At 39.1% G+C, this 72,089-nt stretch overlaps 1 protein-coding gene across 1 annotated transcript; it reads right to left on the bottom strand.

The window, feature by feature from the left end:
* Positions 1–25,076: 25,076 nt before the first annotated feature.
* On the bottom strand, positions 25,077–54,301 carry SNX7 (sorting nexin 7). Its single transcript, XM_041421801.1, has 9 exons — positions 53,897–54,301; positions 47,969–48,151; positions 46,024–46,134; positions 45,460–45,624; positions 44,320–44,521; positions 42,290–42,489; positions 38,906–38,992; positions 33,299–33,451; positions 25,077–25,469 (listed from the first exon to the last, which is right to left on the bottom strand). Exons 1-9 carry the CDS (start codon positions 54,068–54,070, stop codon positions 25,389–25,391), a joined length of 1,356 nt encoding a protein of 451 aa, XP_041277735.1. The 5' UTR covers positions 54,071–54,301; the 3' UTR covers positions 25,077–25,388.
* Between the last annotated feature and the right edge of the window lie 17,788 nt (positions 54,302–72,089).

The raw sequence follows: 72,089 nt of genomic DNA, 5'->3' as shown, positions 1-72,089 counted from the left end.
GGAACTAACGAAGATATTCTGTTCAAGTATTCTAAAAATAAATCTGATGTGATGAGAATAAAGTGCTTATTTAGCAAAACAAAATAAAATGTCCATTCATTCTCTTTGAAGGCAGGGGACTGGAAGCTAGTCTTAGTAGAAAACACAAGGAAGGAGATAAAGACTGTTGGTTTTTTTTTTGCTGGCGGTGGGTTTTTTTGGGTTTTTTGTCCCCTGAGAATTTAGAGAAAGCATTGTAAGGATGTTGGCTTGGATCATATAATCTTACAAAGAAAAACATAGAATGCCATTGGTTTTGTATTATGTGTATTTTGTGGAGTCCCTCTCAAAGCCAGTGAACACCAGCCCAGTAGAGGAGGAATAGAAAGACTAAACAAACTGTTTCTTGTCAGTTGGAGGGTGAGAGATTTCCCACGCTGTGTCTTTTCAGGAAAGAAACCAAATGAGTAGGGAGACTTGATATCAGCTGATTATGTGACAGAATTCTGTCATCCTGGGTCTTCTGTGGGAATGCTGCCTGCTTATAGTGTAAATGTTTCATTCAATTAACATTTTTCTTAGAGGAGCAGATAATTGTGAGATGTTTGAACCTTAGTTCTTTGTCAGATTCAGAAGTTGATATTCTCATGGCATTGGATGCTATGCTGCTGCCTTTTATTTTCTGCCTGGTGACCTGGCTTCCCTCCATATTGAAGGTAAAAGGCTGTACAATGCATTTTAATAAAATGAATAAAATGGGCTTTTTCTTCAGGAATCTGGATAACTATATAGAGCTTAAGAAGATCTCTCTCATGGATGTAATTTCTTTTGAAATTCGGGATTGTAAACTCACTTTACCTGTATACTGCTGTAGACATGACAGTAAAAGCTTTTTATAGTTGAGGAGAAGACTCACCTCTATGGGCTCAATGGAAGAGCTACAAATTTTAAGCAGTGTGGTGGAAAATATCACAAGAGTTTGCTCACCTAGGAATCTCTTTATGGCTCTCGTGATCACACGTGTTTTGATTTTCAGATGTCCCACTCACTGCACTGTGGTTGTGGTTTCAATTGGAAGGAAGGTTGTTGAGAAGCATGCGCATTAACACAACAGAGACCAGTACTATGGCTTTCTTCTTCATCCTCATTAGCTTTTAACATACCTGCATGACTGCCTTTTGCTACATGGCTCTGTGCCCAGTGTTCACTTCCTGAATCTGCTTCTGGCATTTTTATTTCTCAGTAGATGTCACATACTGCTGTGTCACATTGTGTAATAACCAGCAAGTGTATTGGACTTAGGCCTTTGCCAGCATAAAATTACTTTTTCAGATGCAGGTATGAATATAAAAATAGAAAAATGTGGTGTGGTACCAATTATTTTAATGGGAGTAGAGCAACAGCAGAAAATGAGATTTGTTTCAGAAGAAAAACAAAGGGTAGTAATGAAAATTTGGTGTTAATGTGAGGTAACTTCACCTAAAGAGAACTTTGAATAAAACTGAGATGTCAAAGGATACAACTTTCAATGACTTTATAGACAGTGAATAAAAATTCCCTACACAGCTGCTAAGCAAATAGATCATAGTAAGTTAATTCCTGACGTTGCAGATCCCACCAGGAGTGGTCTAACAGTCCTGTTTATAGGCACAAATATGGCCTGAATTTGTGACGAGCCAAAAACTAATGGAAAGCCAAGATGTTCAGGGCTGTGTGTCATACCTTCTGCAATATAACTAGAAAGAAAATTGGTCAAGAAAGGCCTGGATAGTGCTCTTGTTGATTCTGGTTTGTTTAACTCCAGGTGGGAGTTGGGGAGGGGGGATGCTGGTTTTGTATGTTTTTGTTATTTGCAATGTGGACAGTCAATTTGTATCCTCCTGCTTTGAAAGGCAACAACCCATACCCCACCCCTGATCTGGTTTGAGCTCAGGTGCACATCCAGTTGTACCTCCTCTCCTGTGCACCTCTCTGTTCTTGCCACAACTCAAGTCTGTGCTTACAGACCATCAGCAGAGCTTTTGCATTAGCTTTGGGGAGGATACAGGAGAGCTGCCCCTTCCCCTGTCACTGCTGATCTGTAGCCAGAGTTGAGATATACAGTTATGCTTCCTCTTATGGGGTAAAAGGATAGCAAATGTCCTCAGCAGGACAGTGTGCTGTGGGAAGCCATGCTGTGGTGTCAGCTGCTGCTGAATGTTTGCACATTTGTATTGTTACACTGGTTTTGTTCTTCCTTACACACTTGGTTGTTGCAAGAGTCTGCAAGCTCACATAGTCAGTGGTTAGCCCTGGAATATGGGAAGACTCTTTCACTTGGCAGATGGAGACTAGAATTATGATGAGACTGTATCAGCTGTGGTTCCCAGAAACTTCCAGATGTCCTGGCATAGCCCTTTTCCAGGACAGTATGATATCAGAACAGGATTTCAGTTTTCCTTACTCCTGGAGATGAGATAGATGTGATTTCTATTCATTCTCTGTAACAGATGACATCTTGTTTTTCATATGCCAGTTTCTTGTTCTTGATTAGTTTTTCAGCTTATTCACTCTTCCATGTTGTTTTTTTATTGCTCTTATTTCCAGATGGCAGCATACATTAACCTGACATAAAAAAATTTCCATTTCCTTTCAGTGCCATTTTTCTGTGCTGAGCTTTACACTTCACCAGTGTTTAAGCATTTCATCTTCGTCATTGTTTGATGTTGGTTCGCAGTTTATAATTTCCTAGAATATATCATAGACAAATACATGTCTTCTTTTTGTGCTTTTCAACGCCTGAGCTCCCAGCTCCCTGCAGCAGTGGTGGAACTGAAATTCTGCCAGGTGCTGTATTGTTGGTTGTAAGTGCTGCTTTCAGTGCAGAGGTACAGGCAAGGACAAATGTGACACTTCCCAACAGCAGGAGAGAGCTTGTGGCCTGGGTAGCAGTGTCCTCATGGCTCTTGGGTCTCATTGCTGAGCACAGTATGTGCAAACCTGGAACAGTGGCTGTAGCACAAGAATGCCCCAGTAGGTGTGTCAGCTCGAAGGAGCAGCCAGGATATATGCATGTCTTATATTCTGCTGAAGGCTTGAAATTGAGATTTCTGTGAAAGGGGGAAGGCGTGAAAATTAAATTAATTAGTTAAATTAAAAAGGAGCAAGAAATTTATCTAAATATTTAAAGAGATATTTAGATATTAAGATTCTGAAGGGAAAAAGTTGCTTATTGAATCCTGGTTCCAGCTGGGAGAGTGTAAATTTTCTTCCTAGTAACTGTGTTTTGGATTTAGTATGAGAATACTGCTGCTGACACACTGATGTTTAGTTAGTTGTGTTAGGAGCACAGCTGGTACAGCTGACCCCAGCTGGCCAGAGGGACATTCACACCACGGAATGTCATGCTCAGTAAATGAACTGGGGGGAGTTGGCCAAGAGCTGCTGGTCACTGCCTGGGGATGGGATGGGCATCGGTCACACGGTGGTGACCTGAACAGTTCTGTTGTGCATCACTTGTTTTTCTTTTAGTTTAGTCCTCTCTTTTTTCATCTGCATTCTTCTTTTTGTTATTATGTATGTTTGGGGTGGGGGGTGTTTCTGGGTTTTTTTTTTTTTTTTGGCTTTTAAACTTAATTATTAAGTTATTCTCAGCTCACAGTTTTTACCTTTTTCTGATCTCCTCCCTAGCTCACTGGGAAAGACAAGAGTGGGTGAGTGGGTCAGGGGTACTCAGTTGATGGCTGGATTAAACCATGATAAGCACGTCAGATGAAAAATTACCAAAAAAAAATCTCTGCCAAAAAGGGAGTTTTCCAACTATTTTACTGAAGAAACAATGTAAGCTCAGAAAAATGCAAATAGATTTCTGCCTTTTCTGTGAGACTGAGCCTTTTGCTGCACCATCCTATGCAGGAAATTGCAGTATATGATCAGTGTACAAAAGTATAAATTGACTATATTTATAGATTGTAGTTATGTAACAAGGGTTTGTTTTCTGACCCGCTGTTCCGTGAATGGAGCTCATCATGATCACTATGAGCAATCAAGTGGAGTTTTGCTGAATGCAGCAGCAGAAGGTTTTGCAGGCAGGACCTCCTGATACCAGCTAGATAAAAACCAGCTTAGCCAGCTGGGGGTGATGGCTACTGAATCCATCATTCCCTGATTCCCTTGTCATGTACCCGTGCTCCTACAAAAAGTTATAACCAAATCACTCAATTTGTGACTTGACCAATAGGAGTTTTGACTGTTGATAATAGCATTACAGTTTCTAATTACAGCAGTGATTAGCGGCTTCTAGACAATCAAACTGACAATTTGGGTGCAGTTTGACTTTAGCTATCAGAGTTCTGATGTTTCTTGCTGCTCATTTATTTCTGGAGAGGTCTAGAAGAAACATCTGTTAGGCAGAGAGTGAGGGAACATCAGGAAAAAGTTCTACAGCCATGTGGGTGCATTTTGAGTAATAGTATAGGGCTTCATTTATTGGATAATGTACTCAACTTTAAGGGACTCTGTAGCTATGAGAAGGTGTCACAGGAGGATTCACACTCATCATCTGCTGAAGCATTTGTTCGCTGTGGAATCTAAAAGCAACATCATGGTTTTATTTTCATCCTAGTATAGTCATCTGCTCCATGCCACACCTGCCCAGCCCACAGATGTTTCTGAAGCACTTAGGAGACTCCAGAGAAGTGAAAGTTCCATTTGAAGGAACTGAGAATTTTTTCCTCTCTGTAATATTTGTCTTCTGCATCTTTTAGTTGCTGTCCTCAGAGTTAACCTAATGAACCCAAGACTGAGAAATAGAAATGGAAGATCCTGCCAATGGAAAATCTTGGCTTGAGTTGGCAGATAATTAAACCATTAAGATTTGGAGGCAGACAGTAAAATTACAGGATATACATTGAATTTTCCTGAAAATTAAAAAATAATGCATTTCTCCTTTCTGTTGATTTACTGGATACTCTTGTGACAAAGACTAAACATAGAACACATAAAGCTGTATTTCCTCAAAACAAAAATACCATTTAAGAGTTTTATTTTCCTGTGTTGTCATTTCTTTCAACTGACACAATCCTAAAACAATGAAAAAACCCTGAAATGTATGCTTGCTTATAATGCTTAAACAGATGTTTAAAATGAGCTCGGGATTTTGGTAGGTCAAATATCCATCAATATGGCCACACGGGCAAGAAGAACACATTACAGTTTGACTTGTTTTTCAGCAAAACCAGCCAGTTTGATCTTTATGCATTAGTTCTTATAGCAAAGGACCTGGTCCTTTGGCTAGTCTCCCCTGACTCTGATTAAAAACTGCTTATTGCCTTGGGGACCATACTCCTCTGTAAACTTGCTCTTAGCAGCAGCTGTTAGAAATGAGCACTGCTCTTGTTTCTGTGTCTCTCTTCTGGTCTCCATGTCCCCCCAGCTAGTAACAAAGAAGCAGGATGTTGCAGACAGCAGTAAAGAGATCTGAGCCCATCTCTCTCTTCCCCTATTTTTCAAAAATTGTCTTTTAAAGGTCACCTTAATTGCAGATATGTTTGTAGCTATCTTATTTCCTTTGCTGAATGGAGTTTAGCCTGATTTGTCATCCAAGATCTTAGTCATTTGGATGAGAAAGTCTGTGGTACATTTTGTATTCTGGCTAAGCCCCAGGTGTATTCTGCCTGGCTTAATTTACTCAGTGCCACCAACAGACTGATAGAGTTTTGGCTTCCTGTACTTCAGTTTGGTATGGTGGTGTTGTGCACCACTAAAGCCAGCAGTTCTAGGTCAGTGGGAAAATGGTAGTGGCTGGAAAGGCAGGCCCTTGGCCAGCCACACCACACCCAGCAGCACAGTGCTGGCTGGTGGTCTGGCCTCACTAGCTTAGTCTTGCCAAGGTCCCTAGAAAGCTTTCACAAGGATGACAGGTGTGTAAAATGTGTCCAGACTGGTTTTTGAACATGAAATTTGCCTTATGTTTACCTTGTTTGGAAAGAGTTTCATAAAGCAGGAAGAACTTTAAGAGAAATATTACAAGGAAAGCTCTGTCTATGAGCAGGAAAATATGAAAGTTAATTTTGAAAGGCATCAGTAGTTTACTAGGTTTCATATTTGCATATTCCATAGCCCACTCAGTGATGCCTCTCAGGATTTGGCTGAAGTCTGTGGCAGATATTGGTGGCTGAGATTTCTCACACCTTAGTATCTGTCTTACTGTAGAAAATAGAATTAATGAAGAACAGTGAGGTGAATGCATGAAATGTTATTATAAAGTGTGAAAGAACAAGGGCATAGATGGGGAATTCAGAGTTGGGAATATGGAAAATGTGTTTGAAGCAGGACATTCAGTCTGGAAAGCAGTGCATATAAGAATGAGATGCCTTTGAATGATGTGCTTTGAAAGTCATTCTTCACAGAGAAATCACATTCTGATTTGTGTATTTGTGTTTTGTATGGAGTTGTTTTTTATTATTTTGTAAACTCCAGAAGGTGCTCTAATGGTAATAAGAAGTTATGTTACTTCTAAAAGAGCTTTATTTTATTTATGCAGCTATTTTTGTACCAATAGATCTCTTTTTGATTACTGGAAGCTTGAATTTAGGCCTGAACAGATGGTAGTAGAGCTAGCTTAGGTGAGTTACAGCTGACTGTTGGTAGCAATTTAAATTTTTTCTGTCCGTGGACCAAAGTTTTCAAATGCATTTTAACTTTAAAAGTTAGTCTTTTTTCAAAGGTATTAACTGCCTGTATTTACTTGAATGTGCTTATGTCTGGATGAAGTAGTCTAATATTAGGCTAAAACCTTGGATTTGGGCTTAATGTGCTAGCAGTTATGAGCTGATGCTGAAATGATCCTACGAAGGTCAGCTTGAAAAGCTTCATTTTTTTGGCTTTATGCAGTGAAGTGTGATTGCATATGATGCTGAGCTGTGGAAATACATTACTATGGGACAGACACAGTAAAGGGCTTCCAGACATGCTGAGGAACTCAGCTTGAGGTTTTGGATTTCTCTCAAGCTCTTGATGAGCTCACTGGCCACAGCCAGCAGGAACTCAAAGCAGTGAGTGCCTCATCACTTAGCTAGTGGGGGCAGAGTCCGTGCAGAACAGATTAGCCTGGAAAGATTCCCAGGAATGAAAAGTATAAAAGAGATTATACCTGCTTCCAGCAGGGTGGTGGAGAAGGCAGGCCTTGAATGCCCCCTTCTAGCTTGTGCTCTAAGGACAGACATGGCAAGGAGTGCTCTCCTGCATGGAGTAGCCTTGCTTCTTCCATCTGAGGTGTTTGTGCTGGCCAGTGTCAAGACTGCCCAGCCAGCTCCTGCTAGGCTCTAAAATAGTCTCTGCAGGGGGCTGTTTCTTTAGGCCAGCAAAAGGTGCCTAAATATCATAGCTGGGGGATTTGCTAGAGAGGCTGTAGAAATCAAATGTCAGGTGCTTTAGTTTCTGATGGGAGTTCAGAAGGTTTTTTAATGCCTATTAAAAGCACAGTCTGTGCTATTTATTCGAGAATTTTAAGTGGCAGATTCACAGGTTCTGAAGAGCCCTTTCTTGAAATCATAGTCTGTGAATTTTTAAAAGCTCTTACTTTCCATATTGGAATATTGCTTGAAGGAAAGAAATCTTTGTTTTGACTCTAGTGTGCATTAGGAGATTTCCCATGCTTACAGGAAAGAGCTTTGCAATGTTCTATTGGGGAAACCTAGTTCTGCTGCGCTTAGCACAGGCAATTTAGTAGTATTTCTGCCCCTACTTGTCTTTGAATAAACCAGAAAGAAAACAGCACAAGGCCTAATCTTCCAATATCTCTGATATTGACTTTAGACTTCCAGTTTAGATTAGTATCTTTTGGAAAGAGAAGAGGAGAAGAAAAAGTTTGGGGAGCTGAGTTGTGTTTTGGCATGTAGGCTGAGGGTTGAAGGTTTGGAGTTTTTAACCTCTGGACAAGTCACTGGGAACAAAAGCTTGTGACTTATCCCACAGCTACTGAGCAGGCATCCAAGAGGAGTTACTGGAGGATGGCTGACCCTTCAGAGGATGGAGAACCCTTCCTGCTTTGCTTGCTCACACATCACAACATGGATGATTATTCGTGTTTTCCCAGTGCCAGTTGTTTCTCTTGGTAGTAAAACAAAGCAATGGCTCCTATAGGCAGGGATGGGGATTTTCAGGGCCAGATTGGTAACCCTTGTGAAGCTGCTGAAAAGGAAATATTTAACCTACTCTATGGATGTTGACCAACCCTGTGAGTTTCCCTTGCATCCTCAGTGGTTGTCACAAGCTATTAGGATCCAGTCACTGAAAATGTTTTTCCACTATTTAAAAAAATACATACTTAAATGTAATTTGTTAAATGAGGTCCCTACCAGTGGTTCTTGAGAAACATGTTTTGGTCCAGGGCAAATTAATCAAAGTACCAACTATAGAATAAACACATTTGAAATGAAAATGCAATGAAGTATTAACTTTGAAAGCATCAATGGTTCTGCTGTAATAAGTTTATCTTGGTCCCTGCAAGCAGTCCTCTAATGGAAAAAAGTATTAAATTGTGTTTGTGACATATTATGGCATTTCCATCATTCCATTGCATAACAATATTCCCATGTTAGAGAAAAATCTCTGTCCTTGCATTTAAGCATGAGAATATTTCTCCAATGTTCAAGAGTTCATTTTAAAATAAAATTTTACAGTCCTTACGACCATTAATTTATACAGCCTAGCAGGATTTTATTAAAAATACTTTCTAATGTATTTGTGTTAATTTAGGCTTCTTTGCCCAAACAATCGAACATGCAATTTAATTTAGAGAAGCCTGTGATGATTGAAATATGAAAAAACCATGCAGAAGCTGCATTTCTTCTGTAATGAAATTAATATAATGAAATTTGTTCTGAGATTAAGGGTAGATCCTGTATCTATATCTCATTTTTGTAATTTTTTCAAGTAATGAACTAAACTTGATAAACTTTATTAAAATAATTTAACTTTATAGAGTTTTTCTGGTTATAATTTTCTGGATTCTATGCAACCTACCCACTGTGTTGTAATACAATGTTAATAATACATGATATTTTATTTGGTAATGTGTACACATTTAAAATAATGGAGGAACAGTTCTCCAGGACTGATCTGTGATTCACTGCAGTGCTGCACAGTGTACTTGCAATTCATTTCTAATATAACCTGCAGCTGTTATAATGGCGCATTGTACTTTTGCAGGCTGAGATCACTTGGAAATAAAAACAAGATTTAAAATATTTCCAAGTAGTAAATAAGCAAAGAATGATGTTTCTCATGCACTTGACTGCAGATGCTTTTATAGCTACTTCAAAACACCTCAGGACCTACCTGGTAGTTTATAGGTAATAATATCTAATTAAGCTATGTAATTTTCCTCCACACATCACCTCCCTGAAACATTTAGGTGGATGGGGAACCAAACAGAGCATGCAGAGGTTCTGTTTTTGTTGATTCAGTGTCAATAATTTCTTACTGGTAGCGGATTGCTGCCAACTGAGTAATTTTTTTTTTCTTCCTTTTACCCTTCAGGAGTTAGAAAACAATTTATTTTTTAAGGGGACTGGGAGTAGAAGTAGCTTTACATGCTAGGAATGCTATAGGAAAATTACTCTTACTCAATCATGCAGCTTGCACAATTCTTACAGGTATTTCCAACATATTAGTGAGTATTTATTTTAATGGTGATTGCTGACACTTGTAAGAACTGTGTACTGTTCATAACCACTTGCAATTCTGTCCACAGTGCACCTTCTGTGCGTGTGGGTGTTACCACAGACTTATTTTTAATTCTACAAATGTCATTGTGGGCTTCTGAGAGCTGATTTTTCTACCCTAGTGATTTCCTCTGCCTCCTCCTTGCTCCTGCTGGGTTTGGAAGCAGGCATGTGCCACGACTGAAGCTGTCCCCCATCCACTGTCCCCTGTCCTGCCGCAGTGCAAGGAGTGCCTGCTGTTCAGGGGGCACCCTCCCACTGCTCCCGGGGCTTGGGGCACTCCTGGCACTGGCACTTCCCAAGTTGTTATTTCAGCAGGAATTGTGGCCCCCACACATGTTCATTAGACATTTTATTGGGAAGATCTAAAATAATCTATTGCAGAAATCGCCTTCTGTTGTGAGTAAGAATGGTTCAGAAAAGTTTCTGATTGCAAATTTCTGAACTTGCAGCTGGGCTCTCTGTAGCTGCCAATCCCCGATGTGCACATCTTGGGGCAGAAGTCTTTGTTCTCTAAGGCTTTTCAAACTAGAGACTTACCTTGATGTTTATCAGTATTTACAGTTTAAACTGTCCTGATGCAAGTGAGAAAATCAGGAATGTGGGGCATTGTTTCTGCTTTCAGCCTGACTAAATATACGGACACTTTATTAAAGCAGACCTGTGGTGTAAGCTGTTTTGTTAAAGTGGGTTTTGTGAGTAATAAAATTCAAGGTGAAGTCGCTTCATTAGAGGGCAGTAATATTGCAAGTTTGACGAAGATGATTTGTGCAGACAGAAAATAATGTGTGGATCATAAACAGCTAAGGAGAATAACATAACTCATGGAAGGGTATAAGGTAGGGAATACTGCAATTTCTTACATGTTGTTTTCTTTGCCAGACAGAATTCCTTCTAATATTAAAAACTGTGGAAAACTTTTTTTTTGTTTGTTTTTTTCAATAGTAGTGTGAACAGCATGGAATAATTAAAAAAAATGATAATACAGAGAAAATCCTTATTTATTGCAGTGCTAAATAGTGATAAATGAATGATTGTGCAGATTACAAGAACGTGAATGACTGAAAAGCAGTGTGTGGAGACTGCGGTGCACTTAGTGGAAGTGTGGTTTCGGGGCTAGAGCTGTTTAGCTGTAGCCAGAAATCAGATATAGTGTGAAAGTTTTGGGGTGTTTTAGTTTAAGTTGTATAACATTTGTACTTGTTTCATTTACACTTGTGGAAAGATCCTGGATTGAGTTTTATATTGATTAGCAGTTTACTCAGGGGTTTTGACTGCACCAGGTTGATGCTTTTCCAATATTTCCTACATTAAAAGTAATAAACTGCAGTAAATCTGATTACCCCCAAACTTAGCTCTTTGAAAATCAGTGGTATTTTAATAAATTAGATCTATTTTTATCTCTTCCACTGGGGTTTTTCGTTTGAGAAGGCATAGCTGCCTGAACACACTGTGTGAACTGAGCAGATCTGACTGTAACATTTTAAGCTTATTGTAGATGATATAGTTTGCCCCAATATGCAATGAGATGATGTTTTGGCGCAAACTAAGGAACTACCTTCCCATGATAAATGCCACAGGCTGCAGAATCCTTAGTGTTGGATGGTGCTTTAAGAGGTGGGCCGCCAGTGAATTAGAAATCTGATCCTCTCATGCCAAGCTGGAACTTTGATTAGTCATTAGCAATAAATATGAAAGTCATACCAATACATCTTCCTCTTTCATAGATAAATATTATGTGTCATGCCTGTCTCTTTTGAAGCAATCCCTCCCTTTCTTTGCAAAAATGACCAGCAGCCAACATGTGGCAGAGTGGCAGCAAGCAGTAGAGTGGCCCATGAAATATTATGTCAATTACGTAAGGATGAAGGACATAAAATAATCCATATATCAAATGCCTTGCATAGACTGCAATAGCTGCAGTTTACCTAGGTCAATCTTTTTAATTTTCCTCACAGTGCATCCTGTTTCCTAGTGGATAATGTAGGCTGTGTCTTTCTCTAAAGCCCCATTCAGCTGTGACATCTCTCACTGAGGTGAGCAGGCCAATATCAGTGCATTTCCCTGGTGCTTTTTCAAGTGATCTCTTTGCTCCCACAGGTGGGGCCGGGCTTCCCCTAGGACTGTTTGGCCCCACATGGAGAGCTGGTCCATAGGACAAGGCTTTGAAGTGCCAAACCTCCCCTGAGGGAAGTGCAGGGCTGTGCCAGTGCAGGGAGTGTGACAGAGCCATGCAGGGTCACCCACACCTGAGCAGCACCGGGCAGGAGCTCACAGTGCCCCAGGGCGGAGCGGCTGGGCCAGGTGCCTCCTGCCCTCCTGGGAGTGGAAGTCCTGGGGCATGGAAGGCTGGAAGACAGTGGCAATGAATGGCTCTGCTGGCAAAGAGGGATAATATAGCATGAGCTTTGATCTTGTAATGACTCCTATAAGTATAAATGAGCTGTTGATCACAGTAATTGTATGAACATTGATTAATTACTTTCATTGTGGTTTTCCGCTATTTTTGTGTTCTATAACTGAATTTTAACAGTGATAACAATGTGAAAAAATCAATAGTATTCTGAACAAAATCTAAATTTGCAAGAGGCCTATTTTTACAGTTTGATTTTAATCCTTAACTGCTTGGTTTACTTTCTGTTTAATAGGAAATGCATCATGCTCTCAAAGAGCAAGTACTGTAAATTTTGAGACAGGGTAAAAAAGGAAACCACATCATCCAGAGAAATAATGAACATGAACCCCTGCTTTAAATTCGAAGCTCAATTCAGCCTAAATTATAGAGCTGCAGCTGGCACCTCATAACACTTAAGCAGTCAGTTCAATTTATCCTCAATGTCCACAAGTGCGGTTATAAACTTTCTTTAGAGCTTCATTTCTCTTCAGTGCCCATGGGTTTAGGCCTTTTGCAGAATTCCCAGTACCCTGTTTCCCTGGGTGTGCGGAAAGTTCAGTAGCAAACCTGCAAACACCCCGTGTATTCAGCTCTCTGCAGCTGTGCAAACAGCACAAGGGATTTCCAATACTCTGCTTTAAACGTGCTCATGGATAATTGAACTTCAAAGCAACAGTTCTGCTAATTCTTTTATGAAGATGCAAATTACTAGTGTGACTTCTCACCAGACTGGGGGCTTATTGGAACAATCAGTCTGATCTAAATCCTCCCCAAGGCATGAGCACAGCTGGGGCTATTTCTGCAAGCCTAATCCCTACTTTGCTCACTGGCAGGGTGCAAAACTAATAGTAACCTGGAGTAAGCAAAGTTTTCACGTTTAAATCCCAATACTCAAGTTACCTCGTCTAATAATCTGCATTATTCTGGTATTGTGTGCAGGGATCAGGCATCAAGACAAAAGTTTAAAGAAGAAAAAGAAACCAAGGTCTTTACAAAGATTTGGTATGGAAAGAGGGAGTGTTTAATCAATTCAGTTTTTTCTTTTAGCAAAACTGTGCTTAATGGTTGCTAAAATATGTGACATATTTGGCTCCAGTGTACATATTTTCTGGTATATTTTTTAAAATTATCCTTAACTTGATAAATGCTTGGCATCTTCTCCTTTGACCATTACCATTGTACTGCCAGCTTTTAAGTGAAAGGTTGAAAAATACGTTATGTTCCTCAAAGGCAGCCAAGGCAATTTACCATCTTACTTTCCAGTTCACAGACACAAAAGTGCAACTTCTAGGGATTGAGAAGTCCAAGTCAGAGCAGCCTGGTGGGAGCTGCTCACTGGAGCTAAAAAAGGCACCCCAACCTCATAACTAACCACTGCCACCATTCTTCTGCCTCACTGATGGAAACAGGAATACTTTAAACATAACCTGAAATTTTCCCAAGCCTGGATATTTGGAAGGTGAGCAAGAGAAATCTGTGATAGAAAGCGCAGTAAGAGATACGTTCTTGTAGTGTCCGACTAGCAAGCAGCAGAGAGGTGAGGAAGGGTGACCTTCAAAAGCTGTATGGAAACCATGATGCAGCTGCCCTCGTAAGGCAGTGCCATGAAAACCAGTCATGTGAGCTAGGGAGAAGGAGATCAAAGTGTGGTGATTCCCAGTGCACTCCCCAGAGCAGGCACAGGGGCAGGAACATGTAAACACACATGTTCTTGCGCCCTTCTAGGAGTTTATCATACCACAAATTATCCTCTTAATAGAAAGGAAATGCTAAAAGTGAGTGCAGCCATGTGCAAGCATCCCTGAAAGACATGGCCTGCTGGCACTTCTTTAAATCTGGCATTTAAAATTGCTCAGACAGATGGAATGAAAGTATGTAATAAAATGTGACATTTTATTTTATCATCTACATTTGTTAAATGAATCTTCTGATCTTTCCCACTTCCAGCAGCACTAGCTGTGAGTCAGATTCTGACAATTTGCAGTTTGCAAAAACCAACTCCAGGGGTCAGACAGAAAAACAATAAGTAATAATTAATTAAAGGATACACATTTATCCACAGAATCTGGTTATGGTGTGTGACAGCTCAGCCTAACAGAAAAAAAATACAGTTCCAAAAAGTCACAGCTTTTTAGGCAATGATTTGCAGACTACTTCTCAGTGCCATTTGTCTACTTTTTTGTCTTCTTTTTATATATATTTCTAAGTGTCAAGGTTTTACTAGGAATTCAGAAGAAAAAAAATATATTTGTTTTCCTCTGTCTTCTAAGTTAGTTGCACTTGTTTGCTTTGGTGTGTAACACAGTGCCTTCCCTTGGTCCTCTTCAAAGCACAGCTCCCTTAGATCCATGATTTCTGCCTCTCAGTGCTTCTCTCCCTGCTGCCCTGGACACACTCCCAGAGCCTCTGCAGAGCACAGGTACAGCTGGCAGCTCTCAGACTGCAGCAGATTGCCACACTCATTTCACTTCCAGTTTTATTGCTCAAGAGGAGCAAACCTTGAGGGTCAGCACTTCCAGCTCAGCATTGCTAATGAAAAGAGGTGGAAGAACTGACATAAGCACAGACTGAGCCCTGATGCTACGAAAGATTGCCCCCATCCCTCCTTTTGTGATTTGGTCAGGGACCTCAGCAGCCATTACATCACTTAATGCTCATTTACTGCTACATTGGGAATATTAAGCAGTAAATGATTGAAATTTAATTTGCAATTAAATTAGAAACAGCCTTCTTGCTGCAAGAGAAATGTCATTGAGAACTAACTTAGTATCTGGCAGTATTTTGTAAACAGCCTTACTGTAGCTTATAGGTAACACTTTATAGGGCCTAGCCCTGACTTTGCAATGAGTACTTGCTTCTGCTACAAATGCAAATAGCCTGCACCCTAGGACATAGCAAAAATACCTGCACAGAGGTAAATATTAATTCCACTGTGGTAGCAAGTAGGAGTTCCATCTTCAGGGCAGAAACTGCTGTGTTCATGCTTTCTCAACAAAACTGAAACATACCTGGGTCTTGAAAGGTGACAGTCTAAGGATTGCAGTGTTTACATAGGTGCTTACACAAGTGCCTGGGAAAAACCATGAACTACTCTAACTTGTCACTTTTTTATTTCTGGTACCAATTTTTCCATCAAGAAGCCAAAGTAGCCAAGAAAATACTATCATCTGCTTATGGTACTATCGTCTGCTTATGAGTTGTAGAAATGTGACCGCCTGATCCCACCAGGTTTCCAACTCCTGGAAGCTCAGCCCCTCACTGAGTATGGTATCCCTTATGCATGTAAACAGAGAGAGGTCAGAACACTCAGACTGCCACTGGTGGCTGAAAAATACATGGCTGAATATGAGTGAAGCCTCTGGTGTGCATGTCTTCAGTCCAGGATCAGTGCTGCAAGGGAAACCCCAGCACTGTTGTTGCTCTTGGTATCAGTGCTATCTCTGGCTATGCAGAATCACAGAGCCATAGGATGGTTTGGGTTGGAAGAAACCTTAGAGATCATCCAGTTCCAGCTCCCCTGCATGGGCAGGGACACCTTCCACTAGACCATGGTTCCCATCCAACTTGGCCTGGAACACTTCCAGGAATGGGGCATCCACGACTTCTTTGGACAGCCTGTTCCAGGGCTTCACCACCCTCACGGAGAAGAATGTAAATCATCTGTACTGTTAAGAAACTTGTCACTTGGTGTAACCTCTGCTGTTTGATGGTGCTGAGGAGCAAAGGCAGTAAGTGAATGAAGAGAGCATAACAGCCCACTGACTCTTATGTCCTTCCTTTCCAAGCAGTCTAAAGAATATCCACTTATTTGGAAGGTATTGTATTCTGTATCAGAACTTGTGAAATGACTGTTGAGGAGCATTTCCAAGAAGCCAGTTGAAAGTGGGGACATTTTCAGCAAGAACACCAAACACCACATAGGAAGAAGAGGGACGGTTGGATGAAAGATTAGGTTTTGCCACTTGGGTTTTTGTTTGCGCCTCTGAACAATACACAAACCAATAATTATTTGCAAAAATTATTCAGTGACACATTTCAAATAATGAATATTTCAAGTGAATTATTATGGGCCATACTTGAATAGGAAAAGAAGGAAAATAGTTGATGAATTATTTATGCAGCTTTAGCACTGATGTAATAAATATTACATGGTGTCAGAGGGAAATGAAGAATTTTGAAATGAAGAAAGAAATTAACTACGAAGGAAAAGCACCTGAAAATTGGAGAAGGTGAATACAAAGATTTGATATATGTGAATAATAATGAAGAGACTTAAGAGGGGGAAATAAAAAGGTTGACAACTCTGAGTCACTTCAAGAGGCAAAATACTCTTCCTCTTTAGTTCTTTCTCTACAGAGAATACACAAACTTCCCAAATCTCCTTCAGGTCTGTATAAAAACAAAATGAGGGAAACAAAAGAAGACCCCCTAGAGTCAGCCAGGTGGGAACATATCTAGATCTGGCTAAGGGAGTTACATGATCAAAGGTACTGATCTGCAAAAGGGCTGTAATGCAGAAAAATGCCATTTTTAATATCAAAAAAATGTCTTTTTTATTTTGCAAAGTGACTTCTCAACAGCTTAATACTGAAGTAGCACTGTAGTACACAGCACTGTGTATTTCTTAAGGACAGAATCCATAAGGCTTTTATTGTCCTTTGGGGACACATTCAGCAGCTTTAGCTGCTGTGCAGCTGATCACATCTGAATGGTCAGGCAAATCTGCTTTGACATACTGCGTCAAGGAGCAACAGCATTAATTCCAGGTTTGCTCTTCTGGTCAGATGTAGTGTGTACAGATTCTCATTAATCTTATCAGTTGACTCTTCATTTTAATATTCAAAAAACCCCATTTTTAAAATCCTATTTTAATGTGAGAGAGGAATTTAATCTTCTTTTTCTTCCAAATGCGTTCCTATTGACCTCTCTTTTGCAACAGTAAGTAGAAAATAAGAGAGAAGAAAGAAGCTGAAAAACCCCATCATATTCCAAACAGATTTTGAAACAAACTTTTTTTCTAAAGTAGAAATGGGGACACAATACACATTTTTCCCCTATTGACAATGGACTTGGTCTTCTTTTAACCTCAGGAGCAGCATATTAAGATGAAATGTTTTACGTTCGTCATTTCCGTAAATGTCTCATTTACAAAATCTGTCATAGGCACACCAGTCGCCTCCTCATTGGACATTTACCAGCCTTGGCATATCAATCCATCTCTTGCACATCTGCTCAGAAAATGTAATTAGTTATACCCATATGCTGCAGAAGTACATGATAAAACTTAGGAAACAGAAAAGGCCGAGAGACTTGACAGCCTTTCTCCTTCCTAGTACATGTATTCCGTTGAAGACTTAGGAAACTGAGAAGCTTTTCTTGCCCTCTGCCACAGGGTGGGGATATCACTATGTCCTAAGCAACTTCCAGAGCTAAAGCAAAGTAGAGTTTTTTCTAGTAGTGATTAATTGGGAGCAATAATGTATGGTTTAAAAATACATAGTATTCCCCAAACAGGCACACCTTCTGTCCTGGTCATTAAAATATTATGAACATGTCCTTGCAAGGAAATGTTAGATAAGGTGGACAGGGAACCCCATCAGAAGTTTTGACATGGGAGTCCAAGATGAGAAGCTCTTGCTACAGCAAATGATACTCATATGTACAAGTATGGAGACTCAGCTTGTTAATCAGCTTTTTGTCATCTCTGCTCAAGTTTGCTGGCAAGTGGCAAAGGAGGGAGGGACTTAAAATCCAAAATGGAGCTCTGCCTCAACAACCAAAAGTTGGTTCAATGGCACCTTTGCACCACTGGCTTGTGGATAGAACTATTCCATGTAAACCAGTGCTCAGCCCCTGCATGCACTGGACGTGTCTCTGCAAAGGGGACCAGCAGAGGGCTGGTGTAACTCCCTTCGACTTCATTCAGGTTCCTTTTTTTCCTAGACAATAGTAATTATCTTGCTATAGATGCTGAAACAGAGCTGTTACAACTGTGATTTGTCCATTAATCCCATCTTCTTCAAAGTTCACCCCAAAAAATGAACTATACTCTGGACAGTTCCATCTCCATAACATGGGATTTGCAGATTTTCTCAAAATCTGTTGTAATGAAACACTAGTTCAGTTTTTCACTGATAGTACATTATCAACCTCAGTAGGTGGCATGTTTAAAACCCAAGATTACACTTCAGTTCTCAAGAGATCTGAGCATTCAACAGGACCTCACAGTATGGATCAGAAGCCACTGGCCATTAGTTAAATAATACAGAACAAAACAAATTCTGTAAAGGCTGAATTCTGTCAACTCTGTTTTCATGTTTCTTATTGAAATCCAAAACAATGTGTCACTGTTCACTACATGAACAAAGTCATGCTGATGTGGCATTACAGAAACACCATGTTAAGTTCATCTCTGACATACCACATTTAGCTGTATATGTTGTTTCATGGCTCCACATTTTTCTTTAAAAAAGCCCCAAACCCACTTTCAAATTATTAGCATTCTTTTGCTTCAGTAGGGGGTTCACAATCAAAGCTGCTGCACCTCCAGCCTCCACCTTTTCTTTTAGGATTAACTGGGAAAAAATAAAAGCTTTCATAATTACAGAGATTTAGCTTTCTTTATAAACTTGCTATTTTAAGATCTGTTTACAAGACGACAATATGAAACATCATTCAAAAACAGTGTGAATTGATTACATTCTTCTGAAGAACATGTAGCAGTAGAATATGCATTTGTAGCTGTTTTCTACAGCCCTATAATTAAGATTTTATTGCTTCCCTTCCAAACACATTGCCACTGCTGAAGAACAGCTGAGATAATTTAAATGAAACAATGGAAAATGCTGCCCCGTCCCCAAAAAATCACCTTCCAACTTTTCAGAAAAAGGTGGCAGAAAGACTGTGGTCATTCCCAAATATAGGAGTAAGTCAAGATACTGATTATAGTTTTCTGTTCCTGTTTCTTTTCAATGAGCTAATTCTCCCCAAATACTATTAATAATTTGAATATTGATCCGATGGGAGACAGTCTTTGGTCTCTTCATTAATTTCCATGGATCCTGGATCACAGCATGGTGATGGTGTGGTCAGCAATCATATTGGGTGTTCAGGTATCTCAGAATGAATGAACAAACCCAAAAAACCAAGAAGCACCATATAAATACATTTGAATGCTTAGAATTACTCAGAGATTCATTTCTGCTCTGATCTTACATTTTTTAAAAAACTAAAATTAATACCATTAAATTAGTAAAATAGCTGTGCCACAAATAATGAATTAGAATAATCTAACATCTGGATCCATGTTATTGGAGAGGGACTCCAAAGGAAAATCTTCAAAACCCTGCAGTGTATTTGTTCTGAATAAATACTTTTGTTAAATGAGATGACATATTACAAAGCAGAGATGAAAAAGTACTTTTTTCCATAAAGGTCTTCCAGAAGACAAACACTTCTAAGGGCAAATGAACATGTATAGCAATAGCATTTATGAGCTTTGTCAAATTGCAGATGATTTTCCAGGCATGGAAGCCAGAATTCCCATGGCAACCTTCACAAACTTCACATACACATTCAGTGTAGGTAGCAACCCATATAATGTAGGAACATTTCAAGTTAAGTGTTAAAAACTAAGCTAAATATAATTTAAACCATGAAAGAAAATATCCTTCTAGTTGTATCCAAGGTATTCTTTTTCTTCTGCCCTATTTTCTGATTTTCTATTTTCTGAAATCTATGTCTAGATTGCAATCCAAGTGACAGATGCCAGTTATCTTTGTACCACTCCCAGAATCTGAGTAAGAGACAAAGTGCAGTTCCTCCTTTTGCTCCTCAGCATCTCTTGGCAGGTGGGTGGCCAGGAGAAAGGGATTGTCCTTGCCCAGCGTGTGCCTGGCTCCCAGCCCTGCACACCCTGCTCTGTCCACCTCTCAGGCCAGGCACTGTGCACTCTGTCTGAGCGTGGCTGTAAAGGTCCTTATTAACCCTGGACCAGGTGCTCAGTGCATCAGCAGGAACCAGGGCCAAAAATGGCTTTACTGCCATTATGGAAGGGGGAAAATAGGGGATGTCTTCTATTGGCATCTCTGCATTTTAACCAGATAGGTTTTTTCAGTTTGGTTATAAGAACCTGGCTGAGACTTGCCAGGTTGACCCAGTACTGCCATTCTGTATTAGATATTCTGGACAGGGATGGTGATCATCTGCTTCAGCAGAAAGTCACACATGAAGAAAAGGCTAATAGACATAAAAGGTTCTAGGTTCAGCTTGTAGCAGAAGTGTATTTTTCATTTGCTGTAACTGTATTTGTATATTTTAAAGTTCTTTTAACAATTATGTGTCAGAGTGCACAATGATCATCACAGATTATAAATGAATTGATTTTTCTGCTTTAGAACCTCCCCTTTTATACTTCTCCACTAATTTTCTTTCCTACAACGAGATGGTAACAACAAAACAGGTGCAATCATAGGAATAAAGGAACAGCTGCAATGCACCAATAAATATTGAACAAATTACTTTACAATGTTAAGCTGTCATAATCAATTCATTTATAAAATTTGTCCTGTCAGTGACTGAACACATACTCTCTGAAGAGCTATTCTCATTTAGGTATTTTCCCTCAAACCAAATTACAAATCTTCTTCTAACCTTGCTTTAGATTTACTTTTATATCAGCTGAGTATCTGCCAGGTTGTTTTGTTCATTGCAAAAGGAATTGCTGGTGGACAAAAGCAGGAGAGGATGCACTGAATTCTTATAATAATTTTTATCTTAATAATGTAATTACTGTCAATTTCCACTCTATTTCATAGATTCATTATATTCTAGGTTCAAAAGGACCCTCATAAATTTCCCTCTTTAACCTTTTATTAGATAGAAACTGTGGACTCTTGTGCTGTGTTATTGAAGAAGGAAATTTCTTAGTTTGGTTTTGAGTTAATGGTTTTCTGGTAACTCTTGGTTAAATATTAATGCAAACACAATAATGCTTATTCCTTAAGTAAACTTCTAAGCAATACAACTATCAAATGAATTATTCCTGCTGAAAACTCACTGTCATGTCACAATCCAGGTAAAAAAGTTTAAACCTCAAATGTGACTTACTGCCTGTAGGAAAATGAATACAATGTTTTTGATATATTTTTTCCAATTATGTTTTGGACAAGGACATCTCTTACCATTCTTCATTTCTTCAGTTGTGTATGTTACCCAAACCAGGATGTACCCTCATCTTTCAGGTCTCCAGAACCTCCCAAATCTGCTGAAAGTTTGTGTCCATCCCTTTCAGGTTCAGATGAGTTGTTGCCTCTCTGTTCCTCCCAGTGAGGCAGTGGCACCAACACTGGGGGCTGCATCCAGACATTGGTGCAGCTTGAAAATTGCAGCACAGTAGGTTTTGTGAAAGAGTTCATAGTTCATCCTGTTGGCCAGCCCTTCTTCCAATCACTCTGTATTCAATAAGGGGCCTCGGTGGGATTGTACAGACAAGGCTTCTCTCCCTTCACGATGATGCCTGTGTGACATACAGCCTGTGTGACATACAGCCTGTGTGACATACAGCCTGTGTGACATACAGCAGTTACCAGCAGGGCCATACAGTAAAAGTGGCAAAGCTAGCAAGTGTTTTATGATTGTTTTGCTGTCCAGGTGCTTTCTGCAAAGGTTTTACAATCTCATCCTCTACTCGCTCAAGTCAGTTGCACCAGCTGGCAGGTAGGAGCTCCTCCATTTGTTAGAAATTGGGTTATTTAGCCATTTCTTTGAGTAAGGTTAATCAGAGTAGCTGATTGCATTCACCTCTGCCCTCATCCGTTCTTCATGAAGTTGTAAGGCACTGTTTGTCCAGAAGAGTGGGCAGTGCTGATGTGTGATGTTTAAATATGATTTAGACATATAAAAGAAAACTATTTGATACTCCTCATGGCCTGCAAAACTCCTGATTTAAAGGTTGATTTAATGATTAATTTATGCCAGTATTATCCTTATTTTAGTGATACTAGAAGTGAAATCTTGGCCACAGCTCTCAGGTAAATGAAAATAATTCAATACATAGTGCACAAATCTTTTTGAATGGTCACTGTTTCAGGCATAGGCTGACAGCAGCAGGGGCCAGAAGAACCTGTATTTATTTCCTTTTTCTCCAGACATGCATGTTGCCATAGATCACCTGTGAAGTGATAGTCTGTATCAGGCGACCCTTTAAAATCATTCAGTGCTTAGGGCCACTGATTTCTTACACACATCTCTGTTTCACCTGTACTGCCAGCAACTTGCTCTGGTGACAGCTCCCCTGTTAGGGACCAGAGAAGGCTTTTGTTCTTTTGTTCTTTTATTTGTATGTGTTTTCAGCCTAACAAGAGAGAGATGCATTGTTTACAGGCCTTAGATATGAACCAGTGACACACACAGAGCATGAAAATCCAGGAAGGGGCAGACTGATTTTCAGTAATCAAATAGTTTAAGCACTTTCCAATATAAGCCTAAGGAAGGCAAGACTTCACAAAAGAAAAATCTTTGGAAATAAGTCTATATAGGCAATAGAGTTTCTAAAATTCTAAGTTTCAAAAGTATTTGCATGACATGAAAAGGACAATGTTTGATCTCAACAATAGACCTTATTATTACATGATGATAGAGGTACTAAAAAATCAGGAATACATGGTCACAAGAAGGCCTCTATAAAACCGACTGCTAAAATCTTTCCCATATAAGTTACTGCCTAGCTAAGAGAAAAAGAAATGAAAAATACATAATGAACATAATGAACATTTTTACCTAGAATGGAAAATGTCCATTGGTGCTTCTGATTTCCAAATGTCTCAGTAACAATGTTCTAGTCCAGCAGAATGTACAGGTAAAATCAATGGAACACACATTGGCACTCCCCATCTCAGCTAATCAGATATAATATGACCTTAGAGGTGCCTAAATTAGCGGCATAGTAGTAATTTTGGGTTACACTCAAGTATTTCTAGCCTTCCAGTAAGCCTGTTCAAGCTCAATTCCTTGAACCTCCACTTATCTGGCATTCAGAGTGTTACTGCTGTCTGTCTTGTTGCAATCCTGTTTATAGAACTGTACATTACAGAGAGATTAGGAGCTAAAAACAGCAGGCTAAATTGAGTATTAATAAATGCAAATAAATGCTCACTGGGGAAAAGCCAATTCTCCTATATATACACACTGATGGATATTAAATTATTCAGTAACCTTCAGAATAGCTCTGTGGACAGTTCTGTGGAATGGCAGCTCAGCATTCAGTGGTACTTCAAAAAATAAATTAGGAATATGATGACAAAAATCAAAGCATAATTATGACAAAATGTACATTTCTGGTGTGTCTGCATTTTGAACAGTGGTTGCAGCGGAACTAGAAAATACAGAGAGAAGCAGTAACAATGAGCACAGATGTGAAGTGCCTTTTGCACAATATGGTATTAAGCTATGGCTTTTCCTCTGGGAAAACAGGCAGTACTTGGAAAACATGCTAGAGGTCTGTAAATTCTTGAATGGCACAGGGAAGACAAATAGGAAAGAGTTGTTCATCTCTTCTCACAATTTAACAGGCAGAAGAGGTTATCTGAAGTTGTTGGGCAGCTGTTTTAGGAGATCACAAAATTAATTGATTTTTCCTACATATTAAGTTGTGGAACTCATTGATATTCATCATGGTAAATCCTGTGAGTTTAGGTGATATTAAAAAAAATAAAGGGAAAGCCATTAAGGCTATTAGGCACATTGATAGAAGCTCTGATGTTAAAAAAATCATCAGGAAGGTACAGTGGGAAAAGAGCACATTCCAGCCACATTGTTCTTCCCTGCCTCCTGCAAGGATCCACTGCCAGCACAGCTGCAGAACAGCCTGTGAGGCACAGTCCTTCAGCACTGCACTGCCCTCTGAGCACAGACTCACCTCTGCACAGGGAGTTGTCCACTTTTGGAGAGATTCATGCTCCCTGCAGGATTTCAGGAGCACCTTAACTGGCATTCCATAGATGAAAAAAGCGAGCAGAGCTTTCACTACTACTTCACAGGGGCAGCATGAGAGCACTTTTCCTAACATTGCTGAAAAGGTCATGCTGGTATTCCAGGTCTTACTTGCAATATACATTTTTTAAGATCAAAGCCACAAAATCCTTGCCCAGCTTAGACAGCTCCACAGCCACCCAGAAGCAGCAGCCATGTGCTCTGGAATTGTCTCCTGCAGCCATGAGGTGACTGACCAGAGCAAGCTCACAAAACGCCACCACAAAAGGTGCAGGTGATGGCTGAAGCCCTGCTCTGCTGCAAGGCCAGAGCCCTGGTTAGGCTGTCTCTGGTTCCTGCACTCATTCTTTCCATATAAAGCCTGTGGCTTGCTCAGACCTTAAGCACCAGGGAGAACTGCAGAAACTACAGCTGCAGACTGGAGGACCTTCTGGGTGGAATAATTCAGTGACTGGAAGACTTTAATGCATATTGCATGAGTGAATCAGCTGATCATTTCAATGCAAACCTCTTATTTTCTTAACCCCTCCTTTCCAAACTGACTATCTAAAGAGGAAAGAAGCTGAGGATTAAAGGTGTGTCAGCCAAGGGAGCAGGTTTCACCCTGCAAACTCCAAATGGAAGTTCTTGTGTTGGCAGGATCAGTGCTGTGACTAATGGTATCACTGTACAAACAGTCTGTTTTGTGAACTGTCACTTTTTTCTTTATCCTTTAAAAAATGTCAAATTGAAGATGTCTAATAAACATGTAAATAATGCAAACTGAAAACTAAATTATCAACATTTTAAAGCAGCAGAATATGTCTGGCATCTTTATGTCCTATGTTGCCACTGCACAACTAGAAAGATCTACTAAAATAATACTAAAATACTAGTCCTTGAGGACTACATGACATAATTCTACAAGAACAAGAAATTACTCAAGAAAGATAATCTAAGAAGTATGCTAAAATACCAAAATACTTCTAAAAAAGACTAGGATACAGACGGATGACAAAATTTTCTTATTCAACTTTTTATTAAAATGGAGCTATTTTACATATTTAAAATACTTTATATCAAAATTACACAATATTTATGAAAACAATTGTATGCAAATGCATAAAATATGTAAAATCAGAGCTAAGCAATATAAAGCAATATATAGCATGTTTCAAAATGTATTTCAGGACTGGAATACCTGAGTGTACAATAAGCTGGTTTCCTGCATTTCACTGATTTTAGCAGTTAAACTTAATAATGTATCTGATCTCATATAAAGCACTTTGGTTGGGAGAAACTGTATGGAAAAGGCAGAGGTCAAGCAGAGATATTATTCAAGGCCTGTCTTCAGAATCTTCATCCACACGAAGATCCACTGTTTGAGATGCTAGGAAGGACTCCCACGTAGCAAGGCACTTAAGAAAACCAAACACACACATATGAGTACAGCAGAGAGATTGCTGTGAACTGTTAGCCAAGGAGTAAAAGAATTAAAAAATAGCAGAATACACACACATTGTCACAAGCTGCTTTTGTAGGACCATGGTAAGAGCAAAATACGGTTTCCTAGGCAGCTCAGTGATATGCAAAATGTTAGCTAACATGCTGAGTGAGCTGTAAAGGTCAATTTTACATAATGACAGGCACACACTGTGAGCACTGTAATTGTATGTTGTAGCAGAGAAGATGCTAACATTAATTATGCTCTTCTTTAATCTCTTCCTTTAGTTACAGGCAAAGATCTCTTCCAAAGAGAAAGCACATTGTCAGGCACTGTTCCCTTGTAATCTCTGTGGATTCCTAATGTATACCCAATTTTCCTTCCAAGTTAAATTAAACCATTTTTTTTTCTAAATAAGGAAAGAATTCATTTTTTCCCAGAGTAATGGGAAAGAAATAGAACCAGAAAGGCAGAGGCTAGGAGTAGGGAAATTGTTATCCTTACAGGTGGTATTTCTCAGCTTATAGAAAAATGTATTTACACTTGTAAAAACTATTTTTTTTTTAATTTGAAGCATCAATTCTGCAGTAAAATGAAAAAAAAAAAAAAAAAAAAAAAACAAACAGAAAACCAACAAAACCCCCAAATTACTTTGGTTCAATTTGGCTTAAATGAGTGCTGGCAGCTTGGTAAGCCATTCTAAATCATAAATTAGTGTTGAGAGCCATGGCAAGGCTGTCACAAGGTAACCTGCAGTGAGTCATTGCTTGTAACCCAAAGCACCAGGTTTCTACTATTTCAAGTCTGTCAGTAGAACAGGACAGGCAAATTGCTGCAGTAATTTCCTTGTTCTGATGTTATTGAAAAAAAGCCCTTGAAATGGAAATGTTCTTACAAAATTTTGACTTATACATTCATACCTATTGTTCTTCACAATGCAGCTGATTTACTACTTCCTCTACAGAGTTTTTTCCGTGAAGAATCTTTATTATGCACCATAAATAAGTCTTCTGAAATTTCCCAGGAAATATATATTAAAACCTGGACAGCACACTCCATTTACCTGAACTTTCAATTAAATCAGTGCCCTGAAAACAGTGTTTTTTCCTAACTGAACTCTTCTGCCATAAACTATTCAAGCCACAGCAACCTGCTAAGCCCAGCTCATTGAAACACCTTGTATCCATCTGTCATTGCTCAGGAGACATTAAAATGACCCTGCTTGAACTTGCAGCCACCTAACTCCATTAGAGATTTATTGTGAATGACTTCCAAACTCTGCCATTAAATATGGAGATTTAATCATACTACACTGAAGAGCCAGGTCCTGGTATAACTGCATGTCTGTGTGTAAGCAGATGAGTGGGAGGATCTGATAATGTCAAATATAAGCTCGAAGAGAAAAACAAAGAATATACACAGGATGACTGGAGCTGGGGGAATCCATGATGAATCAAGGATAGAGAACCAGGGACACCCATAAAACTAAAGGTGACAAAAGTAACAAGAAAAAAACAAGCAGTAGCTTTGTCTCTAAAGACATAAGAAAGTAGAACAAGTGGGTCTGCAAGAAAATGAGAGCAGTTAAAACAGCCAACTGAGCTGAAAGATCACAAAGAAAAAGCATGAGCTTATTTTTTGCACAGGTTTTTGGCTATTATCAGGCACGAGATCACTTCTGTTATTCAGATTTTGTCCCCTAGACTATGGATACCATGAATTTACTGCCCCAGTCTTTCTCTTCAGATCTTGCTGACAAGAGCCCCAAGTAACTTCTGCTGCTCTTGCACACAACAACATTATGCTACTGTTCAGAGTTATATCTGAAGGTTTGAATTACTGTGAAAAGTGAGGACTAAAGGGGTAAGATTCATGTGAAAATCTGCTTTCTTCATTGACTTTTTGGAGAAATGTTATTTTGAAATGGTCCACCAGGGAGAAACAGTGAAGATAGCCAGCCTGAACAGTGAACTACAAGTGTGGAAAACTGATTTCTAATTTAAAAGGTCTTTTTGACCTTTAGTATAAAGCCTTAAAGTTTGATCATTAGATTCTCCCCTACTTCATGTGACACTGTGGCAGCTGAATCTATCTGAGAGGCTTGAGCTGCAATGTGGCCTCTTGGTTTTGAAATGTCAGTGAGGCAGCTGCTAGCAATGTGTGGCACTCAAACTCAACAACTTCTGTTTGCTAGAGCCCAGCCTGGATCACCATCCTAGAAAGCTGCAAGGCACAGCTGTTTTTCTAAGCTTTTTCTAGGTGTGGTACAAGAAAACCTTGTATAAGAAAAAAAATCCTTTTTCTTGAAGAGTCTTTCATTGGCAATGACAGGTTTTTTTCTGAACCACAGTTTAATTGAATTACCACATAAGTCCAAGTTTTGTTATTCCATAATTTCAGTAATGTGAATTAAAATACATGTATCAGCACTGGCTGCAATGTAAAAATGCCTTTGTGTTATCTTTTCAACACTGAGCCAAGCTGCACATGTTAAAATGCAATCATAATACATTGCTTAACCAGACAGATATGATCTACTGAAGTCTGTCCAGACAAAGATGCAAAGCATTTTTTTTGCACAAATTATTCAGCTTATAATTTATCCCTGTTTGTATAACCAAAACACATTTTTTAAAATGTAAGAGCAATGGTGGCTCATTTCACTGTCAGACATCACAGTGCTCCTACAGCTGACAGATTTTATAATTAACCACACCAAAACAAAACTAGGTCCCTGTGCCTTAGGCTCAAGCTTTTCACATTGTGAAGCATGAACTGCATAAACGACATTTTGTTAGTGATGTGTACTTCAACATTATTACCAAATGATTTTACTCCATTCTCCTGGGAGGTTGAAAATGGAGATCAAAATAGAGGATCAGCCAGTGCTCAGAAAGGAGAAAGGAAAAAAAACCCAGAAAATCCAGACTGAGGAAATTAAATGTGTTTGCACAGGATTGAAATTCATAATCCAATTACTTGTAAAAGCCCGATGGAAAACATAAAGCCTAAATACACAAAATGAAATAGCAAGAACTTAAATAAGGCTACTATACCTAAAATATTCTCGTTACTACTGGAGGACACATATCTATTCTGCAACATCATTCTTAGAAAAAGCAGTAAAGTTTTTCATATAGTACAATTGCATATATAATGAAAAAGGAGATATAAAAATAGAACATGTAGTAAGGATGCAAGCAGAAGTAAGTGTGTCACATGCCATGTGTGTTTCTGTTCCAGTCCCCAGTTATCCATGGCTGATACCTTAAATATAGCACTTATGATGGCATTTTTTTGAGTAGAATCTGAAAATGAAGTCTTGTTTGTGTCTGAGATAAACAGAAATTATTTTCATGATTTCTGTGTGCAGGGGAACAAAAACTAGACCACACAGAAACAGTAATTTGCAGTCCAAAAAACGTCTTCCTGAAATTATTTTTAAAAAAATTTAAAGGCTGAAGTGAATGAGGGTTCAAAGATGGATCTGCCTTTGAAGCAACATGCACAGGGACAAACAGGCTCAGATGGGGGAGCTTTTGAAAATCTCATGAAGTTTGGTAGCTGAACTCCCAGGCATGGCTAAGGTAGGATGTGAGCAACACGCAGGAGCAGCCAACTTTCCGCTACACGACCAAATGACTGCTTAAATGCATCACTGCAGAGGCCTCTGGGGCAAATAACAAATCTCATCTATTTTTCTACAGCTTTTACAAGATTGAGAGGTACATAAGGGCTTTAGAGTTAGAGGGAAGTTGCTGTAATGGAGAACAAGTATTGGTTTGCCCTGATGAATCTTTTGGATCAATTTATGCCTGTACAACAATGTAGGTCACAGAAATACACTAAATTGTGCTTGAAACACTTAAAAAATCAGGAAATTATTTATATTTTTGAAAAATACTGAGGTGTGCCAATACCAACAAGAATCTGTCTATATCAAAGGTAACTGATTATCTGATTAAGATGCAAGGGTTTAACAGGATTAATTTCCCATGCAGTAAGTAAAATCAAATGCTATGCTTTAAAACAAAGGTTCATCCATGCTGAAGAAACAACGCATTCTTTCAATGTCAAAACTAACTATCATCCCATTTTAGGAAAAAACACCAATCTGTCTGCATTTCCTGGAGTACCCAACAGGCAGCGGAAACCCAAACTCTGGTATATTTGCTGGATTTACAATGTATAATTTGTCTTTGGGTTGGGCTGTAAAACCTAGCCACTTATTCTGGTGGTTTTCCTGAAAAGAATAAGTTACCAAAATTCATTGGCTGCATATGTACTAGCTATACTAAACACATGAGAAAAAGTGAAAAATTTAGCATATGTTTAATTGCTTCTATTCTTTGAAGCCAGAGTTAAACAGTGCGGGCCCGGTTTGGTACTGCTAGTCTGCAGCAGCAACACTTCAAAGCTGCCAGCTATGTAACACTGCCAGCACCACCACTAATTCTGTACCCTGCTTTGTATTTAGTGATGCTGCATCTTTAGAATATCTATTTCTAAACTAATGAAAATATTCATGGTGATACTCAGTTTCTCAGCTGAAAGCTCCACCCTGTGGACAGTTTGTGATTCCAGCTGTTTGGCAGATACCTCTTCTGGACTAAGCTGTCAGACAATGATGTCATGCCTAAGGCCTGATGAAAAGGAATAAAATAAATGTACAGTGTTAACATGTGCTGAATCAATACTATTTACTTCAGAAATAGCGGGAAATTTATGAACTTTTCAAAATTAAAACCTTTTCATATTGTTTCAGAAAGTCCTCCTTATTTTAGCAATGCATTTACTGTCATTGTTATTACAATGTTATTTTGGATTTAAGACTTTGTGGAATACAGAGAGACTTAAGGATGTATTCAACTCTTTTCCAGAGGAAAGGAAGTACAGAACTTCCAGTACAGAACTGAGACCAGCTACAGGAATACCAAATGATTGGTCAGTCATGGTAATTCTTGGCTCCTAAATGATTTTAAATATATTATAACAAGGCTTGCACATTATTACTTGAAAGCTCTCATTTTCACAGGCCTGCATTGGAGCACCCTGTAAATCTGCAACACTGGGCTTTTATTCACGTCTTTGTTACCACAGCATTGAGAGACACAAAACAGCTGGAGAAACAAAGGAACACTTCTTATTCAAGTTTAATAAATGCAGACAGCCAGTGAACTGGAAGACTACAGGAATAACTCTTAAAATTGTAAATCTGGAGGAACATAATTACAGGTAACACTTTAGAGTAACAATTAATTCATGTGAACATTAATTCAGCTTAAGGAAGAGATATTCTTTTATGCTAGCTAAGCGATGCTTGACAAGTTGACAGCAGAATATTTAGGCAACTACAATTAAGGTAAAACCCAAACAAACATAAGGTCAATATTCTTTGCCCATTGTGACAAAGATGAAATGACATTTTGGAAATTCTAGTGTACTTTGACATGCTGCTGTGTTGTTTGTGACCACACTGGCTTGGGTTTATACAGTTTTGAAGGGCTGCATTCTCTACTGCAGCAGCCACCAGAAAATACCAGATGCCTGTCTCTCAGTACTTTGTGGTTCCCAAAATCTAAGGGCTGCAGAGAATGACTGTGAACAGAAATGCCTCCTTCTTTGCTTGTGTGCCTGGGAAATGCAGTCAGCAAGGGGAATAAAGAGAAGCACAGTGAAATGTTGCTGTAGGGAAGAGAATGGGACACTGCTCATGGAGCGGCACAGTTTAACTGAGGGGTGGGGGAAGCTGTGGAAAGGATGAGAATCAGGTAGTCACTGAGTTAGAAAGCAGGAGGAGTTGGACAGAACAACTGGAAGACTGAATCACATTCATAGCATCCATGATGCCTGGGAAAATGCACAGAACATGCTTTGGGGAAGAGAAAAGGCAGGAAATAATACAAGTGATGTTACAGCAAGAAAAGGCTTAGTAAGCATCAAATGGTGCATCAAAAGTCTGAATGAGTAACTTCAGACATGTGAAAGAATGCTAATGAAGCAAGTAATAACAAGTGAAAAACACTGTAACAGACACTGTTTGTGCATGAATTTAATGAGTCAGACTCAAACTATAACATTTAAGACTGAATTCTCTTTCCTTCTGAAAGCATAAAAATAATATTTTGCTTCTCAGGTTTCTGAGATTCCCTTCCTGAAGTTTCACTCCCAAACAGCAGGAGCAGATGCCAGAGCTTCTTTTCCTGCTGCTTTCTGGAGTACACACTTGTAGTTTGAGCTACACAGGCCTCTGACAGTAATCAGTAATCACTTCTCTATTAATTAACCATCACCATTAACCAGGGGTCTTAAATAAACTAATTTTAGGTGAAAACTCCCAATCGAAATATTAACTTATCAGGTTCTTTTGAGTATCTGGATTTTCTGATAAAACAGAAAGAAATTGGTAAACTCTCACTTTGCAAACAAGGAGTGATAGAGCTAGCACAATATTGCTTATTTTTGCAACTGCTGTAGTAAGATAAGGTGCTTTTTTAAAAATGTCGATCTACAAAGATGTAGCAGCAAAACCATTTAATGAAGATTTCAATATTCAAGAAAAGCACCAACAAAATATCGTGCCTCAGTATAAACCAACTTGTCTGGTATTTTAGAAGCTGTTTAAGAAGAACCTCTGGCAGTTACAGAGACAGCTGAATAATTTTCTACAGTTTGTGGCTTAAGAACAGTTAATTTCACATACAATATGTGCTTTGATGCTCTGGATTAAATTTCTAATTCAGCAAAAAAAAAAACATTTCTAGACAGGAAAAAGAACCAAATCATTATTGTTATGTTTTAGCTAATCATTCAAAAAGAAAATATTTTAATATATTCAGCATTATTTTAACGTACATATTGCTGCTATAGAAGTCAGAGACCATCAATAAATGAAGACAATGTTAGAGGATGCCAAAAGCTTGCTGCCTGATTTCTGAAAATATTTTGATCTTAATATGTAACAACAGATTGTCAATGTCCATGCATCTCACAGACTGCATGTTAATTAATTAGACTTGATGATCAAGAGCTCTGTCTTTTCAATTATGTTTTAACAAAATGATTTGTAAAATCAGAGCACTGCCATTGGCTAATGTGCAATCCATAAAAGGCTCAGACTACAGGACTGAAGTTACAGATACCAAAATATATCTGTGAAAATGACTAATTTGTGATTAATAGATGGCTCAGTGCATTCCATTTTTTCCCCAAAAGTAAGGAGAAATTATTTTAAAATCTTCAAGACATCTGGGATATTTTCAAAATGCGCATTTCAATCAACATTGTGTTTCCCATGAGGAAACTTCACAGAATGCTTAATGTATTTTGTTATATGTTTTCAAATTCTCCTTCCTAGCATATATTCTTGGAAATTCTTACCAAGAATATTACCTGTGGCATTTGAGCTGAAAATAAAAATCTGATGGAATCACATTTAAACATTTTTCTCATACAGGTCTGAGCCTTCCAGAGGGCTTCTTCATGCTCTCACAGCAAAATGTTTCCAAACTGAAACATAGCAGCTGACATTGAACCAAAAATCATGTTCCAAGTTGTTGTGGTTAGTAAAACAAGAGTGCCCTCTGTCGATGATGAACTCAGGATCAACAACTTGGGCACAATAAAATATATTCTGCTTGAAATCTGTCAAATTAAGGATAACTGCCTCACTATTCCATGGAAACTGATTCCAAAGTTACCAAATGTTTGAACTAAAATGGAAAAATTCCTCTTTACAGAGAATCCATGGACTTCTTCTCTGAAATAACGAAAAAATAACATTTTTGTGAGAAAGAGTTTTACCTCTTCATAATAACGGAGATTGTTCTCAGCCACATTCATGAATGTTGATCTCATATCCCACTGCATGTTCTGCTTCCACCTGTCCCAATCCGCTTTCAGAGCATTATTGGCACGTTCAACTTTGTCTTCAAGTTTCCCAATCTCTTCTGAGAACTAAATATTAATTTGAAACATTAAAAAATATTAGCAAAAATCATAATTTCCAAAATTATTTAAATCAATTGACTGTAGTGGAGATGAAGAGAACTGCAGAAACAAGGTTGGTATTTAACTTAGCAAAAAAAGTCTTTCCACAGGGATAAATTTAAAATTAATTCTTAATTAATAACTCACTACAATTTCTGAAATATTAATAACAGAAAATATAGACCAGAATGAAAGTGTTCCTGGAGCTATATCTTTTCACTGAGAGAAGTTATAGACTCTGGCACCTCTTCACTAGCACTTGACATTAAAGCATCAAAAAAGAAATATACAGAGGGCTTTACTGAAGCAGAATCAATTGTACAAATTAGATTTGGCAAAGAAAACTGAGAAAATCCTGTCAGAATCTTTGATAACAGGAGAAAACAGAATGGGAGAAGACAGCAGAAATCAAAATCACAAACTTTCTGATTTCTTTCCTGTCACATTACCATATTTTCTTGTGGAACTGTGTTTGACCATATGAGGGAAAAAGAAATACAGAAGCAGAGAAAGAAATTAAATGAAAGAACTTCTACAGAGAAGAAACTCTTTCACAGCAATCCAGGACCCAAAACTTTGAGGGCTACTCTACAGACATTACTTGCTTCTAATTACTGTAGATGTACAAGCTGATGCACAAGCTGACTTGCCAGTAATGGGAGTAAGTGGACAGCAGCCCTGTCTTTAATGAGTTTTTCTGGTCTTCTCAAGTAATTCGGTTACCTATTGTCATTTACTCATCAGCTGTCTGTTCTGCCTGGCACCAGGTCACAGAATGAGGTACATCTCCTGTGGCTAGTGCAAAATCACCTGCTGGGACTGCAGAGCCACTGTCTGCAGCAGGAGGGAAGGCAGGCACAAACACCACCAAAACAAGGAACATCAAGCAGGAAAACTTAATTCCTCGAATTGCTTCCATTGCAACTCAGGCTCCATACATTTCTTCTTTGTCCTTATATTTTGCCATAAAGCAAACAGTTTCTTCCTTATCCCACAGCTGTGTAAAGTTGGATAGCTACTTTAGCTTTCTGCAGAGCCGGTGTTTTCACTGATAGGAAGTTCAGGATTCCAGGACTAACTTCCAGGATTTTAAAGGAATGCTTGTGCTCCCGGTAGAACACAGAAATGTCAGAACTCAGAGCAAGACATGGGAAGCCTGGGTGCACAGCCTCCAGCTTGGACCATGCAGGGGAGAACAGTGATTGAGTGCAACAGCAGTGATGCTGCCATCAGACACAAACTGAATCATCAAACACTGCCTGAAAAGGTCACAGAACCTGCATCCCATTCAGCTCTCAAAGAAGCCAAGAACTCCTTAGCTAGTAAAACTGTAAATTTCATCTGAATCGATGTTATTCACAGTCAATAACAAACATTTTTAGTTAGATTTGATTTCCACACTTATTTTTTCTGCCACACTTCTAGGTTAATGACATACTGGTTATTAACGAGGAACAAAATGGAAAAAAAAAAATATTTCTACTTTACTGAAAAGCCCAAGTTCAGTTATCTGGCCAGACTACTAATCAAGCTACAGACTAGGGTAATTTCAACTATTAACACTGCATTCAAAATGAAAAGGCTAATCCAAAGTTTAAATGTGGGGGAATTACCTTTAAAGGAATTACAGACAACTGGATTTGGTATTTTGACCATGTTCCACACTAATTGCCTTTCCTTCAAATACCAAAAAATGAATGTGCACAGAATACTGAAAATGATGACATTTTAAAGATGATTTAGAGTAGGAAAGGCAGTTGAATCCATTCTCTGCTTTTGCAAAATAAAAGTTCCTATGTAGGAATACACTAGTCTACACACATAAAGAACTTCTCTGACTTAGGAGTCCTGGCTGCAGCACCTTTCCCTTACCTCAGTCTTTATAACTTTAAGTTATTTTACAGTTTGTTTTTGTCTAGCCTTTTCTAGGAACTACACATTTCTTCCATACTGTAGTCAGAACATGATATGGACAAGTAGACTCTGTTATACACCTCTGCCTGGATATCCAGTTTAAATATCCCACTCTAAAGAAACCACATGTATTAAGGCAAGGTTTGGACTTACGGTCTAAAGGCAGCATTATGCCACATGTCACCATGTCAAGTAGACACGTTCAAGGTTTACTTTTTCAAAACTGAAAAAACCCATCAATGCTTCTCTCTTTAACTGCCATGACAGCAGAAATGAAAGAAGAATGGCTTGGACTTAACAAAAACATCTACCTAGTATGCTCCTTATTTACACGGTGTAAATTGTTACAATTGATCCTGCAAATTAAACAGGATTCTGAATCCTTTTTCTTACATGGATCTCTCTGAGGCAGCCAGTGTGAGAAATGAAATTTCCCACCAGTGATGGCCAGAGGCCAGCACAGCACTCATCAGACATGGGACCAGAGCTCAGGAAGGTGGGAGCCAGGCATTGCTAGGGCAGAGTGCTGCCAGACATGGACCGTGTGACCGTAGCCAAAGAGTCATGGCCCAAGAGCCAAACTACATGGCAACACAGCATTTTACAGCATCTCACTATGCAAAATAGCACGAATTTCTACCTGCTCTGTGAATTAATTCTACAGCTTGGTGATACTAACCCCTTTTTAGCCTGGAGTTAAAACACAAAATATATTCAGAATGTAATAGATTCAGCATTTCATCTCTTTACTACTCAGTTTCAAGCCTGAAAACTAGAATCCTTAAGTTGGCATTTAATGCTTATCTTGCTTTGTCAGAGCACATTAATACCAACCTTTTTTCAGAATTATTATCAGCCCTAGTGGCAAGACTAAAACGTTTAAAAATGCCCAAACCATAGAGGGATACATAGAAGCATTGCTGTGTAACTTTCAGGATGGAGTGTGGGAATCATGGAGCAGCATATCCCACTATCTTTACAGCCACAGCTCTGAAGGTAAGAAATGTCTGATAAGCAGGAGGATACCAAAGTTGGACCCAGTCTCTGTGAGAGCCTGCATCCAAAATCACAGTCTTCAAACCATCCATACCCTGAATGATTGCCTCCTTTGTGGACCAAATTTTGGAGTAGAAACCAAGGTTTTGGCTTTTGTAGCAGCACCACAAGCAGCTCTCTAACACAGCTCAAGAAAACATTTTTTTTTCCCAGCTGATCAGCTGATTAGCCTAAGCCTTAGCTGATGTCTCATAAGGCTTAATTTGCAATTCCAGCCTATTTCAACTGCATTGACCTAAGGGATGTTTTACATTCTTCTGCTGTACAACCTTGTGTTTGTTAAATCATTTAATGTTTGCCATGACCAATGCTAAATATCTCACAGCCTTTTATCAGCTTTAATGACAGTCTGAGACTCCTTATCTGTGGTGGAAATGTACTTCAAATGAGATTAGGGTTCATGCCACTCATTGTCAGCAAAATTTCTGGCTACTAGATTGCACTGACAGGTTCAATCTGACATCTATGAGATCATTAGAAGCTACAGGAGTTCTGCTTAGGAATAGATATGTGCAGATACACCCAAACTTGGTGTCTGAGACCGTTCCAACAACATACCTGTGTTATGACCACCTTTATTAAGTCTGGTTAGAAGTGTTAGAAAAATATTTCAACACATAATAAAAATGAAAACATGGTAAAAAAATGACCAAGAAAATAGTTCAGTCACTTGAATGGTTAAAAATAGCAGTACACCATTCTCTGTTGCCAAACTATCCTTACTAGAAAAAGGCTTCAGCTTCTAATTAAGAAAAAGTCTTCAGGATACAGCTGCCACTCAATTAGAGAACAAAGGATTTTATTATCAGATTAAACTAACAGACATCTGTTTTACTGCTCTTTTGAGACTGCAAGGAGAACCAGGCTCTCAAAAAGAGTATTCTCTGAAATTAGTAAGAAATAGAGGGGTTAGAAAAATAAAGCAAATATCTGAGCACTTGGGTAATCAGAGTGTCTAAAGCCTTTACCAAACTGTAAATGCAGATATGGAAACATACACAGAGTCAAAAAAAGAAAGTTTGGGCAAACTGATTTCAGAATCCTACTGAAAGCAAGTACAAACATTTCATGATGGAGTAAACCACTGTCAGTATCAAATCAACATGGTACAATCAATACTATGCTAAAATAAAAATATCCCTTTTTAATTTGTCACAGTTCAGGAAAAGAGAGTGCATGCACACTAAGAGCTCCATCAGATTATAACAGGAAATGGATCCTGAAAAGATAGCATGTCCTGCCAGGCTATGGTGTATTTTCTAAGTAAACAACAATGAGTCTGGCTGCTAAACAAGCTGTATGGAGCTGAGTTCGTCACTGAATGCACCTGCCATGGCTACCCAACTCCCAGCCTAGGGGGCTTCTCCAACTCACCATCCTCTATGCATTTTATAAGAGCTTCAGGCTTTAAACTAAGAAAAAAGGACACGAGAAACAGCAAATAAAGTAGAGAAACAAAAAGAAATTACAGAACTCAAGATTTCTGCTTCAAAAATCCCCAAAACCAGAGATATTTACTTAATGTCCCACTGCAGTACACAGAGCAAATTGTTATATAATATACCATAGCCATTGTAGATATCAGAGTTCAGCAATATATTCTTATTTATTCATCTCAGTGCCAAAAAAATCAAATGAAAATATGCATTTCAAGTGCCAAAACTATCTAAACAGCTCATCTTTACATGGAAAATTAGAACAAGCCCAATAAAAACTATCTGAAATCTTAAGGATTTTCGCCTTTGATGTACTAAGAAGTTATTAGTTATTTTTACATATTATTTACACTGTCTAACACTTGGTGTTAATACTGTGCTAAAAGGACATTATTTAGGCTGGAGAGTTTAACAATCAAAAATTTTAAAAATGCCACTTCTCATCCCAGAGGTTGTTTTTAATTGGCTCCTGAGGCTTGCTGGTGGTTTTGGGGATGCCTGTCCCCATGGGGTACCAGTTACAGTCTGACTTCAATAGAATGAATGAAGGATTCATAGTTGAAGCAAAAAAACATATCCCTGGGCCCAACTAGAAAAAACAGAAACCTGTAAGAACAGAATGCAGAACATTTTACTTTAAATAAGCTTAATGAACAGCTTTGCTGATTCTAATCACCTCCTCTACCTCTCCTACATCACTGAAGCAGCAGCTACAAGAGCACTGCAGCAACTGTTACCTTATTTTAACTCCAAGTGTGGAAGCCAACAGAAAAACTGAAAATAAGCCGTGGTACAGTCTGTGTTGACAAAGGCCAGTGGTCGCCCACCATGACCAGCCCTTCCCCTCCAGCAGCCCAGCTCTGAAGTTCTGCTTCTTCCTGGTGATGGCCTTTGCCTGGCACAAAGAGCTACCAGAGGTGGAGACAGCACCCAGCCCCAGCCCGCGGCCTCAGAGGACACGCGTCCTCCTGCGCCTCTCCTGCCGGTACCACACGGCCTGGAAGAAAACACTTACCAGATCCTTCTCTGTCTTTTTACTGGCTAAAGCATCAACTCTGGAATCCAGCTCGCCTTGAATTTGGTCTCTCCTTTTCAAAACACCCTTAGTATGGAAGAAAAGGAAAAAAAAAAAAGAAGAAGTAAACTGCACCAAATTTTAGCACTTTCAGAAAACCATCAAACAAGTTGGGTATTGGATAAACAAGACCACAGAATGATACCATTTAATAATTTTGACATGATATACGTTTATTTAAAAAAAAAAAAAGAAGACTTATTTTTCCATACATGTATTTTATCTTACAGGTTTTTCAATAACCTTACTAAATCCAAAATTAGTGCCACAAGAATCTGCCATACACAATGTCACTGCCAGTTGTAAGAGCAGAACTGTTACAAGAGTTTACTTGTAACAACTTAACTTACAATATATTCATTTAAAAACAGCAACATGAGTTTGCCAAATCTCGTGAACAGAAGTATCTTCTTTAAGTAAAATTTACAATATAAAGTAGAATAACTAGGAATAGTATGCAAGGTATTATTGAAACTGTGACTTTGACCTTTAATATTATTTTGTAAGTGCCAAATATAGTTCTGGTAAATCAGAAAAAAATATCAGATAAAGTTATCATAGGAATGAAAGCTTTTCTGCCATTAATATATGTTTTTATTTTCAGCATATGTAATTTTTACCTCCTTTTAAACTATCTTATCAGGTATTGTGCTTTTAGCATAGTGTCAAAAAATTTTTGAAAGGGGAAGCAATATTACTTGTTAAGCTACAAAACAGGAATAGTATTACAGATTAAATTTCCATTTCCATTGCTCAGGTATGCTTATCTTGCAGAATGTGTTGCAAGGCTTTAGTCTTTTTGAAAAAAACTCAGAAGCAGGACATATATAATTACAAATCTCAAAACATTCTTTTACATTACCTTGCCATAACTGGTTTTACTGCTTCTTCTGCAGAGAATACTGCAGGTTCAGTATTCACCTCTAGCACAGGGCATGTTGAAACAGCACAGGGCACAGGCAGCTCTACTGTCTCTAGCTCTCTTATTTGACTGAGTTCTCTCCGAGATCTTGACACTTTATCAAACATGATAGAATCATTTAAGAGCTTAATTTTTCAATGTTTGAACAGGCAATCACTATAAAGACCTGGTGTATCTGACTTTGGGCTTTTTTGAGCAATAGATCAGCAATAAAGATGAATGCTCATCAATACCTTGGAATCTTTTGGTTAGATAAATACAGAAAATGTTTATCTGGAAGCACAGAAGCAAAAAAAAAAAGTCTGGAACAGCTTTTCTTCATAATATAAATGTTTTCTCTTTTTTCCTATTTCTTTTGCCTCTTTAAAAACTTTTAATGACAGCCTGGCAACATTTATCACACATACACTTTAAATTGCAAGACAAAACAAATTAATATTAAGGTGCTACATTGACAATTGCTGACTTCTAATTGCAAAAAAAGGCACTATATTTTTAAAACATATTATTATACTTCTCCAGGATTTTTGTATAATACTTAATGGTACTTTGCCACAAAACCCACAAATCATTTTATATGGATCCATAACTAATTAATGCTGTACCCTGAGGGACAGCAGATTTGTTCTGTGGGTCAGTTAGGAAGGGGCTGGCACAGATGTAAATATTTTAGTTATGAATCCAACTCTTTTCCCAGTTACAGGCTGAGCTTTCACTGGAAAATACAGGAATTGTATTGTATTGATCACACCTTGTACTGCACATTTGCATGTGATCTTGGCAGCACTGCACCAAGGTCCCTGTGATGAGGGGTTAAACACACCTCTGAAAGGCTTACTAGTGGGTCACTTCCACAGGGTATTTTCTGGTATTTTATTTTAGTGACTAGTATTTCCCTCTTCAAAGTGCAAGAGGGAAATAAGCAGTAAGTAAAACAAAAATCCATGGTGAATGAAGGGAAAGGAACAGTTGTGAAACAGGAATGAGCTACTGAAGGAAGACTTCTCCCCTGGATGGGACCACATGGCAGCCTAATACTGTGTTGCAAGTGCTGCATCAAGAAAGCTACAAGCAAAAAAAAAAAATGCAGTGCACACAGTAAGGTGTGCAGGAAGAGCCAGATAATCATCCTGAGGCTTGTCCCTAGAAATCTCTCTGTGCTGTTTTGTTCCACAAAACAGAATGCCTGAGATAAGGTGAGGGTGAGTCAGGCTGCAAAAGAGAAGGTAATGGGTGAGCAGCATCTCCTCAGCACCATGAGGACTACAATTCCTTATGGGTAACATAGAAATTCTGAAACATAAGGTTGGAAGTGGGGGAGAAGATGACCTGCAATTGCTGGGACAGTATCTCTTCAGATGTTTAAGCAAAACAGTACTCACCTCCATCTACCAGAAAATAATGAGGACTGTGAGATACAGGACATTTTGTATGGCCCCTTTTTCTGTGAAGCTTGTTTTAAAGACAGCAGTCATTGCAGCAGGAATTCCTAACTCTCAGTAGCTAAGCCTTACTGAGAAAGTGGCAATACCCTGCAGAGTGCCACCAAAGGCTCAGTTAACTTGGGTCTCGCTCTACCAGAAGACTGTAAGACCCTTGCAGCCCCTAGCTAGAAACCACTACAGCAGGAGCTGGGTTCCCAGCAGGAACACAACAGATTCTGCAGCTGGCATTGCTCAAAACCTGGACAAAGAGGGGTTTGTACACATGTTCTGCTTTCTGTAGGCAGCAAAGTGGGAATTATGACATACTGAATTCAGTTACTTTATTATGCTGATTATCCACCAGTACTGACTGTATCAACTCTGAAGTCTGATTTTTTACATCCTCTCCAAGTGTAAGCAAAATACATACATAAAGGGAACTGAGAGCAGTAGCTTATGGCAGACACTAACACATGCTTATATAATGGTGCAGGGACTGGAAGTTCCCAGCTGTTCTGGAAAAAGAAAACATACTTAGGAAGAGCTCCTAGAAAGGCAAAAACCTCTCCACTCCTTTTCCCACACACAATCTGTTACTCAATGAGTTCATATTTTGGTAGTGTCAGGGAAGGTCCTTCTCAACTGCTGTTCCCAAACCCTCACTGCTACAATGCAGAGCTCACTGAAGATGGCAAAACTAGACACCCTAGCACAGCCAGCCATGGCTGCCTGCCAGGCAAAACTATTAAGCTCTTCTTATTTGGAAGGGGCACCTCTTGCCTGATTAGCAAGAGAAACAGGACCAATTGGATTCCCCAATAATAGACAGGTATCATATGCCATGATGCATGCTTTGTACTGAGTAAATACAGGGACTGTGAAGTCAATTTCATCAGCTACAAATTCTCTCCTGGACATGGTCACTGGACTAAGCCAAATTTTATACTGAGCCATGAAGAGTCCTTCAGGAAAGCTTACCATAAGAATTTCACTGTAGAGAACGTACTCATGTAGAATGGGCAGCAGGTGCTCTGAGAGGCCTGCCATTCTCTTCTCCGTGGCCCTGCAGCAGCGGTCGATGCAGCTGGCCAGGCCCTTCAGAGAGTCCGCTATGTCTTCTTCCGACGCCGACCACAGCGTGTGGATGGGGCCGTACTCCTTCATTTCACTGAAGTAGTCTTGAAAGGAACATATACATATAGTACTCTTCATTAATAGAGCTCTAAGTGATACTAATTGCAACTTCATCTTTACTGTGAACCAAGCAAGAGACTGACTCTAATTTTAAATTCACTCAGATGACCAAGACAAGTAAATTCCAGTTCGCTGTTTATGAAGAAACTAATCAATTAATGTATTGTAATTAAGTAGCTTTGAGAAATTTATCAGCAAAAGTGCCCCACACATTTCACAATGACACACATACTCAGGCAGACCTGAAGAGCTGTATTCAGACACCAGTGACCTGCATTACTTCACAGTTTTCCTACAGAGCAACAGGAGCCACCACAGTTGGTCTGACTTGCTGACCTCTACTGCCCTGAATTCCTCTGCTTCTTGGTAATAGTAATGTTCCAAATACAGTCTCACTTATTGAAACTAGAAGGTTTGTTATGTCCCAAAAGCTTCAGAGGAAAAACTGAAGTTCACTCCTACTTGGCAGGTATCTCCTTCAATAGCTTTTATTAATTTAAATACAGAGATATCTTATCAATTACTTCTCTTACGTTTCTAAACCAAGTGATAATCCATAAACAGAGAAGGCCCACAAATCACTGTGCCATTTGGTAGGGCTAAACATGGGCAAGGTGCATTTCACAGGAGGACACTGTGACCACATTGGTCATGCATTGAAAATGCAATTTTGTCACTACTAAATTTATAATGAAGAAATGTCCTAAGAAAAATGAAAGCAGACGTGTGGCATAAAGAGTGTAATTTTACTTTGAGATTATTTGGACAAAAAAAAACCCTCTATGGAAGATGTAATCAATAACCCCACGTTAAGGTACTGCAAGCAGGAATGTTCTCTGTATCACAGCTATCAACAATTCCTATTCACAACAGTGTGGCCCTGCACACAAGTGTTCTGACAAGTGTTGTTTGGAAAATCTAGAAAGATATAACCTACAACATCTGGGAGGATGTCAAAATTCTTAAGCTTTTCCAAGAAATATTTTGGCATAATTCCTTGAACCTACAGACCTCAGACAGCTACTTTCAATTGATATTGTTCCCTCCAGTGAAAGAGTTCCTACTCTTTTCACCAACATGCTTTTTTCTTTTATAACACCCTTTCAGTGAGGACACAGTGAGATCTGGTACTGCACAAGAAAGCTCAAGGACTCAGTTGTTAACACAGTAGAGCTCTTCAAATTATATTACATAGACAAGTAAATACTTCAAGTGCTGCCCAGTGGAAATGCTACTGAACAGGCATAGTCTGAGATCAGGATCATCTCAGAACCTCAGGAAAGTCAGTAATTTAGCATTCCAACTAGCTGTGTGAACTACTCTTACTTAAGGAAAAAAATTCAGATTAACGCATCCTTCTTGAGAAAACTCTAGTAGGCACAGCTTGCCATGACAAAAATTACGGCCAGTAAAGCTATTAGAAAATTAAAATCTGCTTTGTCAATGGAAAAAAGGTGCAGAACAAAACTAAACAAAGTTTAGAGACCTGGAATCAAGACAGCCTCATGTCACTATGAGATTGCACAGAAAACTGTACATTCCCTTGAAAGTTAAAAGCCAAAGGTCATGCAGCTTTCCAAAAAGCACATATTAAAATATTCTTCTAAGTTACTTATAAGTAGCTGAATGACATGTTAAAACTCCTCCTATAAAAAAATTGTTCAAACTTGAATGTCTGTCAAAAACATGATCAGAGAGAAAAACACAACATCTCCCTTTTTCCTAGAAAAAGAGTATTTCGCCTGCCACAATGAAAATTAATTTACTTTTAAATTTCTTAAAATCAATAAAACTGACACATGTTTTCTACTTACCCCTTTCTTCCTTGTAAATCCTATGAGCTATTTTATCTAGTAAGTTTATTTTCTGACTAAATGTTTCCATGTAATTGTTCATTTCTGTAAACATTTCAGGACGATTTTTAACTGCTCCTCTTACTGAGGATGCTACAGCTCTGACGGTCTGTCCCATCCTGCTCAGCAAACCAGGACCCTGCTTCTTGTGGGAGGAGAGTTCCTAAAGACAGAACAAGCTCTCTTTACTTCCAGGTACTTTTCTTAACTCTCTGAAAACAATAAATAAAAGCGTGGTTTCATTTTTTTCTTAACACAACTATATCTATAAACCTCTGTCTTTTTAGTGTATAAATCTTATCATTATTAGAGCAGTGTCAGAACCATCTCTGTCTTGTGCATTTATTAGCTAAGCCCTTCTGAGCAAACATAAGCATGCCATGTATGACAGTGTCGCAAGAATGGTTGAAGATGGCAGAGAACCTTCACCTCTTTGCTCCTCAGGGTGAGTTAGCTAGTTTGCAATTTAGCTTTTTGAACAGGAAAGAAGAGGTAATGATTGAAGAAATAAGTCTTTGAGAAAAGTAGACAATGCTCCTACTGGAGGAAGCAATCATCTATTTTTTTAAACTCGTTTTATATGTTGCTAGAATAACCTTTGCTGAAATTCAGAGACAGGCTTTTCTGAGTACAAAACTCCAATTTGCAACTGGACACATTTTGCAACAATGCAACGGGAAAATCCTGTATTTTTCTTTTATGAGATTAGTAAAACTTAAAAAAAAAAAAAGACATTGTCATGCCAAAACAGTAATTAATTAAAAACACTGTTTTACTCATAATCTTGGAAACTTATACATGTACCAAAAAATATGCAGAGATGAAATACTATGAATTTGCCACAAAAATCCAAAATGCAGTAACAAAAACAACTTTAGAATGTACAGCAATATTTATGGTCATGTACATGACTATCAAAACCACTGAAGAAAAGGTTATCTCAGGTTAGGAATATTCCACAAATCCCTGCCTTCTTCTGCCATTTCTGTAACAAGCCATGGGATGACACTAGTGAATACTGAACCAGGGAGGCTCCTGATATACCCTACTAACACAACATGTGATTTCATGTAACTGTAAATAAAACCAAAGTCATTTTACCCAGGCTTGTGCAGTAAGAAAAATTTTGAAGTCCTCATTAAAAGTTAAAGTTGGATGATCAGCAATACGGTTCAAAAATTTATGTAAAGCTTTTCTTCGAGTCTCAATGAATTCATCACTAAATCGTTCCACCATTCCCTTCATTATGAATTTTTCAGGCAATGGCTAAGGAAAAAAAAAAGAAATATATTGTATAATTTGCATAATATTTGGAGCATTATAACACTTCTGCTTACTAAAAACTATAGGTATACATTGTAAAATCCACCATGCAACAACCCAAAAGCTATATAAAGTTATTGTAGTCAACTAAGGTATACCATTTTTCTTGTAATATACAGTGCAAAAGAACACAAGTACAACCAAGAAAGGACATAAATTACTGCAAATTAACCTAAGAAATACCTTTATGTGATTTTTGTTACATACATACAAAGCTAAGGAAAATAGGTTGGCTTAATATTTGTGAAACTTCAGAAGCTGAAGAAAGACCTCAAATATCTCTGTATAAAACTAGAGCCATCTTATAACAAAGAAAAATAACTTAAGTTTTAGTAAACAAACAGGAATGATCAGTGTTGGATGTGCTTCTTCAAGTTTGTTCTTCAACCAAAGGAAATCCTGGTATCGTCTTCGAACTTCATATTCACTGGAGTCAAATTCACCACGGGTTGTCTGAAAACCAAAAGCAGAAAAAACAGGCTTAGGTTAGAATACCAGAAAAAAAAAAGTTTTAGATTTTGGAGAAAACTGAGTACTTGAGGGAATGCATACATTCTGTTTGGTCTCTGTTACTGGTTTGCTGTTATTTTAAAGAACAATGATCAACTCCTTGAAGAGTTAACACATCCTTTTTCAGCAAGAAACCAAAGTTCTACTGGGGGAAAAAAAAGAAAGTGAGCACTAAGCTGCACTTTGTGCAGTGACATATAATGGCTATCTTACCACAATGTTTCCAAATTATTGCAATAATTACTTTAGTGTGGCATTTTTCTCTCAGCAATCACAGTTATGTTTGTTACTTTGAGGGCACTTCTCTTAAAGTGATTAGTAATCTACAAGTGAGGAAAGTCCATTTTTCAGCACTCTGAACAAAGCCCAAAGAGCTGACACACGTCCTTGGCACCTGGTGACATTACTCAATAATCCTCATGTTCCAAACATGAGAACTTCAGCATATCACAGCAACACTTCCTGCACTGCTTAATGGATTCTGCAGCCTATCATCAATTCTAGTTTTGCAGCCCCCCTGTTAGAACTTGCCAACAAATCTTTAATGCCTACAAAAAATGCTTATTACAGATTACAAAATTGTCAAACCCTGAGATTTACTTTACCACTGCTTTGTCTTCTGGAGGCAAGCCTCAAAGAGCCCATGTTTTCATTAACTTGTGCTATTTAGCATTCTTTGTTGCACAGAGAATTATAATGCAATGCAAGTAAATTCTAAAAACCTCAAAACATGCTTTTGTAATCCAAACATTTTTGAGGGTTGAATAAAAATTTTTCAAGGTATGTGGGAGGAATGCTATTACTTTATCATCAACAACCAGCACTCCAAATTAAATATGATAAGGATAGAAGAGATAAAAAAAGCAAGACCAATCCAACTTACAGCCCCTTCATACTTGCCTGAAGAAAAAATGTTATTTCGTCTACAGAAACAGGCACAACGTGAAAATTATTGCTAGCAACATAAAGATAACTCTCTTCCTACTCATTAAATATTTTATGAGGAATTGATATCTCTTCTTATTTAAAGATTAATAATTCCCATTTGAAAATATGCTTTTAAATGAATCTTTTAAAAAGAACTCAAAGTAAAATAAATTAACAGGGCAATTCTCAAAATGGAGCCTGCAGAATATTTACTGGTAATCTCAGAAGACCTGGCTGGTCTCACAAGGTTGATTTTCTTCCTTGTTTCCTGTAAATAAGTTGCATTCAGGACAACTAAAAATACACTTAATTGTTTCCTCATACTACTTCTTCATTAGAGAGTTGTGTCAGTTTCCCCAGAAATCACATGCAACTGTATATGGGAAGCAAACATCCATGTGTTAATGGATGCTGCAATTAGAAAAGAATGGAACTGAAAGACTGTAGGAGGTAATGTTTATGCAAGACATAAGACTGGTAGCCTGTAAGTTATCCAAAAGTCATCAATACTTGTGCTAATACAGTGTCTTCAAAGTGGATCAGTCCTTTGGCTGTTTCCTGTTCCTGCTGAAGATCACAACAGAAAATGTTATTGCCTCACAGCACTCATTTTGCCATTGAAGAATTATTAACGACTTTCTCAACATAAAAAATCTAAGCACGTGTGTATGCAGACTCACACTGAATTTTTTTCCATTACATAGCACAGTTTCATGCAGTCTTAGTTTTTTTATAACTCATGGCAAAATTAAAGTTGAAATTTAGCAATATGCCAGAGAATGGTGTGCAAGAAGAGTGAAAATGCCAATTGTTATCAAAGTAAGCCATTAATCCATGAATAGATACTTACCTTTGTGACCACTCTGTATGTGATAAACGTTTCAATGGCTGTAATGTGGCTTTCAGGATCATCGACTGTAATGAAGAGATCTCTTAATTCTGGCCCATCTTCAAATTTATACTGGTTTATCATTGATGAGGGGGATATGGGCACTGAAGGACTGAATGAGTTTACCTCAGTCAGAGATGTATCCTACAGATAAGACATGAGGACATCCATATCAACAATCTGTGCATACAAACACGTCTCTGATGCTAAAATGGCAAGCTTTAAAATAATCCAATAGAAAAGATAAAACTCATAGCAAATGAAGAATTATGTAGTACATAGCAAATCTATTATCCTTTTCAGTATTTGCTTTGGTGAGGATGTAAGAAATGAGTTATTCTAAAATGGATGACAGAGCAAAATATTACCATTTGAGAAGAATGTTATGCATAGCTAGAATGAGAACTTGCCTATGAATAGTAAAATTAGTTATGAACCAAGCACCCATTAATTGTGTAGGGTACTTACCAGTTTTATTAAAATTGTTAGAAGCCAGTTACTGAGGACTTATGATGTTTGAATTATCTCTAATTACCTGAACAGGATGGATAAAAAATGATGATTCAAAAAAACAATGCAAAATCCAAATCAGAATTTTTACTGGAATTGGATATTTCAGTTTGAGTTTATTTTAAAATAAAATTTGAAATGGAAAACAATTAAAGGTACATAAATTAATCTTTTTTTTTTCTTAAGGAAAACATTAAGTAAGGATGCAGTACAAATTTGCTGCTTAATTTCTAAAAAAAAAAGTCAAACTGTTTTGCTGAAGTGAAAAACCTCTTTTTGATACTACTGTGTTGTACTACTGACCACTTCCACACAACTCAGTAAGAATATGTCCCCATAGCAGCTGCTTCTGCTAGTGCATTCAATGGTGCTCACTCAACTGCTGAGAAACGAAGTGGAAATGGGCCAGAAATCTCATTTTCTTCCTTAGATACAAGTCTGGGTGAGATCTACTCATCTAGAATCTTGAAGGATACAGTTACCATGAAAATAAATTGAATTCACTAACTTCATAAAAGAGCATAACAAATTAATAAATCATTAGAGATAACAGAGAAATGGAAATAAATCATTATATTTTAAATATCAAATACTGTATAGGGCTTGTTTAATATATGTAATGCAAAGAATTATTTTCATAACAAACTTTAAAATTAATCTATTTTCTAGAAGTCTTCTAAAAAGGTTGTTAGACTACACTGACTATGAGTGGCAAAGAGTTGCCCTCTCAGTGCCTTGTTAACTATGAGGAAAGAGAACAGGGATGTAGTTAAAGAGAAAACTGCTCAAATGTTAGGACTGGAATAGTGCAAGTCCACAATAACTGGAGTCACAGCATCATCCACGATCTCACAGGAATGAAGGGAACCCCACTTTAGTGCTGCTGAACTCTTGTCAGAGTTGCTTTTTGTCCTTTGAATTCAACTGGATCAAAACTTTTTTCTGGAAAGAAACACCTTATCTTGTTCTTTTTCTTTGGATTTATCAATGTACTCCCACAAATATGGAAGAGACATTTATATCAGGAATTATGCCCAGAAAGTGTTTATGTACTAGCTCTTCCTCCCGTCACTTACATGCAGTTCTTTGAACGGGGAGACAAAAGCAACACAGAAGACTGAAGACAACATTTTAAAGATTACTCAGTGGCTTCCTTGTATGCCTGTCAGTCATTTTACTTTTTCTCAGTGTGTTTCTACAGGAGTTCTATACAGCCAGCAGTATCCTGAGTCGTGCAGAATAAACAGAGCTGTTCCCAGAGCCTGCTAGCACTGGCTGCCTGTGGTCTAGATGAAGAATGAGGACTGCTAGCTCAGAGCAGCCCATGCAATTCAAAGTGCTGAGGCAATGGGAAATTTCTAGGGAAAGAAAAATGGATGTGAGCATGTAAGGGACTTGAATAGCCACATAACTTGAGGAATAATGACTCTGCAAAGCCTAAATTGGATCAAGGTAAATGTGTTTCATATTTTCTCATTTTACATGGAGCATTAATGCCGTAATGTTTCCTTCCTTCTTCTACGTTGCTACTAAAAATTGCTCTATTCATGCAGGTGTCTGAAAGTATATGTTTATGTGGAAGGGCTTATGAATATGTGGTTAGAGAAACAAAATATGGGCAATAAAAATCCACAGAATAAGCAAGTCTTTGATTTTTTTTTTTAGTACAGCTCTAGTATTCACATGCGCATGAATGAATACACGTGATTTTTAAAGAAGCATCTGTCTCGTTATCCTCATGATAGTTCAGGTTTACTTCCAGTAATTCTTGAAGTTCATGTGACCTAAGCCTGATGTCATCACAGAAACACAGTTAAAAAAGCCCACAATAATTTTCTATACAGCTGTAATTTTGTAGTTGGAACTATGTTTTTGTGTGCATATAGATGAGGGCAGGAGTTCTGTAGCACAGGAAAAACAGACAGCTCTTGGGTTGTGTAACCTTCTTGCTCCTCATCCATGCAAAGAAAATAAACACCCTGTCCCAGAAAATTATGTCCTTTCCCACACCTCCCCCATGCCCACCTACCTGCAGTACCCCTTTCCAAGCCCCTTCCCTCCTGACAGAGCAGTTGGCAGAGCTGTGTGTGCCAGTCCACACACAGGTTCATGCCTTTTGATTTACTGGCCAAGAGACCAAAGGAATGGAAAATCAACGAGATCCTCGCAGCATGAGAGCCTTTTTCCGTGTCTCCTTTCTCTAACACTTGCAGTTACCCTATCTCAGTCTCACATTTGACCGCAACTGGTCAGTAACACTCCAAAATACATAAGGGAAGAAAACACTCCTGCAGCCGGAGCAGCCTCAAAACAGGCTACGCACAGAGCTGAGACTGCAGCTCTTTGGAGGGGACACTAAGCCTGGGGTTTGTCTAAACAATGCTCCCTCCCAGAACACAGGTCCTTGACCCAAGGTTACCTCTGTGCTCCATCCATCCATCCATCCATCCATCCATCCATCCATCCATCCATCCATCCATCCCAGCAAGGATCCAGAGCTTGCAGATCCTGAAGCAAGGATCCAAAACCAGGTCTTGAGATAAAGGACATGTGGCAGAGTGTGTCTTATAAGTGAACAGCTTGGTTGTTGGAGCATTCTTCAAAGAGCAAAGAGATTCAGGAGGACTGATTTATAAGTGCATTTTTTTGGCCAAGGAACTATTCTGTCTCAAATCCTTTATGAACTTGAAGAAAAATCTTAAAGAAAAATTAGTTTCTATGCAATTCTGAAGTGGCATATACATGTTTTTGAGAAAGATCATTAAGTTTTCTGTAATAATGAAATGCAGACTGTGAAACAGAGTTTGAAAGCAGAGGTGCTAAAGATTCTAAGTATTAACCAAACTGCTGACAGCTTTGTCAATGCTACATATCAGTTATCAAGGAATGCAAAAGATAACTGAATGGGTATTTGTGATACAGGCAGTACTCTATACTTTGAAGCTAAGGGAAGAAAGCAGGTTGAAAAACATTCCATCTGTCTGACTCATAACTCAGCTCCCAGAATTTGTCTCTGCTGAAAAGAATTACAAACTTTTTCAGTAGCAGTGGAAACTAGGATAAAGTGAAACACATATCACATCATGAAATGCTTTACCAGAGCTGCTGAAGATGCTGGTCTGTAATATTTGAGATATGTCAGAGGATATCAGGTCAATGGTTTATAACACTAGCAGGTTAAATGTCTATGGATTTTCATAAAATAAAAGCCCAGTGTTTACATTCTGAGTAATAACTCAGGGTATTGAGGTTGACAATTTTTAAGAATCTCATTTTTCACCATTTTGTTAGCTGGCACATTGCACTGCCTAGACTGAGAAAGATGAAGCTGACGAGAGTGGCAGGCAGCGAGCTCTGCATGGCTGCTGCCATCCCGCTTGGCCTGCAAAGGCTACACCTGGCAGACACTGCATGAGGAACCCCATCAAAATGCAATTTAAAACAAGGCAGTCCTGGAACACTACATTATGGAAAAATTGGTTTTACAAAACTTAGTTCTAAGCTACATTTAGCCTGTCAGATTCCTTTGAATATATGGAACATGAATAAATAGGGTGTAAAGCCCAACCAACATCACAGATTTTCATCAGCTCAAAAGATCAGATCTCAAATTGCACTTGAAAACAAACCATGGATTTCTGGTTGATATATACAGCCATATATACATGCAGGTATCCAAGCTCTGGAAGAAAAACTGTATTTTCATATAATATGAGGAATTTTCTTGTTCGCAGGAATAACTTATCGTGTAGCATGCATTAATAGAGCTTAAGATTTCATATATGTAAAAAATATTTGGCATGAATCCAGGCAGAAATTTAAAGATCTCAATATTTGCTATAAAGTAGCATTAACTTGTATCAACTCCACTTGTTTTTATTTTTTATTCCCAAGGATAATTGCTCTTGATAGGGAAGCAGCATAAGCATCAATACACTGTGTTGATAAGCAGATACCTTCATGCAGAATTGCCTGAACTTCACTCATAAAAGGAAATGGATGCAAAGTGAGCATAAACAACTAAAATTGTATTTTAGCACTGCTTTTGCATGCAAGTTCAGTGAATCATTCATCTTTATAAGGCAAATCAGGACTGGTGCTTTCCAAGAAAATATAATTCAGCTCGACCCTAGTTATGCTTCAGAAAAATACAGGTAACTTGGTGAAATTTAGCCTAACTTCTTGCATGTTACAGACCATTAAATCACCTAAGAGTCCCTTCTGGCCTTAAAAGCCATGAGTTTCAAGAATTCTATTACAGTTTAAATACATAGCAATACATACATAAATTCTATTACAGAGTTTAAATACATAGCTCCTAAGAAGGAAGTCCTTATTCCAATAGTAGTATTCATTCATACCACAACAGTGTTTCTCACCTACAGAAATATAAAAACCACACATTTACTCCCTATGACAATCTGTCCTACTGAACAGAAATACATTGTCACTTTTTCAAACTGGAACTCTAACTGCTATTTCTCTCCCATGGCGCACATCCTGTCACAGCAGTTCACAAGTCTCAGATGCTGAACGACACCCTAGCCCCATACACGTTTTTTCCACCCTAGCTCTCTGTATGCACTAATATTTTAGATGCTGCCTTGATCAGGCAAATAGATCCATAACATGCCCTCTTCTTTTTGTACAGGTTAAGACAAGAGGTAAGTCTTGTCCTGTACAAAATCAGTACTAATTTAGAAACAATATACTAAACCCCTTCATTGGTTTAATTAAAACCGGCACTATCAGCCAGAGGGGCACCCCTGTACCTGGCTGTGTGCTCTCTGAAGGCGGACCCTGATACACTGGCAGTTACGTCAGATATTATCTTCTCAAATCTCCCATGTGAAGATGTGAGATTTCATCTTTTAAAAGAAAACACAAACTGAAACTTGGAAACATGTATTTACACTCAAACACAACTGCAATTACTAAACACGATTGTTTATTTGATTTACAGATACATATGTGGCCCCTGACGAACACAGGTGATGATGAGGGTACAGCGAGTCCAGATCAGACGGCACATTTAAGGTAAGCGCGGTCATGACTCGCACTGCTGGTCTGCAGCACCGACTCCGCGTTTCGTGCCCGAGAAGTCACCCGGGACTGCGGGCGCCGCCGAGCGCTGCCCTGTCAGCCCCGCGCCCTCGGGCACGTCCCGGAGCCCCGGCGGCACCGGGGAGCGCCGCGAGCCAGGGGCGGCCGGGCAGAGGCCGCGATAGCCGCCCGGGGCGGAGCCGTCCCTCCCGTCCCGTCCCGTCCCGTCCCGTCCCGTCCCGTCCCGTCCCGCCACCCCGGCTCGCCCAGCGCCCGCTGGGGCAAAGTACCGGCGAGCCTGCCCGGCCGCCCCCGGTGCGAAGGGTGCTGCCGTACCTTGCTGAACACCTCCAGGTCGTCTTCCTCATCGTCCAGGGCCAGCACCTCAGCGGCGGCGAGCAGCGGCCCCCGGGCCGTGCCGAGGGCACCCGCAGCGAGATGCGAGTCGGCCCCGGGCCCTTCCCCGCCGGCGGGGAGCGCCGGCCCCGGTACCCGGCCCTCCGTCTCCATCCTGCCCTGCGAGCGCGGGCGGCGGCCCCGCCACAGCCGCTCCCCGCGGGACCGCAATTGGCGGCTCCCCCGCCCGCCCCGTGCCGCGGCCGGCCCGGGGGGCGCGCCCAGTGCGCAGGAGTGGAAGCGGCGGCAGGAGGGCCGCGCCGCCGGGCAGGGCTGGGAGGCAGCGGGGCCGGGAGGTGTCGAGCCTGCCGGCAGGCCTGGACAGCGGGGACTGCGGCTGCGGCCTCTGCGGAGGCGGGACGGGGCGGCTCAACGCCCACAGGCGTGTTCGTGGCGGCGCGGGGGACGCCGCCCGGGCCGCCCCCGGGGCTGCCGGGGGACTGGGCGAGCCGCCCACAGGGCTGCCGGTGGCCGCGGCCGCCGGAAAGTGTGTGCAGTGCCTCGGTGCGGAGAGCTCCGTGCGCTCCCGGGCAGCCGCCCGCTCTGCCCTGGGCAGCCCCCGGGCCCGGCAGGGGCGTACCCAGGCTTGCTTTCCTGCGCTCTCCGGGTTGGTCTTTCTTCCCTCGTGGCAGGCACTCAGGTGCCGCCGCGGGGCAGCAGGCAAAACCCACGCGTTGCTGCTTTGTCTCTTGCCTCTCGTACAGCTTCCCTTGAGCAGCCGCTCTGTCCCTCGTAGCTGGACCCCTTCGCCCTGGGGTCAGGAGTGTGTCCTGGTGCTGAGGCCAGGGACTCTTTGGCGTCAGAAATGTGCTCGTGAGAACAAAGTGACAGCAAATTACATCAGAAAAGCAGCGGGGAGAGAGACACCGAATATTTAAAAGCAGCAAAGCTGTCCATTTTTTTTTGAAGTAAAACCATCGGAATTGTGGGATTTGGAAGTTGCCAGTGTGGAACTGAAGTAATGGCCGGCGCTGTTGGTTGCAGGAGCCAGGGCCGAGCAGGGAGGGGAAGGCAGCTCTGACCTGCCCCGGGATTCAGCGCGTCCCTGGCACCGGCGCTGTGCCGCGCTCGGGAGCGCTGCGGGGCCGGGCTCGGCCCCGGGCCCTGCTCAGTGTGGAACGGGGCTCTCCGCGCGCCGCCTGAAATAGCTAAGTCAACTTTGTTGTTAATGTAAATTTCAAGAGTGGTGGGCGGGTTCTGAAACAGACAGATACAACATTGTGTTTCTTGGTTCCCTTGCTGTCAAATTAGAAAAGGCAAACCCCGTAATCAAACGAAAGTATTTTGAAAATTATTCCTTCGTGAAACACTGCAGGCAGCTGATGAGGAAATACATTTGATATTTCACGGTTTTTGGCGAAGTCTTGAACGACAAAAACTGTTTATTAAAAGTGAACAAAATACGATGAAGGTAACATTACAGGTTAAATATCTTACTCACAGAAGAAATAATATCTTTATTTACATGTTCCAGAACCTTCATCTTCCAATAATCCTGGCAGAATTTCAAGAGCAATTTTTTCAAGAAAGGATTCACAAAAGCTATAAAAGAACATTTATGCATAGGCTTCTTCTAATCAAAATTAGAAAAAATTGAGGATGGCAACTTAAAAAAATTCTGCAAAAGAAGATACAGTAAATCTCCAGTTTTAATAATTACTAGTTTTCATAATTTACAGGCAATGACATACAATGTTTTACAGCACTATGCTAACACACTTTCATGGCTGAATGTAGTTTAAGTTGGAATGATCTCAGGAGAACAGAGAAACGTATTTTGGAATTATTTTTGTTTCTGTTGCTCTTCTGTACAATTTTTCTGGAATCTTCAGTGTTGTCTTTGTTCCTTTTGCTAATTTTGCACTTGTTGAATATTTTTCAAAATACTCTCCTCTAATGAGCAATTCAGCCTACTTCAAAAGTTGGCTTTTGTTTATATGAATACTTGCTGTGTGATGTGTTCCTTTCGTGTACCTGGGTCCCTATGGAAACTGTTGGGTTTCCATCATAGAGCTCTTTGAAAAGAATTCAGTGATTTCTATCTCCCAAGTTCAGTAAAAGCTGTCCTGTATTATCTCTTCAGAAAGCTGAGAAATGTAGAAGAGATGAGAAACTACCATGCAGTTCTTTCTTAACTCTTTAAATGTATCTTGTTTCGATACAAGTAATTTTGCCACATTCGTTCCCTGTGGTAAAATATCGATAGAAGCAGGACTCCCTTCTGTTCTGAGACAAACGTTGCATCATGAAGAAATTTGGTGTCAGTTAGCTGCAATAACAGAATGAATTCTTGCATTTTACTAAGTGGGATGGGTAGAGCAGATGCACAGTGATTTATATTCTGAACTTGTGTTCCACAACACACAGACATGTTCACACACAAACACATATGTGGGATACACCAGTCAGTGTACCCATTTCTGTCTGGTTGTGGCCTGCTCTATAGCCCTGGGGGAACATGCTGCCCTCTTGCCACGTCTGAGTGGTTCAGCGTGGTCAAATGAATATAAACAGGACTCCTCAAACTGAGGTAGAAGTGGCCTATGTTTGTATCAGGCACCAACTGACACAACTTTTAGGATGAGCTGGGTTAAGGCAACAAGTGGCTGTGTTCCTTTTTTAGCGCGGGATAGCAAACTTGCTAAAACTGTAGCTTAAGACAAGTGTGTGTAAATAACATAATGTCTCAAAGTTGCATGCTGGTCTGAGTACAGGGAGCCAAGATTTCCTTGAAACTTCTGGATAGTCTCCAAAGTTTGGTTCTTGACACATACGGATTTTTGAGATCTTCCTTAGAATAAGGACTTTGGTGTGCTGGATGTGTAAGGCACTCTACAACCATGAAGGAATTTAATTAGAATCTCTGCTAGACAAGAAGTAGTCAAGTTGAGGGAAATACAAAACTATCAGGGAGAGTATATTTCTGATAATATGTTTCAGTATTTCAAAATACTGAAATATGGATGTTCTACATGGAACAAGTACTTTAAGTTACTGTTTGACACTGTCCCTTGAGAGCAGAGTTCTTTAGACTCTGGTTGGGTTGTTTCCCGCACTTCTGACTGTAGAATAGGCTGATAGTCACAGTATGTTCTCCCATTGGTGTAGCTGTTTCAATGTACTGCTTATGTTTTCTAAGTTTCTGGATATTCTGGTTTATTGTGATGTCATTGTTCCATCTGTCCTTTCCATGCCTTTTCCTAAATGGATATAGGAGTGCAACAATCTCCTAACCAGACATCAAGAACAGGAAAATCAAGCCTGATGGGTCTTGGCAGAGTGAGCTGAGAGTGAGCCAGCAGCAGGGTGCCCTGGCAACAGTGTCCTGAGTTGTATTAAGAGCAGCATAGCCAAGAGATTGAGGAAAGTGATTATCCACCTCTACTCTCTGGATTATGTCCAGTGCTCTGGGTGTAATTTGAGCCTCCAGTGCAAAAGAGATTTGTCTTTCAAAAGTGAGCAAGCTCAGTGCAAAGCCATCAGATTCATCAGGGATGGGAATATTTGCCCTTTGAGGACAGGTTGAAGAAACTAGGATTTTTCAGCCTAGAGAAGTGAATTTGCAGGGGACCTAGCAGCAGCTTCTAGTATATGTGAGAAGACAAATCCAGGTGCTTCCCAGTGGTACATTGACAGGAGGCAGAGATATAAGAGGCATAAATGGCAACAAAATAGTTTCAAATTGGATGTGGGAACAGTAAAACAGAGAGGTTGTACAGTCTCCCTCCTTGGAAGTGTTTGAGACCAGACTGGATAAAGCCCTGAACAGCCTTATCTGACCTCATAACTGAGCCTGCTTTGAGAAGGCTGGCTAAGAGACTTCCTGGGGTTCCTTCTGACCTGATTTGTCATATTATTCTACGTTCAAGTCGCAGCTATTAATTACCTCTTAAGCCCCTTTCCTTCATCAAGTTCATCCTCCATCCTGCCCAACCTCTCCATTTCTAGACATTCCCAAACGGCTCCTGTCTTGTACATTAATCTGATAACATGCCTATTACTGTTTCCATAATTATTCTTTGTGTTCACATGCTTTTGTTTAAACAAGATGTCTCAGCTGCAAGCAACCTGGATGAAGAAGAATTAGAGAAGGAGGAAGAGGAAGAGGATGAAATGACAATGAAGATGGTGATGAAGATTATGAGGAGGAAGAGGAGGAAGAGGAAGATGGTGAAGATTTTACTGAAGATGAAAAGGAGGAGGAATAGCTGAAGGATGAAGAAACTCAGTCTAATGAAATACTGGAAGAGGAGAAAACAGAACCTAAAGGGGAAATTAATCAGAAATTAGAGTATTTCAGTAAAGCAAAGTATGAAGGGGATGCTCAGTGTGGAACGGAAAATGTCTGTGATGATGATGAAATAAAGAACATGATAAAAAGATGGAGGAATCTGTTGGTTTGTAATGATAGGCATGAAGTCCACAAAGCTTCAAAGGACAATACTGGTGAGAGAAATTACTTTGGAAATCCTGACTCAGGTGCTTCCTCTACAAATATTAATGCATAGAAAATGAACTAAAATGGTGATGGACTCCTATGATAGCAAAATTTGCTCTTTCCTCTGAGTCCCAGTGGGCATTGGCAGAGAAGGAAAGCAGATTGTGTTGCTTTTCATCATTCTTAAAGAACTGAAATTGTAACATTGGGTATGAAGCAAGTGCCATTCTTGATTTGTTGCTTTGTTCTTCCTGAAGTGATCTGAACAAAATGCACAGATAACAAAGAGAAGGAGGACTAGAATGTCTTCAGTGACAACAGTATTCCCTTTTATCATGAGTACTGTCACGTTGAATGGCTGTAATTGCTCTTGGCTGAAGCCAGGGAAGGATTTGAGTCAAGCTGAGAGAAAGCTGTTCCAGTGCCTCACCTTGTCCAGTTTTAAAATGTAGAAGGTCTCTCCAGCACCACATGTGTGTGCTTGAAAACATTACCAGCCTAGTCAGAGTAGAGCACTTTGATACTTACCTGAGGTCTGACAGTGGGAAGACAAAGCACCATTGCCATTGTCTGTCTCCAGACAGTAGCTTGTTGTACTAGACATTACTAGAGCTGGTGTAGCTGCTGCTCAGATGCTGTGCAGGGGGCACTGGCAGAACCTGCTGTATTCTGGTGTTGTGCCTCTACCTGCTCATCTGCCTACATGTGTTTTACCGTAAGTATGTATTTAGCATAGTGTAAGTAGTCAGAGTTCAGACTGGAACCAGCAGTTGCCTCTTCTGGGGTGGGTGCCCTCACAGGTATCCAGCTTCTTCCCCCTTCTTGATGTGTATGTGTCCACACAATTGAATCCTGAATCAATTTTTCCTAATGGAGTAGCTTAAAATAGAAATATGATAGTAAAATCTGGCTAGTAACCCCCTGAGACTGAACCTTAAAAATGTCCTAAAATCATAGGGAAGCGGTTTGAATTTTAATCCCCCCTCCCCAAGGCAGAAATGGCTTTTGCGTGTTTGGGTTAAGTGTTTGAGGTGTGAGCCTCTATTTTTAAATGGCAGTGCTTAGGTGTATAGCTTCTGGGAAGGGGCTGGGTAACAACTTTGTCAGGGAAGATCTTTCCTAGTAGGAAAACAATGGGAGGATTGTTTCTTGGTGACTTTGTGCATTGTGTAACCTTTGTGAGGAAGTTTTGGATAGTGTTTCTGTGGTACCCCTGGTACAGTGGAAAGTGATGGCAAATGACAAATTTTGGAGCTGCAGGCTGGAGAGACCTTAACTCTGTATGCAGCAGAACTTCAGGATTCTGCAGTATCTTCCTGGGTGTTACCCAAGCATGTTGAGTATTGCCTGTAGCTTTGTTAGCTGTTGTGCATAGCCATCTTCTGATAGAAAGGAAGAAAAGGGAGCAAAAGGGGACAACATGATGTGTCTGCATGAGAAGAAACACTTGGATAAAACTTGCTTCTTAGTTTGTCCTCATCAGTGAAACCTGTGTCTTTGGATGTACAAACACTCAAGCATCTCGCTTCTTACCTTATTTGTAGATGCCTTTCTAACAGTGGGAGCAGAGCAAGTGGAAGATGCTGAATCTCCCTGAGATTCTGAGGTACTTACTGTGAAGGACACAAGGGTTTCCACTGCAGGAAGTAGAAGTAAGATCCAGAATCACTTGGGAGCTTCCTTTTTATTTGGACACTACTGTTGATAAGGTTTATTTCCTCTTTTCTTCCTTTTGCTGTATGTTTGTAACTGGGGGCCCTTGAAATAAGTCTGCTCTAGGCCAGCTGCTTGTTTAGGTTTGGGATGAAGTTAGGTTGAGCTTGGGTCACAGCAGCTGGCTGAGTTTGGTTTCTAGTATAGTCCTGAAACAGTGAAGTTCCTTGCTGCTTAAAATATTCTTACCTTTTCACAGAGGCAGGCAGGATTGTTGCTTTTTCACCATTCTGCCCTAGTCTGACCTGGTTGGCTGTTGCCCTTGGGGTCTGCAAGCTTGATGGCTAGCTGCTTCTGAACAGATCCTCTCTACCTTTTGCAGGTGTACTCTGGCCCTCTTTAAAATCATGTTCAACAGAGGCATTGCACATGCTGGCCTTGTTTGCCTTTTTCATTCTTTCTTTCCATGGCAATCAGCAAGGTCTGTAGCTAAGTCCCTCTGGTTCTTCTTTTGAGAAAAAAGGACCCTTTCTTAAAAATACAAGGCTCAAACATTGTTAGTTTCAATGTAATTTTAAGCTCTGCCTTGCTAATCTTTGTTCAATCCAAAGGCTCTTGCAATTGGAAGCAGCACTGTGTTCATTCACTACCACAGGATATATGCCATAGGAATGTCCCTACCAACTTGAATGTCATATACAAGTTCACTACAAATGCTGGACCACTGCAGACATGTAGCTGTTGGTTCACAACCTGTATCTTGAGTTACCATGTCAATTCTTCTTTGTGGTTGTCCAGTATGTCAAGGTTTGTCAGCGTGGCAGAATAGTGGTATGAATTTTTTGCTTAAGATCTGAAAACAAACACAATTGCTGTGATTTTCCAATATACTGTGTTTTGATGGATTCTTGCCAAGGGCCTTAAAAAACATTTTTGTATCTAGAATATACTTGATAATGTGCAACGTGAATTGGTTTAGCAAGACATTTTTGTGTAGCAATTAGTTGAAAATGCATTTGTACCAATTCTTATTCATATGTTTTAGGTTACACAGGTGGATTCTGAAATGTCAAGAAAATTGCCATGTGGTGTGCTGCTCCCAGCTGCAGAGAGACATGGAGCATGCTCCCGGTTCATTTCAGGGGAAAGTGACAATGGTGACTTCCTGGTGGGCTAATGTTTGTCTGTAAGCATTAATAAGCTAAAGTAAACTTTTATCAGTGTCTGTCTTAGAGATGCTGTCATGGTATGAGTGCGAACCATACCAGTGAAGTGCTTATTGTTTGTTAACAAATGCCAGTAATCACAGCACTTGCTGGCCAGTTTGTAAAGGAAATCCTTTGCATTATTTGTGTTCTTCCAGTGAGTATCTAGTTTTTTTTAATTCAGGTTCTTGTTTCATAGTGATGACAGTGTATGTCTATTAGGACTGACCTTTCTCAACATTTAACGTTCTTAGATGATAATGCAGCACAAGACAGCTATGATCTGGCTTAGCATTTTTGTCGCCCTTAGCTTAACCTTTGGTGGCTTTTTGATAGCTTATGTTGTGCTTTGCCTAGGAGCTAAAGTAGGACTACAAGTACAGGGATTTTTGCTGAGGATTTCTGCCTGTAGTTTGTGACATTGTTTCTTGAGTGTCTTGAGCAAAACTGTACAAGCTTCCAGGAGTTTCAAATGTAGTTGTTAACTATTTGTCACAGAATTCTGCTTAGACAAGAATTCTACAAAGACAAGTTTAGGATCAGTGAGAAAAGATGGTAAAAGGTGGTTATGGTAATCTTTCTAAGGTCTTTTCACACTGCTGGAGCACCAGATTTTCTGAAATTGAATACTGTTTGTTTTGTAATGCTGGTTTGGGGTTTTTTTTATATAAAATATAGACAGTTTTATATAAATATAAAACTCTTGCCATGGGGCCATTCTTAATAATTCTAAGTATTCTTTCATATACTTCTTTAGTGAGAGGACTCAAACCATAAGATGACTTAAGCAGAGGATTTGAGAAGTATAGGTGGGATTGTGTGGGTGTGGAAATGATTTAATGTTGGACACAATTTAAAAAAATATTTGGAACTATATTGTAAATGTAGATTAAAACCAGACAACATTTGTTTCTGTTGTTCCCCTGCAAGCTAAACCACAATAATCTGATGAACACTGCCTTGATTTTACCTTGTTAGACATATATGAGGTTTCACTGTCTGCACCCATGCTTTCTTAGTCCCATCAATGGAAAAGAAAATTCTCCTCAATATTAAGCACTTGCAGAATAATCACAGTCATAGTGCTGTCTTATGATCATTGATTGCAGCAGACCGGCTTTGGCTTTTGAAATAATCCTTTTAGAAAGCAGGATTCAGCTCCTCAAAAGGACTAAATATTTTAATCTTGTTCTGTTAACAAGCATGACCTTACTGCTTCACCTATATTGTCCTAGTTCTGTGACAATCATATTTTAAATCCAGGGTGTATGATGGGAAGTATGCATTGTTCTTTTCTTGTACACTAAGACACATACTGCATGATGGGGTGAATGGAATTCAGTATTGTACTCTTGATGAAATAATGATTATGACTAATACTTAGTTGTAGAAACTGTTGATGTTGAATGGAGTAAAACGTATCCACAATTAAAAAAAATAACATTTCCCAAAATATTTTTCACTTCCAGGCCTTTTGGAGAAACCTAACAATCCACAGGTAAGTGTTTGTTCATGTTAGACTGGCTACTTATTCCGCTCATTAAATAGTTTGTAGTTACTTTGAATTTGGTGTTTCATCATTGAATTGTCTTTCATAGCTGAGGACTCCCATATCTGCTTTGGAAGTGAATGAGACGTCTCCTGAAAACAAGCAGCAGAAATCAGGTATATTTGCCTTAAGTGGCTCTTGATTTAGCTTCATAATCTTTTACGAGTATTTAATAAAGCATCTGTTTTATTTATTTATTTATTTATTTATCTGTTTTGCAGATCTGTTGCAGGAATTTGATTTAGAAGATGTTGAGGATATTGAAGGTATTCATGACCATCTCTTTGTCATGTTCTTTCATGGACAGACATATTGTAATTGCAAATCTTTTCTTAATTTTAAATTAATGGTCCTAACAACGTGTTCTGGAAGCAGGACTACTGAAATATGCACCTGTACATGTTTGCTCCCTCTACATTCTACCCTTCCATGATGTTGACTTCCTCCAGCATACATGTTGTCATCTTCCCTTTTCAGGCAGTCCTGAAGATGGAGGAACACTGATGCCTTGTGTCTTTCCTGCCTTTTCCCTTGTTCTCTGCCAGTTACACAGAAATTTCAAGATTCATTAAACACTATGTGGAATAGATCTTATGGGCTCCAAAGGTCCTAAAATCTTACTTGAAGACTGAGACTTCAAACTCAACATAGCTGCTGTTGAAAACTTCTCTGATGGGCAAGACTAAATGGGAGTTTGGGTTGCTTTTGATTACAGCAGTCTTGATAGTGATAACTTAGGATACCCTCTGCAGTAATTTCTGTGGTGCTACCTACAAATGTCCCTTGACCACCAGCACATCTGTCTGTTTTAATGCTGGCTGGAGCCTTCATCTGCACCAGCAAATGGTATTGGGATATCTGTAAGCATGACTAAAGTCTAAAGCTCCTCTTGTTGAAAAACAAGGAAAAGGAAAAAATGCCTGTGTTCCTTGTAGAACATTATCCTTAGATAATGTTGCACCCTGGGCTGGGTGCTGCTCACCTCCACGTCCTGCAAGGGCCGTGCTGGGGCTCCTTGTGCTGCAGGTGCTTCTCGGCTGGTGTTAAATATCCAGCTCTTCCTACCTCTGGGTCTTTTACGGCTCCTTTCCGGTGTCGTCGCTGCTCCTGTCCCCTCTGATTACCATCAGGTACCAAAGACTGATGAAAAGTGACTATTACAATATAAATTTTTCTACTCTGTCTTTTGTCCATCAGTGAGAAGTGTAGCTAGTTTGTTTTCTGACTTCATCTATAGCTGATAGCATATAGTTTCCAGTGACTTTGCCCTCATTTCCACATGTTCTGCTAGAGGCCTGCAGGTTTTCTGAATAGAATAAGTACCTACAACCTGTATAATGCCCAAGTTTTTAATATGTCTATTTAAATTCAGATTACATGCTTGTGAGGCAATAACAAAATAGAACTCATCAAGGACCACAGTTTCAGACAATACACATCAGAGATGATAAATAAAGGACAGCCAGTCAAAGAAAGTATAAGATTGATGTACTGTAGGCTTGAATATTAAGGCTGTTGTCTGAATCATAGTAATTTTCCAAAGTTTTACCGTGATCTTGGTTTTTTTATTTCTGTTTGAGAGAAATATTACAAGATACTTTAATTGGAATTTTTCTTATTATAGCTTTTTATTAGCTCATTAAGAAGACATATTTTTAGATTCCTTGCTGGCAGTGCTTATCTTTCTGTGCTTTATATTTGAAGTATCAATCTATAAGAAAAAGGTATTTATTCATTGTCCTTCACTCTAGAAAAATATGCATAGCATTTAGCAATCATTTTGAGATGTAATCATCAAAAGGACCCCTGCTAAAACAAAGTAAGAGACTGCTCTGTGATTGCTTTCAGCTGCCCTCCCCACCCTCTACACCAGTTGTCCCTAATTTCTATTAAAAGGGCTGAGTAAGCAAATGCAGCTTCAGGGCACCTTCCTACCCATGCTGTGTCCCAGGGGGGTTGCCAGCACCTCTCCCCTGCATTGTTTAGCAAAACGAGCATTTTACAGACTCAGGAATTTTGTGCTCATTTCCTGCCGTAGGACCAGAGATGACTTAAAATAGTTGAATAATTGTTCTGTTCAAAGATATTGCAGATATCTGTATTTACATTGCAGTGTAAATACAGAGCTACACTTAGCAAAGGGGATTTGCAGATGTCTCTTGTACTTTTATTTTAGAAGTGCATTGCTGTAGATCTTGGTTTTTCTTCATTTCCATGTGTGTATATTCAGAGGCTCCATGTTTCCTGGGCACCAGGGATTTACACATTTTACTGCAGATAACTTTCCCTGAACTTGTGGAATGAGGTCTTGGCAATAATTAAGTCAATATATTAGATGTTGTAGCATGAATATTGTTGCCCCACTTATTTAAAGTGATAGGTATTGCACTGAAACAATATTTGACAATATTTTGCTAAATAAATTGTAACATTTTGCAAAATATGTTTTTTTCTAAATTCCTATGCAATTTTCATGAAATATTCTAGCTTCCCAGGCCCTCCTACTCAGGGGCACTGAGTGGAATATTCTCATATGCTGGAGTTGAGCTGCAGTCGCCTCCAAATTTTATTTATTCACTTAAGCCCAAAATGCTATTTTGTATTACAGAAACGTCAATATTATTCCTACTTGCATTTTCTCTTTTTCTTTGGTAAGAGTGTTGATCTTAGCTAGTAATCCCTTCCAGAGTTGCTTTTCCTTGAACAAATTAAATTTACAAACACCGAAGCAGAACCGAGCTATTCCTTTGCTCTTATGTGCAAGCTGCATGTGATCCCTTTAGGCCACAATACCACGTTGAATACTTAATGTTGACTTGTCAAGTTTCACCAACTGCACAGTGATATGGACAGGATTAAATCTTGTTTTATTTCACCATCTCCCTAGCCAGGCAGCAGCGGGGCATGGAGGGCTCATGGTGTTTTACTCTGTTCCACCACTGCAGTGCAAATAAGCGTGTTAGTGAATCTGCTGACATTCAGCACCTTGACGCAAATGAGAACGTTTTTCTAGGTCTGAAATGGATTGTCAAGTAGCATTCTTGTCAGGGTTGTGTAGTGCATAAGCAGAAGTCATTATGTTTACACCCAGAAGATATTTTGATGGTGAATTAAGGGCTGACCTTCATATCATACCATTTATTAGAGCAAGCTTTTTAGTAAGCTCCATTTAATGGCTTAGAATAAGGTTAACTGTTTATGTTCCATGCCTGAACTCACAAGGAAGTCGGAACGTTAAAACTCTCTTCTTGTGAGCTGCTTAGGTTTTCAGCTGTCTCTTGTTTTGTGGTTGAAACGTAATTGTTAAGTTCTTGTTATCTTTGTTGTTGTTAATTTAAATTTGGAAGATTCTTTAATTGGAATATTGTAAAATGATTAATCTGTCAGATGGTGGATATCCTGCAAGCTTATTTTTTTCAGAGACTCTCAGACTGTTTTTCCTTTCTGACTGCCCAAAGGAAATTATAATGTAGTGTACTCATAATCATCTCTTTTATAGCTGCAGATGATTTTTATGGCATTGCAGCTGTACAAACCCCTGATCAATATGTGGAGATGTGCTGTCCTTTTAAGTTATGTTACTGCCAAATTTTAGACATGAAAATATTCCAGGTGAAGCACTATTTGGTCTCATATATTTTACAGTATCTAAAACCACTTTTCTAGCTTCATTAGATATGAAAGCATCTTTTTTTGGGGGGGGCAGGGGGTGAGGGAATGTAATGCTTTGCATTGTTGTGAAATATAGTCTGTCTGTTCTAATATAGCATTGTCTTTTCTGCTGAAAAAATGGTTTCCTGTTTTCAAATAAATGCTGCTGTCCTAGTTTTTTGAGGAACTGTATATTTAGCAATCTGTACTGTATGGCATGAAATACTAGAGTATCTCCTAGTCAGAAAGTATGCAAAATAGTCATACATTAAATACATATCAAGGCTTATTGAATTAATTTGATACAGGAGTTGGAGTTCTCTCTGGTTTTAATTTTTCTCATGCCTAATTTGGAACTCTTGGTAAAGAGAAATAGATTTATACTGGACCTCAGTTTTTCCGTTTATCAATGACCAAGTGTAGTCCTGCCTGTTAAATAAATCCAAAAAAAAGTGACAGTGGTTGTTATGAATATTATTTCTTTACCAGTGTCTGTTTATAATCCATTTCAACTGAAGAATTTTGTGTTTCAGCTTGTACAGTGTAATGGCTCTGAAAGCACTGTGCAAACTGGTGATCATTTTTTGACCTTTAGGCACAGGGTTTGCCATCATTTCAAGGTTAATTAGCCTTTACAGAATTGCTTTGTATGGATTTAGTAATCTTTAATGTTTACACATGCTTTCAGTGACCCTCAAAACTTTTTACTGGGGGAGCCTAAGTATGTTTGTAGTAGGTAAAAGTACTTAAACCAATACAGAAGACGCATCATGGTTGAATTAACACTCTATACTCATGATGTTTTAATAGATTTATTTTTAGATAGCAAATTTTTGTCTTTTGCCTTAGTTTATTACTACCAGGATGACTACTAACAAAGTTTTATATAAGAGATTTTTTTTTTTAGTCCTCAAATTCACGTCTGAACTATTGACATAAAATTTCAAACAGCACGCAACCTAATTAACAATTTAGTACTAATTGATAGAAAGTGACATGTGTATAGGTATTCATAAAACATGTAGAAAATTCATATTGCAGCTACACTGCTGGAGAATCTCTCCCTTTTATCTGAGCTCTTCCATAAAACTCTATAGTATAATACTAATTGTAGAGGGCAGTGACTCAAGGTCATTCTTGCTAAAAGCTTCCACTTTTTGTTCTACAAAGATCAGAAAATTTTTAAAAAGCCACATCATCATAATGCAGAAATAAAAGTATGGTCGTGTTACTAGATTATGACCCAGAGGAAAGAATGTGAACAGCATGGCTGCAGAGAGGAATTTCAAGTGATGTATGTGAAACTGCCAAAATGAGAATTGCAGCTGAAGGAAGTGAGCCAGCAGTCTAACTACAATCAATATTCAGGTTAAGTAAACAATTACACTCTGCCAGAGCTGGAAGACAATCCACACAGCCTGACAGGGTAGCTGAAGTGTCTTTGGGTATAAATTCTGAATTTACTTCATGGATAGCTTTCTTGTCATTTGCATAGACTGTAACTGTTTGTTGGTTTTTTTGGGGTTTGTTTTTTTTTTTTTTTTTTTTTTTTTTGGTAATCTATAAGACAAAAACTGTTCTCAGTGTATGAAGAGCTGTTTTTAGGTCCTGGCAAACAAATAATGCATTTTAGTTAATAGTGGAGGTTGTTTTAAAAATTTGGAAACTGGTGAGGCTCCAAAGTGACCAAAGAATAATGTATCTTATCTGACAATCTGATTGGTCAGGGAAGCAGGCTAATGAATAATTTAAAAATACAAAGGAGTAATATTGGGGTCCTTTGTGAGCACTGAACTTACCCAGCATAGAAGATGTCAAGCTTAAAATGGGAACAGCTGTGTTTGCAATATTTTAGAAAAGTTTTCTAAAAGTTTCTTTTCTATGTGGAAAAGGCCTTCTGTGAAAAATGGGAAGCTGGTCTAAGATTATTCTTCCCCTTGGCATCCTCTTCCTCTCCTAACTTTATTTGTTATGAAGTTGCTAAATAGCTCAAAATAGTTTCAACCCCTTTAAAAGAGATGGCTAAATATCAAAAAGAGCTGAGATAGATTTATAGAAGAATTAATGTTTTTTACCCTGTGCCTTATGTAAATCTCTTTACCCCTTAGGTAAAACTTCTCAGGAAACCTCAAAACTTTCCTGCCAGGATATATACATATAAAACTGGTAGTGTAGTAGACAACTGTTCTTCTCATATGCCCTAATTTTATATTTAAACCCCCACAAATGTCTTCATGATTTAAAAAGATCTGTTGCTTCTGGTGGACAGTAAAATGACAGAGCATTTCCCATTGCTCAGAACACATAAAAAGCAACAAACCAGCTACTGTCTGTTCTCTCACTCACTGCATGACATGCTTGGGATTAGCTAAGGTTTGTGGTGTATCTGGTGGGAATGCTATATAGCAAACATGTGCATGAGCACAAGTGCACAGGTGAGCAGACTTCAGTAATTTTGTAGATTGGAGTTTTTTTAATTTCCTCTTAGCATGTCTTAGTGTGTTTGCATTGTGTACAATTTTGGAGCCTCTGTGTCTTCAAAACTGAGAAGTATTTATCTTTGGATGTTGAGAACTATTGCCAAGTTCTGGAAAAGAATAGCAGGGGAAACAAATTTCGAGACTTGATACCATGATGTAGTCCAAGAATAGAGTGACTTTGGACAGTATGGTCAGACTGCAGCTGCAGGAGCTCTAGATCAGATGGGAAGGAAGTATTCCAGCAGATGTGATTTACAGTGGCAACACAAGCAGTCATTTGCTTCCTGCAGTTTTCTCTTTTGTGAGAAAATGAAAGAGACCAGATTGGTCTGTGTCTTAGAGGGAAAACAATGAGATTAATTAGGTCATTATTACATCCAGCAGATTTTTCACTTAGGGATGATGTGATAGCAATGCACTGATGATGTTGACTCTGTGGATTTGCAAAAGAACTTCTGTTTAAAATGAGGTTGGTGGATAGACTGTGGCATTGAAATACTGTGTGCTGGTGAGTTGCAGTGAGCTCTGTAGCTAGCATTGGTACTTGTTTACCACTGAGAGAAAGAGAAAAGCTGTTAGGCAAGATGAAACTGCAGGGGAGAGTAGGTGTACCTACCCAGCTCCTAGGAATTAATCCCTATCATATTACATGAAAGCTTAAATACATTGGATTTCTCTTTATTCATCGTTCTGATAAGCAATTGCTAGAAGGATGCTGTAGACTTCAAAAAGGAAGACTATAGGAAGGAATATATGAGGGCTTAAGAGGCATTTACTCCAATATTTACACTTAACCTATTCCATACTCTGAAAAAGTTTAGAAATCAGGTCAGTTCCTTCTGCCTTAAGTATGTAATTGTGCTTTTTTTTTTTTTATCCATGAATAAAGTTGCATGCTATTTTTGTCTTTGTTGAGCTTCTGAAGCATTTTTTTTTTTTTTTTTATCCATGAAGCAAAGTTGCATGCTATTTTTGGCTTTGTTGAGCTTCTGAAGCATTAACAGAATAATATTTTCTTTTCTATATGCCATATCACTTAAGAGAGCAAATGACCATCTGCTAGATTGCATTTCTCAGCCTGTGGCCATATATACTATAATAGTTGTTTTGGTGTTCTGTAAAGATTTCTCTTCAAACTGACTTAATTATTTATGCTACCAAATTGTTCACATTTCTAAACTGTATATGAAACAATTGAAACAGACTAGAATTTTAGATTTTTCTTGTTCTCATGTGATGCACATGAGGAAAAAAAGCAATGAACAGAGCACAGCTATTGGAAAGGATACATTTTCCGTGTTCAACATCTGTGAAAGCACTTTTGGTTAAACTGGCATGTCTCTTGAGCAAAACCATTCTAGCACCTTTGAGATTATATCTTAGATGGTCAAACTCTGTTGAGGCCAGACTCAAATAGAGTGTAGGGGGAAGGGTCTCAGTGTAAACTCATCTGGTTTTGAACCAGCTGGGAATTACTCCAGCTCTTTAGCAGGCTGCAATACTTTAGGAGTGCCTTCCTGTGAATTTGTATCTCTGTGTTTCAGAAAGCCCTTCAAGCCACCAGGAGGAATGATAGTAGGCTTGGAAGAATTATATTTGGCTCCCACTCTGCCAAAAATATCTCATATAATTTCCTATAAGCTGTACGGATTCTGTTTGAAGCCCTATGCTGATAAGGCAATGCAGAAGTGTTTTGGATGTAGTGCTGCAGCCATTCTTGCCTCCAGCTATTCCCTCTGCTAAAAAGGGTCCTTGAGTAGATTGGAGCAAATCTCCTTTGATATCTGTGTGCCTTTTGAGGGCTTTAGGAACATACCCCAAGAAGATTCCTAATTCCTGTGCTTTAGGAGAACCAATTCAGATTATTCACAAGACAAAAAATTAGCTGAAGGTTTCCATGAAAATGTTACTGGTTTTAGGATGCTTTAATTTTACATGCACACTGGAACACAGAAACATGCCTGATAGGAATAAGGAAAGGAGATGAAAGGAAACAATAAAAGCAAACATGGAAATTATGAACTTAAACCCAGATGAAAAAAGGTTTCAACAATCCCCTGTTTATGCAATTTATTTAAGTGTATAATCTAATTAATCATTTTTTTGCTCATTAATTTTAGTACAAAAAAGGCAGGTGATGTAGTAACATGCAGATTAGCATGGAAGCTGGACGAATGAGTCTCCAGTAAAAGTATGACCTGAAATGCAAATGATTTTTAAACAAAATTATGTCTATTTAAAAAATGACTCAGTCAATTTTTAGGTAACTACTCTGCAGAGTGGAATGGATACAAATTATCTGGTAGTTGATCAAAAGGTAGATAATGGTATGTACTGCTGCATACTGAAGAGGCTGAAAATAGGAAATAGCTTCGGTAATCTGCCTCTGGGGGCTGAGGTTGGCATGATGGACAATATTAGTCTGAAGCCAAGAAACAGGGTAAGACAGATTTTTGGACTGCCCAACCTCCTTCTGTTAAAAGAAAAAGTCAGTTCAAGTGTTTTCCAATGTTGATGGAGCTGACAGTGAACAGAAACGGTTCAAAAAGTGAGGGGATGTGGCACTGAGATGGGCTTTAGTGGGTGTGGTGCATTAGGTCAAAGGTTGGACTTGATGATCTTGGGGGTTTTTTCCAACCTTAATGATTCTGATTAGACGGGTTACAGGTGTGTAGTGGAAAAACGAGGTTGGACTTGATGATCTTGGGGGTTTTTTCCAACCTTAATGATTCTGTGTTAGATGGGTTACAGGTGCATAGTGGAAAAACAATGAGAAATCTGATGTGGTAATCACAAAAGGTAGAATTGCTCAAATTCTTGTCAATAGCTTTAGTGTAGCTATGTTTTTTAATCAAAAACACCTCAAAATCAGAGAATGATAGAAAAATTCTATTAGTTTTGTGAGTCTGTAGGATATTGTAGGGTTGAATTTGCATACTAAAAGAGATCTTTTTAAAGCATTTTATGTTTTAACATTCTGTGCATGGTTAAAGCTTTTAAGTACTACTAGGAGTTGTGACCAGATGGGTGGGCAGCCCTGCATATGGACGTATTTAACTTCTTCAGAATAGCTTGGAGAAGTACTGATAGTACTGGTTATTTCTGCTGATAATAGCTGACAGTTTTTTCACTTCATCAATAAGGTTTCATTTAAGTA

This window comes from Onychostruthus taczanowskii, unplaced genomic scaffold (genome assembly GCF_017590055.1).
Source record: "Onychostruthus taczanowskii isolate IOZ18803 unplaced genomic scaffold, ASM1759005v1 scaffold7, whole genome shotgun sequence".
Taxonomy (NCBI): domain Eukaryota; kingdom Metazoa; phylum Chordata; class Aves; order Passeriformes; family Passeridae; genus Onychostruthus; species Onychostruthus taczanowskii.
This window is presented reverse-complemented; position numbering and strand designations above follow the sequence as displayed.

Coding starts and splice junctions, on each gene's coding strand:
- SNX7 (XM_041421801.1), bottom strand. CDS start 54,070: ATGGAGACGGAGGGCCGGGTACCGGGGCCGGCGCTCCCCGCCGGCGGG. Junction 48,152..53,896: donor ACCTGGAGGTGTTCAGCAAG/GTACGGCAGCAC, acceptor TCTTATCTGTAG/GATACATCTCTGACTGAGGT. Junction 46,135..47,968: donor CATACAGAGTGGTCACAAAG/GTAAGTATCTAT, acceptor TTTGGTTTTCAG/ACAACCCGTGGTGAATTTGA.